General features: G+C 38.8%; 4 protein-coding genes and 1 long non-coding RNA gene across 11 annotated transcripts in view; 1 reads left to right on the top strand and 4 right to left on the bottom strand.

The window, feature by feature from the left end:
* Nucleotides 1-26,911: 26,911 nt before the first annotated feature.
* On the bottom strand, nt 26,912-32,844 carry stk16 (serine/threonine kinase 16). Of its 2 annotated transcripts, none has more exons than XM_039794968.1 (8): nt 32,746-32,835; nt 32,218-32,342; nt 31,486-31,705; nt 31,272-31,405; nt 31,067-31,154; nt 30,337-30,465; nt 30,060-30,181; nt 26,912-28,519 (listed from the first exon to the last, which is right to left on the bottom strand). In XM_039794968.1, exons 1-8 carry the CDS (start codon nt 32,818-32,820, stop codon nt 28,381-28,383), a joined length of 1,032 nt encoding a protein of 343 aa, XP_039650902.1. In that variant the 5' UTR covers nt 32,821-32,835; the 3' UTR covers nt 26,912-28,380. The 2 variants fall into 2 exon arrangements, with proteins under 2 accessions (XP_039650902.1, XP_039650903.1); XM_039794969.1 differs by having other exon boundaries at nt 28,381-28,519; nt 32,714-32,844.
* A 468-nt stretch (nt 32,845-33,312) lies between these two features.
* On the top strand, nt 33,313-36,183 carry LOC120555836 (PEST proteolytic signal-containing nuclear protein-like). The gene is made up of 5 exons (XM_039794971.1): nt 33,313-33,440; nt 34,088-34,311; nt 34,552-34,623; nt 34,719-34,774; nt 34,920-36,183. The coding sequence occupies exons 1-5, from the start codon at nt 33,395-33,397 to the stop codon at nt 35,029-35,031; spliced, it is 510 nt and encodes a 169-aa protein (XP_039650905.1). The 5' UTR covers nt 33,313-33,394; the 3' UTR covers nt 35,032-36,183.
* On the bottom strand, nt 36,184-45,758 carry LOC120555834 (interleukin-18 receptor accessory protein-like). 4 transcript variants are annotated; one of them, XM_039794964.1, is made up of 12 exons: nt 45,587-45,758; nt 45,240-45,432; nt 43,559-43,721; nt 43,320-43,479; nt 40,731-40,796; nt 40,475-40,598; nt 40,137-40,294; nt 39,503-39,640; nt 38,605-38,715; nt 38,370-38,513; nt 38,176-38,291; nt 36,184-36,801 (listed from the first exon to the last, which is right to left on the bottom strand). In XM_039794964.1, exons 1-12 carry the CDS (start codon nt 45,687-45,689, stop codon nt 36,562-36,564), a joined length of 1,716 nt encoding a protein of 571 aa, XP_039650898.1. In that variant the 5' UTR covers nt 45,690-45,758; the 3' UTR covers nt 36,184-36,561. The 4 variants fall into 4 exon arrangements, with proteins under 4 accessions (XP_039650898.1, XP_039650900.1, XP_039650899.1 ...); XM_039794966.1 differs by having other exon boundaries at nt 40,475-40,550; XM_039794965.1 differs by having other exon boundaries at nt 43,320-43,446.
* Nucleotides 45,759-50,660: 4,902 nt separating this feature from the next.
* Nucleotides 50,661-55,458, bottom strand: LOC120555696 (interleukin-18 receptor 1-like). The gene is made up of 10 exons (XM_039794661.1): nt 55,227-55,458; nt 53,612-53,867; nt 53,002-53,182; nt 52,672-52,816; nt 52,523-52,588; nt 52,287-52,410; nt 51,952-52,097; nt 51,525-51,668; nt 51,229-51,381; nt 50,661-51,146 (listed from the first exon to the last, which is right to left on the bottom strand). Exons 1-10 carry the CDS (start codon nt 55,342-55,344, stop codon nt 50,785-50,787), a joined length of 1,695 nt encoding a protein of 564 aa, XP_039650595.1. The 5' UTR covers nt 55,345-55,458; the 3' UTR covers nt 50,661-50,784.
* A 12,442-nt stretch (nt 55,459-67,900) lies between these two features.
* Nucleotides 67,901-71,515, bottom strand: part of LOC120555698 — a 4,629-nt gene continuing 1,014 nt past the window's right edge. The window contains exons 1-8 of one of the 3 annotated variants that reach the window (XR_005638744.1): nt 71,446-71,515; nt 70,241-70,437; nt 69,987-70,157; nt 69,601-69,896; nt 69,289-69,462; nt 68,937-69,185; nt 68,519-68,837; nt 67,901-68,419 (exon numbers count right to left, since the gene is read on the bottom strand). The exon at nt 71,446-71,515 is cut by the window's right edge and continues 1,014 nt beyond it. This is a non-coding gene — a long non-coding RNA (uncharacterized LOC120555698). Of the gene's footprint in view, nt 68,420-68,518; nt 68,838-68,936; nt 69,186-69,288; nt 69,463-69,600; nt 69,897-69,986; nt 70,158-70,240 lie in introns of all 3 variants that reach the window. The other 2 variants (XR_005638745.1, XR_005638743.1) reach the window with 2 other exon arrangements.

Here is a 71,515-nt window from a genome sequence, read left to right as displayed (position 1 = left end):
ACTTTCACACCTGCCTCTGAGTTATAATTCTTAGTCAGAGATATCAGGGACCTCTGATTGTACCTCCAACCTGGTGAAAAGAACAACAGATGTGTCCACAAACTGTTGCCGACATGGCTGCAAAGCCACCACCACGGGCAGTTACATCGTAATAAATGAGCTAATATCAACACTAATATAACTGATACACCTACTTTTAAAGGAGCTACTATTTGTTTGTATCTGAAATCACTTATTAAGGAACGTACCGCTCTAAATACATAACACAACACAAGGCTACACTTGGTGTCTTTTTTTAAGCTGCCAGCGTCTGTTTTACATTATAATCCCATGGAAAACCGTGTTTTCAAAAAAGTCCTAAGCACTTTTTTAAACACCACCGCCGACTTCTTTTTTTGCAGCTTGGAGCGTCTTATTAATGAAGTTATTTTTGTTTCTTTATAACCCACGCATATTTCTCACGGCAATCAAAAAGCAAGTGTCTTCTTTGTATCCCTAAAATGTTTTCCTTTTGAATCAAAAAGTTTTGCTATTGAATCAAAAGTTATGCTTGTGAGTGCAAAAGTTTTGAATCAAAAAGTTTTGAGCCAAAAAGTTTATGCTCCAGTTCTTTCAGTGAATGAAATATTATTTTCATGTTAACTAGCTTATTAGCTTTGGAGCAAGATGTGAGCCAAGTTAGTCACAGTAAGTAACGTTAAACCTGGCATGCACCGAAGTCAACACGTAACTTAGACACACATAGACAAGTGCTTAAATGTAGCGTGATATTGCACAAAAAGGTGTTTGTGTGAGGTTGGAAAATAAAGGTTCTCCATGTTATCTGGGAACATGCATCGTCAGCAGCAGGAACTGACTTTAACCCGCTGCAGCTGACCTGTCGAGCGCCAGTGTTACGTCATGGGAGCGCTGTAACAGTGCAGATCCACTTGCCAGTGCAACACTTCTGTTGCACTGCGCTCCACTTTATTCCTATGGGTGATGTCAAGCGACTTTAACACGCCCGCAAAGCATCCCGCGAAGGTGGCGCTGCATTTGAAAAAATGCTGGCGGATGCCCATCTTTATGCAAACGAATGCGACTATCCAGTAGAAGTAGACGAAAATCTTTCAAACTGACCTTTGTCGATCTGAAATGAAGACAGATTCAGCAACTGTATGGCCTATTCCTCACTTAAAATGTTTTCAGAAACTATTTTCGTAAAATATGAGATTGTATTCTCAACGAGTTGCCATGACAGTCGTTTGAAATTCTTGAGCAGCCAGACCCACGTGACGCGTTCGTCCAATCAAGGGCGTGAAGCATCAACCATGGATGTATGACATCGAGTAGTGGTCGCGACACTAGGTGCAGTCTTCTCCTGAACAGAGGTGGTGCTAATGAGGAAAGGCTACCGACTTTGCTATTTCTACGGACTAGAAGAAGAAGAAAAAGGTAAACAACGGCAGAACTGGCAGCAGCGTTGACGTCAATGCTTCGATTTGATTTGATGACCTACTTTGTCGGATCAAGCCTTTCATTCACCATAAAAGAACTAATCTTAACCCTGAAGTTTACAGGGGAGACTTGCAGTCACTCTGAGAGTCCTGGCATCCGGTTGTCGGTGAACTCGTTCAGGCCTCCTGTTCCTGCTTTGAAAAAAAGAGACTTGCATGACCTCTGCTCGAGCGCTATAAATTGGACGCGCCGGCAGGAGATTACGTCTTTTTGGTGTCACTATGGGGTCACGATGGCCTGACGATGGCGCGCGCCACCTTGGATGCGTCTAGTATATAAGAGCCTTAAAACGGCCTTAATAGCAGCGCCGCAGAGCTCTGCTCCTCCTATTAGGGTGGTACAGTATGTTTGCACAGACGAGTGCATTCATCATCGTCATCATATTCTTTATTCAGGACACACACAAAAACGGTCCATAGCACAATACAAAACATAGCAAAAGGCAGACAAGTACAAGATAAAACACATACAATAAGAAATTACTACAACAGTCAGAGTTCCACAATACACAAAAAGAGTGTTCAGATATTAGCATATAGACTAAAACGCCAATGGTTCCACAATCTCAAAGTGAACCTAACTGCACTCATAGCAGGGTTCACTAGTGTTGCAATTATGCTGTTGAATGACTCAGTTAGTCTACACATACATCTGTACATGAGATTCCCGAGTACAGCAGGACAGGTGAATACATTAACACTTACAAACATTTGGCTTGCACTGCTCCATCGTGGCATTTTAAGCAGCAGCCTCATGCCATCATTACATGCCACATTGAGTTTCTGCATACTGCTTTTTTTATAGCTCCGCCACAAATGGGCAGTATACATTGGAGTACAAAAAGCTTTAAAAAGTGTGGTCTTTACAAGTGAAAACATACTAAATTTGCGATTCAGCATATTAGCTTGTGCATACATCATACAGTACTGTCTATGAATGTCCCTATCATCAGACAGGTCATCAGTTATATATTGTCCTAAGTATTTGACGTCATCACACACTTTAAGGACAGTACCAGACAGAGAGAAAGCAGGAAATGAAAGTTTATTGTCCTCCCTGCTTCTAGCAATCATTATATTACTCTTCTTAGAATTGTACTTAATGTCAAAGTCTGAGCCATATTGGGAGCAGACCCTTAGTAACTGTTGAAGGCCAGCACTATATGGAAAAAGAATCACGAGATCATCTGCGTACATCAGGTGGTTGATAATGGTAATAATAATAATAATAATAATAAATTTAATTTATATAGCGCTTTTCATAGACTCAAAGTCGCTTTACAGGGGAGGTAGATTACAAAAACAGAACAAAACAAAACAAAACAAAAAAAGATTCAGGCACAGATGAAAAGGGAGGGGGGCGTGGGGCTACGCATAGGCAGAGGTGAAGAGATGGGTCTTGAGGTGGGACTGGAAGATGGTGAGGGACTCAGAGGTGCAGATCTCTTGGGGGAGGGAGTTCCAGAGCCTGGGAGCTGCCCTGGAGAATGCTCTGTCCCCAAAACTGCGGAGGTTGGATTTTTGGATGGAGAGGAGACCAGCTGAGGTGGATCTGAGGGACCGTGAGGGTTGGTACGGGGAGAGGAGGTCAGTGAGGTATAAGGGGGCCAGATGGTGGAGGGCTTTGTAGGTGAGGACCAGGATTTTGTAGGTGATCCGGTGGGAAATAGGAAGCCAGTGGAGTTGTTTTAGGACTGGAGTGATGTGGTGCCAGGATTTGGAGTGGGTGATGAGTTGGGCAGCTGCGTTTTGGCCCAGTTGGAGTCGGTTGATGTTGGTAGAGCTGATGCCGAGGAGAAGTGAGTTGCAGTAGTCCAGTCGGGAGGAGATGAAGGCATGAATGGGTCTGATTTTGGCAATGTTGCGGAGGTGAAAGAAGGAGGTTTTAATGACTTGACGGATGTGAGGCTCAAGGGAGATGGTAGAATCAAAGATAACACCAAGGTTGCGGGCCTGGGGAGATGGGGAGACAACGGTGCCGTCGATGGTGAGAGTGGGGTTATTGGTTTTGCTGAGTGTGGATTTGAAGCCTTTGAGGAGGAATTCTGTTTTATCGCTGTTGAATTTGAGGAAGTTGTGTTGCATCCAGGTTTTAATAGCTGACAGACAGGAGTTGATGTGGGAGAGGGGAGGATTGTGGGGAGATTTGGTGCTGAGGTAGATCTAGGTGTCAACAGTGGAAGTCCAGGTTGAAGTGGCGGAGTATCTGACCAAGAGGGAGGATGTAGATGATGAAGAGGAGGGGGTCGAGTACGGAGCCTTGGGGAACACCTTGAGTGACTGTGGCTGTGGCAGAGGTGTGGTTATGGAGAGAGATGAAGTGGGATCTGTTGGATAGGTAGGAGTGGAGCCAGCTGAGTGCAGTACCTTTGATACCGAGGTCTTTGAGTCTGGTGAGCAGGATGTTATGGCTCACGGTATCGAAGGCTGCACTCAGGTCGAGGAGGATGAGGATGTTGAGGGAACCGGTGTCAGCAGAAGTGAGGAGGTCGTTGAGGACTTTGAGGAGAGCGGTTTCAGTGCTGTGGAGGGGGTGAATACCAGATTGGAGAGGTTTGAATTGGTTATTGGCATGAAGATGGGTTTGTAGTTGTGCGGTGACTATACGTTCCAGGGTTTTAGACAGAAAGGGGAGGTTGGATATTGGGCGGTAGTTATTGAGGGAGGAGGGATCCAGACCAGGTTTTTTAAGGATTGGGGTGACAGTGGCAGTTTTGAAGGCAGAGGGGACAGTTCCAAGGGACAGTGAGGAGTTGAAGAGGTTAGTGAGGTAGGGGCATAGGACGGGGAGGCAGGACTATTTATTTTATTACATTTATATAGCGCTTTATCATAGACACTCAAAGCGCATTTGGGGGGGGGGGTGGGGACTGCTCTCTAACACCACTAATTTGACACCCTGGCATGAAGATAATGTTTTTTACTGACCTAAAGGTTCCAGGTTAGAGGCTGGTTCCAATCCAGCAAAGATAGACAAGGCCAGGAAATGTATCAGTGTTATGGCTACATACCTTAAAATGTGTATTAATTATTAACATATGTAGCTTTTCTTCATCCCCTTTTCCCTCTACAGCCTCTCTGGGCCTATGTACTACCACTATAAAGACCCAATCTGCTGTTTATGTATTCTGATGTAAGAATGTTTACTGTTGTATAGTTTTATATTAAATTCAATATATTTGCACTGCTTTTGTCTTTACTGACTGAAATATTAGATTTCACAATTCAAATATATCTATTCAAAGGACAAGCAAATCACACAATTCAGATTAAACATTAACGGGAAAAGAAAAGCGAAAATACTCCTACAAGTTTCAGTCTTACGCAGTCTATTTCTGTTCAACTTTCTACATAAAGATTATACTCATAATCAGATCCTGAGAAGCTATAATAGCCATTAACACATCTGCGTATAGATCACTATATTTACAAATAACAGGCAACTGATAAATGGAAGCTTTTAGGAATGTGCTTTAACTCGTAAAGTAAATTTATTCTGATTCTTTTATATAAGAAATGATTACCAATACACAAGCAGCAGCTTGACAAGTACAAGTTAAATCTTGCTTTCATGAAAACATCAATTTCACAGGCTAAAAATTCAAAAGTTGTTTTGTATGTTTTAAGAAAACTTAAATTAAAAGAAGTAGCAGTAAAACAGTGATTATAATATAACCTATGAATAACAACCCAGTGTCATAATTTGGCAAAATTGTAATGTCTTATGAGCCGATGCCTTGACATCAGCGATGATGAAGTGATGACTTCCTAAGTGTTCACTGCACAGATGAGAAGTCTTGTTAGGAGAACTGTCTCCTCATGTTGAGCAACTGGTCCAGCCTGTCTGGAAACAATACAAACAGGGAAATGAATGAACAATTGATAATGAAAACCGTTGGTTTAACCCTTTAAAATACTCTTTAATTTTACCCCCAAACCGATGGTCATTTTTTTTGGTTAGAGTTTGTTCTTCCACATTCAACATACTATACTATGACTTTAACTTTTTATCAATTATTCGACATACCATATTACTACTACTATTGCTATTTTTTGTCATACTATACTATGACTTTTATGTGACTTTTTCAACATACTACTGTATACTATGACTTTTTATCACTTTTTTGCGATAAACTATACTATGACTATGACTTTTTTCGTCATACTATACTATGACTTTTTTTTATCACCTTTTACGACATACTTTATATTAAAACCAGCAAGTAGGCATTGCAGACTCTTGCAGACTGACCCTTGGTTCAATCCCCAGTCCAGGCCAGCCGTTTTTGTGTAGTTTGCATGTTCTTCCAGACTTTCTTTGACATACTATACTATGACTTTTTCATCATAATATACTATGACTTTTTTTCTGACATACTATATCATGACTTTTTTCTCACTATTTTGACATGCTATGACTTTTTTCGATATACAAACGTACTGTACTTGACTTTTTATCACTTTTTTGCGATAAACTATACTATGACTTTTTTCGTCATACTATACTATGACTTGTCTAGCACCTTTTATAGGTGTGCTTAATTTGATGGCTTGGTGGCTCAGTAGTTAGCACAGCTTGAACTAAGCCCATCAAGTAGGCACTGCAGACTGACCCTTGGTTCAATCCCCAGTCTAGGCCAGCCATTTTTTTGGTTAGAGTTTGTTTTTCCAGACTTTCAACATACTATACCATGACATTTTATCACTTTCTTTGACTTACTACTATGACTTTTGTATGACTTTTTTTCGACATGCTATACTATGACTTTTATCGTCATACTATATATACTATGACTTTTTTATCATTATTTCAACATACTTTATCCAGCAAGTAGGCATTGCAGAGTCGTACCCTTGGTGCAATCCCCACACCAGGCTGAATCTTTGTGTGTGTGTGTGTGTGTGTGTGTGTGTGTGTGTGTGTGGAGTTTTCATGTTCTTCCAGACTTTCTTTGACAAACTATACTATGACTTTTTCTAACTTTTTTTCGACACACTATACTATGACTTTTTTCAACATACTATACTATGACTTTTTTATTATGTTTTTTCGACATACTATACTATGACTTTTTTATTGTTTTTTCGACATACTATACTATGATTTTTTTTGCCTCGACATACTATCCTATGACTTCTTTCAACATACTATACCATGACTTTTTTCGACAAACTATACTATGACTTTTTATGACGTTTTTCAACACAGTATACTTTGCCTGTTATGACGTTTTTAACACACTACTGTATACCATACCTTTTATGACTTCTTTCGACATATTATAGTATGACTTTTTATCAACATACGTTTTATGACTTTTTTCGACATACTGTTCTATGACTTTTTCGACTTACTATACTATAACTTTTCATGACTTTTCGCCATAATACTGTTTACTATGACTTTTCTATCACTTTTTTTACATTCTTTACTTGATGGCTCTGTGGCTCAGTAGTTAGCACAGCTCAAACTAAAACCATCAAGTAGGCATTGCAGACACTGACCCTTGGTTTCGATCCCCAGTCTGGGCCAGACATTTTTTTGGTTAGTTTGTTTTTCCAGACTTTCTTTGACTTACTACTATTACTTTTATATGACTTTTATCATCATACTATACTATGACTTTTATCGTCATACTATACTATGACTTTTTGACATACTATACTATGACTTTTTTATCACTTATTTCGACATACTTTATTTGATGGCACATTGGCTCAGTGGTTAGCAAAGCTAATGACTATTTTCGTTATACTATACCATGACTTATTTTTCTGACATACTATATTATAAGTATTTTTAACATACTGTACCATAATATTTTTTTCAACTTTTTTCAACATACCATATTGTGACTTTTTTGATATAGTATACTACAACTTTTTATGACTTTTTTCAAAATACTATACTGTGACTTTTTTATGATTTTTTTCGTCATACCTTACTCTGACTTTTTTCCATCATACCATACTATGACTTTTTATGACTTTTCAACATACTACTGTATACCATGACTTTTATCACTTTTTTCCGACATACTATACTATGACTTCTTTCGACATACTATACTCTCACTTTTTAGACCCTTTTTTTGACATACTATACTATGACTTTTTTCATTTTTTTCGAAACACTGTACCATGACTTTTTCCCTCATTACTATACAATGACGTCTTTCCTTTTACTATACTATGACTTTTTTATCATTTTTTTTTTTTTTTTTTTTTTTTTTTTTTTTTTTTTTTTTTTTTTTTTTTTTTTTTTTTTTTTTCTATACTTTGGCATTTTTTATACTTTTTTAAATGGATATGGACACAATTTTTGTCAAGAGAAGTGGCTCACCAAGTGAGGCTGTTTCCAAAAAGTCTGAAGTGATAAGCTCAAATCCCGTAGCCTCGTGAGTCAGGTTACAAATCCTGGCTCGCCTGCCTAACTATATGATCTTGAGATTATCCAAGTATTCTTTTCACGAGTGTGAAGAACAAATAACCGAACAAAACAGCCAAATTTAATCCTTAGGTGTAGCTCATAAAGACAAGTTTTTGACTTTGCACATAGATCATAATCTAAGGTTGAAGGATTAAATCCCCACTGTGCCTCCAGAGTTTTTACACCATCAAACCACTGCAATTCAAACAAATGGCTCACTGTGATAATGCCTGGTGCTCTGCCTGAAGGTTGCAGGTTGTGGGTTCAAACCCAAAAAGGAGTGTTGAATTTTAAGCTGTAAAACCCAAAATGAAGAAGACCAATGCGTCGAGAGAACATCTTTCAGTGTAATTACAATGGTGTGTGGTAGATGTGTTCTAGACACATAAAATAACCAAGTTGGATTCAAGACCTGCTTGTTACCAGTGCAAAATGAAGTAAATCAGGAACATTAACACAAAAACAATGAATTAAAACAATTACTTTTTATTTATTTTACAGGAATACACAAACATTGGAAGGATGAAAACAACCTTTTTATGTGCATTTTATGGCATGGACAGACTTTTTGTCATACTATTCTATGACTCTTAATGACTTTTTTTGACATACTATACTATGACTTTTTTTTTACTTTTTTCGACACAGTATACTATGCCTTTTATGCCTTTTTTCGACACACCATACTGTGACTTTTTATGACTTTTTTTTCAACATACTGTACAATGACTACTTTCAACATACTATACTATGACTTTTTGTCCCTTTTTTCAACATACTTTACTATTACTTTTTATGACTATTTTCGTCATACCATTCCATGACTTTTTTTCTGACATACTGTATTATGACTTTTTTAAACTTACAATACTTTGACTTTTTTATGACTTTTTTTGACATACCACACTATGATTTTTTCATCATACTATCCTATGACTTTTTATGACTTTTTTGACATACTATACTGTGACTTGTTTATTACTTTTTTCGTCATACTATACTATCACTTTTTATGACTTTTTGATATACTACTGTATACTATTACTTCTTTTTTTTTTAGACATTCTATATTTCGACTTTTTCATGACTTTTTTGTTTTTACATACTATATACTAGGATGGACTAGATGTTTTGGCATTTTTTACACACTACTGTATACTGACTTTTTTCGACATACTATAACATGACTTTTTATCACTTTTTTTCGACATGCTATACCATGACTTTTTTAACATACGATACTATGACTTTTTTATGGCTTTTTTCAACATACTATACTGTGACTTTTTTCATCACACAATACTATAACTTCTTTTGATATAGTATACTATGATTTTGTATCACTTTTTTTTCAACATACTACTGTATTCTATAGCTTTTTAGCAATTATATACAAATTGTATATCAATACGTTTGCAAATGCTTTCTGGTGCTCAGGGTAATGTCATTATATTGATACCACGTATTGTTTGGGCTATTTTGAGGCTTCTTCGGCAGTTTACCAAGGCTCTTTCAGTTGATCTCAGTAGCAAGCAGTTCATAAACAAACAGGTGCCAGGGCAAGGCAAGATTACAGCTGGAAGGACCGGCTGCTGTTCTCCTACAGGCCTACTATGACAAAACCTTTCCCCAGGCCAAAAAATTACAATCACAGACAGCAATGTGAAAAATAACACAACATTACAATTGATTCATATTAATTATATATACAGTATATCGTGTGTATTTGTGTATTAATAATAACAACAATAATACATTTATTATTAATAATATATGTGTGTGTCCTGAGAGCTTTCTGTCTTTCTCTGTCAATATGTCTGTATGCTGTAAAGAAATAGTGGCTCAGATAGGCAAAACCTTTCTGAAAATATTGAACACAGCTGATTGCGATGTCGTAATATGACCCATCAATGTCCCATTTTACCAACTAATTCATTAATTTCAGTTACTTCTTCATCCAAATTAAAACTGGCAATTCACTTTAGCATCAGCTTTCGCAAAACAAAATTCATACAATATTGGTATTATGTGCTTTTTTAAGACATTTATTACATCTTATTAATTATAACCACTTCCACTTTACCACATTTGCCTGCACCTTCTTACACATTTTAAACAGCAATTCAGTGTAGCAGCTATTTAAAAATATCTTTAAATATTTCACTTTTGTTTGATACATTATTGGTGTTATTCAACATTTAAAATCATTCCCACTTCTCACTACTTCACCTTCTTCTTAAGCAATTATGCCAGCAATCCAGTGTAGCTTTAGCTATTTAGCTTTTCAGCATTCACAAACATTTTCTTCAGGAAATGCATTTTCTAGATACCTGATGAGAAGCAGGGATACAACAAAAAGAAAATTACTTATGGTTATATTGATGTTTTAAAACAAAAACTTTAACTTTCAAAGGTGTATGGTACATAATTTAAAAACTCCTCATATGAAAATGATTTGTCTACAAGAAACTTCACATAAACAACTACAGTCTACTAGATGTAGTAAGAGAGTATAATGCAGGTATTGTATGGTTACATGTGTGATAGTTGTTATATTTACCCTACCTGGCTTTTAGGTTAAGTAACGCTTAAAAAAACATATCTGTGCATGTTAAGATATCTAAATAAATGCATAAATGTCTTTGAATTAAAGGTATCCCTTTGGTGTGTTTATCTAATGACAGATGATCTGATCTGAAAAGTTTCCTTGCATCTTTCAGATATGATCTTAAGTCATCAATAGCAGCTAATAAAGTGGACACATTTGATAAACCACAAAAGAGGCGGACCAAATAAAACAGCAAAGGGTTCAGAGTCTACTTTCAAGCTGAATTGGGGAATTCCAATCTTGAAACTCTCCAATCTCTTTTCCAGCTCACCAGTTTCTTTTTTCCACACTGGAAACAATAGCTTCCTTTCAACATAATCCAGTCCAGTGTGAGTTTTATGACCATTTAATGGGTCATTCCATCTAACAGCCTTGTCTTTTACTATTACCCATACAACGGCCCCATTGTGCATAGACATGGGAGATAGGAGATAAATACACCTTATCAGCCACAACAAGACATAATTACTTTCACCCTGCTATCTCACTGTCCCTCTCCACCATGCATTATCTGCCCACTTATGAGGATATTCAGAGCCATCAAGTGCTTTGAAGATCTCCGCCAGTTGGCTGTTTGCTCTCTCTGTTTCCCCCTTCTGCAGATCAACTCTGTTTCAACTGTTGTAAATGTGTTGTAATACAACATCTTACAGCCATACTTTGCTCTCTAAAATTTAAATCTGCTTCTAATTGCTACTTTTGGGATGAGGATTATTGCTCATGATAGCATGTCTTCTGTCATGCTTTCCGCTGTGAAGAAATCACCCACTGCCATTAGCACTCGACTAATGTCTTCTTATCGCCCAATTTACCCGTTAACACTAACCAAAGGTTACTGAGGGGAGAAGAACAGATCAGCGGTAAGAGATAGTGAGAGTGAGACACAGGCAGATTTTAAGTTAAAACAATTCTTCCACTTGTAATTAATGTATTTACTAAATACTGAGGCATTTTAAGTTGGTCTTCAGCATGTTTTGATTATTTTGCATTGCCTGGGTTTGAACAGCACTCGACTGAAGGATACTGCTGCATTCAAACAGGTGAAAATGTCCTTTTTTAGGCATGGTAGCGGAAAAAAAACGTCGGCGTGGCAGTCATTCTTTTCACCACTTTGGTACGGACAGAAATATCGCAACAACTATTGGCTGGATTGATGTAAAATTTCTGATAATCATGGTCTTTATAGGATGAATCCTAATGACTTTTGAGAACCCCTTACTTGTCCTCAAGCGCCACCATGAGGTTCACATTTGTGGGTTTAAGTGTCTACAACTATTGGATGGATTGTCTTGAAATTTTGCAAACAAATTCAGTACAATGGAAATATGGAGTTACCTTTTTAAATACTCTGTAATAGCGTGCAGCAGTAAGACTGAGGCTGCTTGTTATCTGTACATCTCCAGGTGAATTTATGCAGAACTTACTCTGTTTTTTACCTGTGGGCTTTTATCCTGTAAATCCAGTGTGTTTTATTTGATTATTTTGTGGAAACTGAATCTCTGTGTCCTCTTGTGTGCACAGAGCAGCAACTAACCCACTATCGACTTGTGGAGGAAAAGGATACAAAAACAAATGCACTGCTCAGAAAAAGGACTGACAGCTGCTGATTCTGAGGACAGACAGGAAGGACATCTACAGTATCTGAAACATGACAAATCATAAGTAACATTTTTAATCTTAAGATTTTTTAAATTCAAGGAGTTGTTGAGAGCTGAAGGGCCATGCAGTTTAGAAAACTAATTCAATCACACATCAGGCTAATCTTTTAAGCAAATGAATCTCCTGGTGGTAATGGCAATAGTGCCACCTCCCATCAGGTAACTTCTGTAGTCAATATTCCAAAAATTGAAATGAATTGATCAGTCACTTGACTTTGTCAATAGACTAATGGAGGGCTGCTAAAATCTGTCAATATTTAAAAGGGTGGCAGAAGTAAATCACAGCATTGTGGTATATTTTAATGGCCCTCAATTGATCAAAACGTCATCAGAGGTGTGACAAAGTGCGGTCTGTCCGGCTCCTTCGCAACAGAGCTCTGATGAAGTGACAGAACAGTCAAAATACCCTATAGAGTACCAATAGACAGATTTCTATTTATTTAGCTTCTGCTTAGTACACTATACAGCTAAGACCAGAAGTACAGATACAACTGGATCTGTGTAAAGTAGAGGTAGTCTTTCTATAACTTTCTAACTAACTAACTAACAGTGTCCAGTCTGGCAAGAAACACTAACTTGATGTTTTAGCATTGATTCATAACACAGCACAATATACTGCATCACTGACTTTGAGGGAACAATGAAAGTATAAATACAATCGTCTCTGCCTCATTCACTCATCTTTTCTTCTCTCCTTGTTTATTATATTTGTTCTATTTATGGCTTCAAGGGTAGAGAGGTCAGGGAACTCATCCCTCTCTGTCAGTGTGCTAATTGGTTTGAATAAACAGCCCTCCCCCCAATAAACTATGTGTGCTCAATCTTAAAGGTCCAGTGTGTAACGTGTTTAGTTGTTCATTATCAAAATCTGTGTTGCCCGTTTCACAAACTTGTCCTTTTTCAAGAATATTTACCACCACCATCAATTCCAAGTATTCCTTTTGGCTTGAAATTTTACATTTGCGTTTGCATGAACTGAGGTAGACGCTCCATATTCATGCGCCATCTTGAAATACGTTAGCCGGTAAGGGACATACAGGACATACTGCTCTGCCTTTCGCGTTTTCGTTGTCACATGATATGGATAAATTCTCCATCTCGCTTGGATTAAAAATGTGCTTTGCAGGTGTCAAACAGCCAAATTTTCAGTCTAATCTGTGTTTATCTTGTATCAGTAGAGAGAAAAAAAGGCTCTGGATGTTTTGTTATTATTAATCTTAAGATATGTAAGACATAAAAAAACAAATCTCAACCAGTTGCATTTTACAAACAAATATCAGCAAAAATCTGAACTGACGAATTTGATAAACCATCCAAAATATGTCAAAATGGTGAAACTTTGAAACTGCTATAATCCCCCATATATGAACGATTCCCACCCAGTGTATGACAACCAACCTTTCCCCTTGCCTTCGAGTCTGGCTGTTTGGAACAGGCACAAACACGTAGTCAGCCACACAGTGTATAAAAAAGTTATTTTCGAGTATTATCAAGCCTTTAGAGCGACATTAATCTTAGTCTGAGATTTTTCTGAGCTTTTTTAAATATTTTTGAAGGCTCTCTATGCTCCACACTTCCTGCTTCGTCTGCATATACTAAGGATGTCGTAATTTCGGTGTAATATTTCCTTTGAAAGGGTAAAAATACTGTCATTTCTCCAGTTTTTTACCATGGACAAAGTTAAAAACTTTTGGACCCTCACAACTAGTCAAAACTGTAGATCAGTCATAAGGGAATCTCTTACTCTCAGTTCTAAATTCCAAGAGAGGAGAATATGCCTCCTTTAACTGGTTGCCTGTACATTTTAGAATAGATAATTTAAAGATTTAAAATGTTTTACTATTGATATTTAGGGATTTCAGGCTCAGGCCTAGATTACATATATTTTCTTATCCCTTATATGAGCTAGAGAGTATCATCTGGTGTTTGCCTAATTTTGTCCTAATTTTTTTAATCATCTTTCCTCACTGTTTCAACCCTCATTTCATGATACTGATTAACTTTTTGATGTTATTTTTTTTTTCTCTTGTGGTTTTTATAGTCGTTTGCCTTGTAAAGCGCTTGACCGTGAAATAAAGTAAAGTAAAGCATTTGAGTTGACATCTTCTTTCTGTGTGTCTCAAAATTATTCCGGGACACAAAGTCCTACACCTGCCATATTTACATATCTAAATCTCATATTTATTGACATTTGGTTTTGTTCAAATATCTTTATGAGATTAGCGCTGTTTGTGATATTCTGTATGCACTTGGTGCACTGACGTGTTGAGTTCCAGGAAATGTTCCAGATGTGCCAAGCTGGCACCGGCTCAGAGCGAGCTAACTGAGGAATTAGCAATTCCATAATTGACTGTTGTGTCAGAGGTTCTGACAAACCGAGATGATGAAGCGGTCACTAAGTGATTTGTCTCATGCTCTGTCTCAGACTATGCCTAACACAAAACTTCGGTCACTAATTACAACATCCACTGTGTCCTGCTTTACAAACTCCTTTACTCTATATCCCTCAAAGCCTGTAATTTAATCTAAAAAAATGTTTTGTTTAACTAGTGGCACCTTACAGGAGAAGCACTCTAAATTTTGTTGTATGTTTTTAATGATAAGCTGATGTCCTGGCTCTGGTCATACTGCTAAAAGAGCTACAAGCAAAGCACAAGAAGACTGTCCTCCAAGAAGAAAGTTTCAACAACAAAACCACCTTTGTTCACGTTTACAAAGCCCTCTAGCAGCCTTAGGGATTATTGATGATTATTGACTCTTGTCCATTAGATACAAAAGAGTTAGTCTATCCTGAGGTGTTCAGGGTGGAGAGATTGGTCAACCAAACGTCAGACTTTAAAGGTCCAGTGTGTAACGTGTTTAGTTGTTCATTATCAAAATCTGTGTTGCCCGTTCACAAACTTGTCCTTTTTCATTAATATTACCAATTAATATACCACCACCATCAATTCCAAGTATTCTTTTTGGAATTTTGGAATTTTCATTCGCATGAACTGGGGTAGACGCTCCACATTCATGCGCCATCTTGAAATACGTTAGCCTGTAAGGGACATACAGGACCAACTGCTCCGCCTTTCGCGTTTTCGCTGTCACATGATAAACTCCCAGGTGCTGCTAATGCTGCTAATGGGTATCGTAGCTTCCCGGCCCCAGCAAGTTTGAAGAAGGAAACATAGAGGACCACATTTATTCAAAATCCAAATTTCAGGAACAGGAGTTTTCTTCTTCACCCAGAAAAAGAAAAACGATATTGAAAAGAGCAAGAGACCGGCTTTTTGAAGCGTGAAGGCTACCGTAGCTGTAATACGTACTTTGAACTGCGTGGCACGAGAGAGTTGATTGCGATATATGATCTCAACGCTAGATGGGAGAAATTCCTACACATTGGACCTTTAACACAGGAGACTGCTGTTTTTCTCCTGTTCTCATGTCAACTTGGTTTTTCTCTTTAATCATGACGATTGTTCCCGAACCTAAACTGTTCCAATTGTTCATTTCTTACACTGCACTATAACTTACTGTATATTCTTATATTGTATTCCGTCTAATTCCATGGTGTATTTGTATATATGTTTTAAATTGTTTTAAATTGCTTTTTAATGTTTTATGTAAAGCACTTTAAGGTGTCTTGTTGCTGAAATGTGCTATATAAAGCTGCCTTGCCATGCCTTACCAACGTGGTTATTACATAATGTAACGATGATGACATGGCTCTACAGGGCATGGACAAATGACACATTTGCCGTTAAATTCGAAGGAGTTGTTGAGTTAGCCCTGTTGAGTAGAAGATTATAGTTTTTATATTGTTTTTACATATTTGATGTGACTTTTTGACAGGTAAATGGACATGAAGTGATGTCAGGAGAAAGGCAGCTTGCTTTCTGGGATCTAAGTAGTTAGTGTTCATTTTTGTTTCCCCGTGATTGCCAAGACATGGGAGAAAAAAATTCAAAAGCCAAAAGTCTTGTTCATTATTGTTCTCTGTGTGATTACATTTCTGTGAGATTCTATTGAACCAGTGAACCTTGGGGTCAACAGGTGTTTTACCCTAGCCTGAGAAAGTCCCCTGTAGTATGATAGGTGTTCAGTGTATGTCCCATAGCTAACTGTCTGAAGTTAAAATGTCACGACAGGTTGGGTTAAGTTTATATTTAGTGAGTTAAGTGTTAAGTGTTAAGCTGCCACTGAAGGACACTGGCTCTTTGGGTTTATTGTTGTACGGTTGCTTCCAGGATTTTGGATTAAGATGGTAGAAACATGAACATGTAAAAATATAAGATCCTAGTTCATCTTCATTTTGTTGACACATCCTACCATGAAATATTAATATATATGTACCCACTAATGTTTTAAAAACTGTGCCTTTAATGTCCTTCATTGTCCTCTCTGTTTTCTTGCACCGGCTCCCTCGCTCTCCTGCTCCCCCTCCCTGAGACTGTGCGCTTGCCCTGACAATGCAGCATTATGGAAATAAATTGTTCCATTAGGTGCATTGTGTTCTGTCATCAGGCCAACCACACTGGGTTATTAATGGACACAGCCTCCGCTTTGATTAAGACGAAAGATTTATGAAACAACACACACTGGCGGCGTATCACCCAACATACTTACCTTCACTGAGGTGTGTTACACCTTGCAGGAAGGGAACTTATGAAAGTCACCAAAAAAAATAGTTATTTAAAAAAATATATATATATATTTTTATATATATATATATATTTTTATATATATATATACTACCAGTCAAAAGTTTTAGAATACCCCAATTTTTCCAGGTTTTTATTGAAATTCATGCATTTCAATGTCTTATTGTACTCTGAAATGAAAGAAGAGAACAAATGAACAATTTAAGTTAAAAAAGAAATCATGGAATCAATTTATAAACCAAAATGTATTATACATTTTTGACTCATCAAAGTAGCCCCCTTTGGCAGATATAACAGCTGAACACACTCGTGGCATTCTTTCTACAATGGAAATCAAATATTCTTCAGAATGTTCTTCCCAACTCTGTTGCAGAAGTTCCCATAAATGTGTGGCACTTGTAGGTTGCTTTGCTTTCACTTTTCTGTCCAGTTCATTCCAAACCAGCTCAATGGGGTTTAAGTCTGGTGACTGTGCTGGCCACTCCATGTTTTTAAGCTTACCATCTTGTTCTTTTTTGCTAAGGTAGTTCTGGCATAGCTTGGACTTATGTTTTGGGTCATCATCTTGCTGTAGGATGAACCCCTGACCAACTAGGAACATACCAGAGGGTACTGCATGGCGCTGCAAAATGCTGTGGTAGCCGTTTTGGTTCAGGGTGCCTTTCACTCTGTACAAATCACCGACCCTGGATCCAGCAAAACAGCCCCAGACCATCACGCTTCCTCCTCCATGTTTGACAGTTGATGTCACACACTGAGGAAACATCCTTTCGCCTACTCGACGGCATACAAAAATCCTGCGTGATGAACCAAAGATTTAAAATTTTGATTCATCAGTCCATAACACCTTCTTCCAGTTTCTTGGCCCAGGCAAGCCTCTTTTTCTTATTCTGACGTCTTAGCAATGGCTTTCTTGCTGCAACTCGACCTATCAAACCTGCAGCTTGAGGTCTTCTCTTTACAGTTGAAACTGAGACTTGCTTATTACGACCACTATTAAGCTGTGCTTGAAGCTGTCCTGTGAGCCGCCTATCACGCAAGCTGTTGGCTCTCAGAAACTTGTCTTCTGATTCTGTTGTGGTTTTGGGTCTGCCAGACCTCTTCCTGTCAGAGTTTCCCCCAGTTTCTAAGTGCCTTTTGATGGTGAAGAATACTGTACTCACTGACACCTTGACTTTCTTCGCAATTTCTCTGTAGGAAAGACCAATGATGGTCTGTCTCTCTTCCATTGTTAATTGCCTTTTTCCCGCCATTTTTTGTGGCAACACACTACTTTCTGCAGTGCAATACTGTTCAAATAATGCTCACGAGGGTATGGTACCACAGTGTGTTCCAACAATACTTTTATACAAACAGAGGGGGTTGTAAGTAATCCAGAAAAGTTGGAACACCTGAATTGGTAGCACCAACTTTCAAAGCTTGATCAACCTCCATTGCTGCAGAACAGCTTTACGTTTTTAACCTATTTTTTGTTCCCTGAAAAAGGCCTTTTTGTAAAATTCTGAAATGTACATTTTTTTTCAGTTTTGGGTAACCTTACTTTTTTTTTTTACCTTAGACCTAATATCCTAATATATAGTTTGACAGATAGAGGATACTTTTCTCTTTTGGACGTGATGGTTTTCCCGGTGGCAAAGACATGTAGTAAACACTATAAAATGTGAATGACTGCAAATAGGCTATATGCTATAGACCGAATCATAAACCCATATTATTGGACAATAATAATTTTGACCTGATGATGATGCTAGATGAGGGTCGAGGGATAACACAAGTTATTATAATTCATCCTGAGGGAGACATGAATCTGTACAAAATCCATCCAATAGTTGTCGAAATATTTCCCTAAAAGTCAAAAAGTCTTAACTTAATGTCGTTAGAAGAAAAGTCAAATATCACCAAATACAGTGTGAATAATCTGCTGGGGACCATGCATGTCTATACTAAATTCATATCCAGTAGTGGTTGATATATTTCAGTCTGGAGGTGGAGAGAGCTACCAATCGACATTGGCCATGCTGCTTTTAAACGCAAAAGCAGACGCATCTGACCAATCAAACACTCAACAAGCAATCGTTTAAGCCAAATCACGAATAAGACTTATGCTAAACTTGATGTCGCTGTTACAGTGTGTTTGTCTAAGTGCAGCAGATCAGACCACTGTGTAAGCTATGTGATGCCATGTTGGCTATTTCAACATTTGTATCTTTACCAATTTTGTTAGAATCATACAGGCCTTACTCATTGCCTCTCTATGACACAGGTGAGTGTGTGTGTGTGTACACAAGTGTGACTGATCCCATTTATCAGGCCAGTTAACCCTTGGCAGCAAGTAGTAATACAGAGCAGAGGACCCAAGGGGGATGCAGGCACTCGCTCTAATTAAATCCCCCCTCCACCTTACCACCCACACCTACACAGACCACCTCCCCTCCTCCAGAAGGAGAGACTCTGACCTTCCAGCATGTAGGCACCGTCAGTGAACATGTTAGCATCCTGACGTTAGCATTTAGCTCAAAGCACCACTGTGCCTACATATAGCCTCACAGACTGTCACCTTGTTTGTGTTTGTTAAAATTACTTTACTACATAAACCATAGGTCTAGTCTGATACTGTTTAAGAATACAGCGGTGAAACGGTGTGCTTCTCTGTTTCTCTTACAAATTGTGGCCACAAAGCAGCAAATTAATCGATTTAAATTCAAAGAAAAACAGGAACATTGCGCTCAACTGTGTAATACTCTTCCCACATCGATAGTTTTGAGTTTTTTGTCGTTATAACTGTATTTGTTTTCCCAGGACTGTTGAGTTAATCGACATATGATGATGATGATGATGCTTTTCCCCTTTTCAACTCAGTATGCCTTCACTGAGCTGTTGACCCTTTCTAATCCAGCCTGTTTTCAGTGCTGTTGGCATATAATCTTAATGCTGACTCAAAATAAATGTGTCATTCCTTCGCTTGTGAAGTAATAACAGTGAATAAAGTGGCATTAGTGTGAATAAGTGTTTGTACTGGCGTGAAAGCACACAGCTGGCTTTTGTGTGGACCACTGAGTTCAAAAGTGGGTTAAGAGCAGGGTAATCTGTCTGGCTGACAGCATCAGAGCGGCTGGCATCATTAATACAGTCCCAGGCTGAGGCGTAGTCACAGCGGCTCCATCCACTGTTTGTGAAGGGTACACATGAACAGAAATCCAACTGTTTTAATAATACTGGAAGTGCAGCTACCATTTCATCAACACAAAGTTTACTAGCACAAAAATGTTTAACTAGCTCACACACCGGTGATAAATGTCAAATGATTTCTCCATCAGTCACAAGCCATCATAATAAGGCAGATAAATAGTGTGTTCATTACTAGCAGGTTCTAAGGAAAACTTTATTATCTACAGTATCTGCATTGAAGATCATGCCCAAACCCAGACTATTAGACCAGATAAAAACCGTCACTGTATAAATGGCTGATCAGGACTTTTTTTATTATTATTTATTTATTATTCCTGGCAGCTGTATTAGATGTAATGCAGAAATTGGTACTCTGTTTCATTTCATTGTATGTGGCAGTGGCAGATATGAAAATAGTGTTCCCAATTAAGCTAAATTATATGAATTACTGTATATATACCTTAATGCATTTTATATATATATAGATATTGTGTATTATTTTTTTACTGGCCAAACATACTATAATTGCATTAAAATGTAAAGATATTAAAATTCAAGTGAGTGCATTAATGAGATGTCTTGCAGTTTGACACTGGTTAAAGCTGAGGATTTTTATAAGGTAAAAATCATGACATAGGTACATACAGTATATAGATGTCGCTGATCAGACAAGTTTTGGTGCAACTGTTGTCACTTCAAGGTATTTGAGTGCTTGTTTGCAAATAGGGAGGAGGAGGATTTGATCTTTATATATTCTTTCATTCTAATTTTCTCATGTTAAGATAATTTGTATTCCTTTAATTACTTATTAATATTTGCTGTGAATGTTTTTCCTTCACCTTAGAATGTTGAGGTTCTGAAAATGTTTGAAAACTAAAATTAACAAAAGCAATGAACAGTGTTGACAAAAAAGCAAAAAGGGAGATAATTACTTTCTTCCATATACTAAGAAGAAGAAGACATACTTTAATGATCCCCAAGGGGAAATTACATTTTTACACTCTCCAATGCAATAAAACCACAACACTGTAAATTGCAGCTGTTGCTTGCTCTTACTAAGCTATAACTATCACAGTGGGTGCGCCGCATTAGGTCTTGCCAGTATGGGACGCCTTGAAGTGTACAGTGCAGAGAAAAACACTTTTGGAGTGCCGGCAGCAGGCATTATGATTATTCTCTATCAACTGAAGATCAAACAGTAGCAAGGAGAGTGGCACAAGGAGTGTACATTTTAACTGTGTGTAACTATTTGTAGTAGCAAAAATACTTATCGGGTAGGACAACCATAAGACTGTTTTGGTCTACATGAAACTCATTCAGGCCTTGGTTTAAGGTATCGTTGGTTTAAATTGCATCTGCTAATGTCTCCCTGCTCTTGTCCAATGAACATACAACACAACTACTTCAGGAACGGTCTCTGGGGTATGTTGAAAGGTGTTCTGGAAAATGTGGGAAATTACAAAAAACAACACAAGTTTTAGGGGCCAATTTAAATTAAAAAATTATATTTGCAACACATTATGTAGAAATGAAAGAATATCTTAAGTGTTGTTGTGCATTTCAAAACATCAAGACAAGTAATGTTGTAGGCAGTCCCAGCAACTTGCATTTTTATATTAATTTGATTAAAAAACAACAACAAAAAGACAAATTAAATTTACATTGGTTTCTGTTGGACATTCTGAATGTGACCGACAAAGGTGTTTCTTCTAACAGCAAACACATTGGATTCAGGACATTGGTTAGATTTGTATTCTATTTACATAAAGCTGAAGAGATACCAGCGTGTGCGTGTGTCTGCATGCATGCATACAGAGGGTCACTTCAACATCTCATTTATGTAATGGCTCCACATTTATCGCACCCTGACATGACTGACAGGTGGAAATGACATCACTAACATTTAAATCGTTGTCCTTCTCTCTGCAGAGTGATACATACTAAGTGATACATATTCCACCAACAAGCCATTTCTACACTCATCTACCCCATCTTTACTCCACCTTTCTCACAGACACACACACACACGCTTTAATTCCCCTTTCGCTTTCTGTGTTTCATTTTACGGTCCTTCGCAACCTCAGTGTCACTGCACTATCCAATTGGCATAATTGAGCCAGGTCAGATGATAAAGGGACCTATAACAATCAATGCAGGTGAAATAAAAAACATCTCCCAGTTATTACTTTTGTCCTTTTCCACCGTCAATCAATGCCCCTCCCCTACATCAGTTTAACAGACTGGGACTGCTGCGTTTATTTGAGGGAGAAGGTTTGACATCTCAGAAGGAAGAATGAAGAGCCATGAGGAGGTGAAGGCAGAAAAAGTAGAGATTAGGGAGAGGAGGTTCAGCAGTATCAGAGCTGAGACAGATGAGATGTGACAGGCTGCCACTCTTCTCAGCACCTTCTCATCAGCATGACACAGCTGTCACAGCCCTATTTCAGGAAAATTAAACGGGCTTACGGTAAACCGGCCTGCCTGAAGGGAGGGGCTGGGGGAGTGTGTGTGTGTGTGTGTGTGTGTGTTTGAAAATGAATAGGTTTGTATGCAGATGGCCTTTCTGCTTCTCTCCTCCCCCAATCTGTTCCCCTCCTTCAAGCACCATCCTCTCCTTTTGACATGGTAATGGCTCCAAATTGATGAAGACACTTCACTCATTCAGCGACAACTCTACTGGCAAGCGACATAAACACTTCCTCCACGCCTCCTCATCCATCACTCATGAAGCCCCTCCCTTCTGCCGGCTTGGCATTGCCTGGGCGGGAAGTTGTTCAATCAGCTAATTTGCTGTTCTTTGGCCACTGTTAATGGCCGCGCCACCTCTGGATTATCTTGTCATCCCATCGTCTTAATCAGCGCTGATGAACTGCTCATTAAACTATTAGCCTCCTTTTGAACTTTGTCATGCTTCGCAAAGGTCATATGCCTGTAATTAAAACTAATCTATTGGGTCACATTTCTCTCTTTAATTGGCAGATTAGAAGCAATTTCAGTAGCTTTAATTCAGTGAAAGAAAACACAATGAAATGAAAACATCTTCACAACTTTTGATGAAACATAGGCATTTTGTAAAATAGAGAAGAAAAAAAAGATGCAAATAAAAAAAAAACAAGTGGTTTAAGAATCAGTGCCACAAATAAAAAAAAAAAGCAAATGCTGCACATTCACTGTTCTTAGTTTGTTTCGGTTTTTCCGACAAATTTCAACCAATTTATCCCCAAATTCTGCAGTCAAAGTGATGACGTTATCTTTATCTATATGTCTGTTTATCTTCCTACTGGCTGTACTTGTCAAATGTAAAGGAGAGCACCAATATTGATTGGAACTCATTATCGTCAGATACCAAAAGTTCAAGTATCAGAATTTGGGAGAGAAAAAGTTGGACTGATGCATAACTAACTGCCTTAGCTCACCGAGCCTGGATGATGGCCACATGGAGTATATTCAAATCTAGGCTAGGTTGCTCATTTTATGTTCTACGTTCCATGTTTTGGGATGTTGATTCTTCATTTTAACAATATTTTCTGTTACCCTTAGAATGTGGGGTGGCTCACCCTGGGGTTTTAATGCATCTCTGAGTCATCTTTGTGTGGGCACTGCGTTTAGATGAACGGTGTTTGGCTTCCTTCCGTGGCGCTAGTGCACGGAGCTCGGAGCAACCGAGGTCTGCCGAGCACATCTCAGCAGACTTCTGCTGCCACTGACCACACTGCCATGACACAGAGTTTGATTTAAATCAGCAAAATATCTCTTTAAATAAAATGATTTACTGGGCATTCAGATAACATTAAATAATAGAGAATACAAATCAGCAGAGTTTTGAGTTATGAACCGCTACGTTTAGGATCTGCTAAGCTAACCCTAATTTCACTACTGTGGGTTTGAGTTGAGTTTATTTAAGAGCTGATTCACAAACATTTTCTCCTATATAAAGGACAAACTGTGAACAGTTCAATTTCTTTTCAGCTTGAAAATAACACTTGAAATTAGTATGAAGTAGTAGTTATAGTCATTTTTTAAAAATTTAAAGATTCTACAATTTAATTTCAACTTTGCTTTCAACCATATATCTCTGTGCTGGTTTGTGTGATTTAGATAAACTAGAACGCGTCCAGTCTGTCTGACTTTTGAGCTGAAGATCTCGTCCCTGTTTAAGCCACATCTTGCTGCTTCAGCACAACCATGCAGCACTTCCACTGTAGGTGAAATAGTTGTGATGCCTTTAAAAGAATTCATAACATCCAACTGACCTTATACAGCAAATAAAAACTATCGATCCTCCCTCCCCAACTCCCACTTTAAAAGACTTATTGTGGAGCTCCATTTCATCTAATCACTTGGCAAAAGAGTCCAGGGTCTAAATAAAGAAAGAATAAATAAAAAAGTCCCTGGGCCAATGTGTTGCTCTCACCTTTGCAGATGAAATTACCCGAAAAGCTGTTACAAATCAATATAATCAATGCAATCAGCTAACTGACACAGGCAATCTCCTGCCAGTAAGTAAAATATCCCCAGCAGAGATCTTTCAATCTCTAGTGCCATAATTGCCCCCAAGGGCGACGTTAGGGTGTAGCATTTTGTACACTTAATTAAATTAGTGAGCTTTGTGGACAGGGTGGGTTGCCGATCTCACAGAGAACGGATAGATCTGGCCCTGAGCCAGTAATTAAGGCAATACCTTTCCTGATTACGCCAATCCCCCTTAATGAACTCATTATGCATTTTAACCCGAACACTCCCATGAATTAATGAGCACAAAGAAAGCCCCTGGACGGAAAGAACGCCTTGATCACGAACACAAGTCATAACTCATCCACTCAACGGGGCAGACGTAATGTCCATATTTCTCCCTCTTTCAGCAGCAGCCAAGGCTAATTTAGACTTGAGTGACAGCAAAAGTTCTGGGTCTGTACATATAAAGCTATAAAGGATCCCTCGTCTGGGAAGTAACAACAAAAACTTTACTGGGCGACTTTACAAGGTCTCACAGGAATCATGTCTGAATTCACTGTGTTTAAAAAACTTTTGTGTGGTCATTTTGCACAGATAGGACTACATGCTCACACCCACATGGGGTCCAAAACATATGTGTACAATGATTTAAAGAGACCTAGGAACAGTGCAGGGTGGGAGCAGCTCTGTGCTGACCCATAATGCTTTGCTAATTAAATAATTCACTAATTGATTCATTGCCAAATCAATAAAGCCTGCAGATGGTTTATGGTCTGAGAGCTAAAGTGTGTTTGTGTTTGAGGACTGGGGTTGGGTCACAAATGAAACACGCACACACACACACACTGATGATCCAAACTGCCAGTGCATCCCCTTAACTGAACGGTAAGCAAAAGCACATGAAATTGGTGCTAAAATGTAGGCGAACATTAGGTTGACCTTGCGCTTGTGTTGTATGACATCATTTCAGCCCCTCACAGGCAGATGATAGTGAATATAAAAGGTGTGTGTGTGTGGGCACATGTTGGACCCATAAACACAGCTCTGTTAGACCCAGTCCCAGGGGAGTCTGGGATTTGTAGGTGGGCCTGAGGAAGAAATCAGCTGGCATATCATTAATTCAAGTGTAATGAATCCTAAGGGGGGTTTTGTGTAAAAAAGGGCATATGCACTGTAGATATGTGATATGTTATGTATACTTTATGACCGGCCATTAGAGTGAGTGTGTATGTGTGTGTGTGTGCGCGCCTGTCAGGGTCAGAATTTGAATGAAAGTAATTGGGATAGCAGTGAAGTGTGACATCTCACTGATCTGAGTGGACATAAGGGTTGTAAATTCAGCTACATGGGCAGTTTGATATTTGTTTCCAAGGATGTGTGCACGCACGGGCGCGCGCGCGCGCGCGCGCACACACACACACACACACACACACACACACACACACACACACACACACACACACACACACACACACACACAAGATGCAGAGAATGGCCATCAGTGCTTAAAATATTGGATGAAGGATGTGCTTGTTTGCCACAGGAGAGGATTAACTAAAACGGAGCCAACTTAATTAGAAAAGTAAAGTATTTCTCATTTAATGTGAAACTGCATAAGCATGATGAAAAATGTTATTAAGCTCTACATTAACTGTTACACCCAAATGATTCGGAAATAACACTCCATGTTAGTTAACGTGCAAGAATTCCCAAATTAAATGTATTTTCTTTAGTATCGCTCTTTGCAACTCTACGTGGCCAAAGGTTTGTGGATACACAAACATTTTACACATATTTGATGAACATTCTGATACAACATCCTCCACTCTTATTAGGTTTGACAAAAGATTTTGGAACTTGGCTGCAGAGATCTGCTCCCATTCAGCCAGTAGAGCATTAGGTCGGGAAAAATGAAATACCCATGTTCGGCTAGTTAATATTTTTATATTACAATATTATTACCTCTTGATTAACTGACTTACTAGAAATCCTCCCATGACGCTGCCATGTTGAAGGTACTGAGCTCTTCAGTGCGACCTATTTAACTGCAAGTGTTTGTCGATGGAGATTTCATAGCTGTATGTTAGATTTGATGCAGCTGAATCAACTAATTACAAGTGCTGTCCAAATACTTTTGACCATATTGAGCACATCATGCTGACTAAGTAGTGGGGGCTATTGAGTATTGATTCATATACCTTTTCCTTAGGAGTCAGTTTCATAATTTTATTAAAAACTGTATACGAGGGCACCCGGATAGCTCAGTTGGTAGAGCGGGCGATCACATATAGAAGTTTACTCCTCGACGGAGCAGGCCCGGGTTTGACTCCGACCTGCAGCCCTTTGCTGCATGTCATTCCCCCCTCTCTCTCTCCTTTCTTGTCTTCAGCTGTTCTGAAAATAAAGGCCGAAAATGCCCACAAAAAAAAAGAAAAAAAAAAACTGTATACGAGTGCTACATAATTAATGTTTATTTATCCTTTACGGTGCAGTGAATGAGAGGTTAAACAGAATGTCCCATAATCAAATAACGCACTCTTACTTATTCCTATCTGTGTACTCCCATTTACACTTTGCCATTAACAACACAATAATTTAAAGTCAGTTGACATATCCAAACTTAGCTTTAAAATGATAATATATTTGAACAGTACTGTAAGTATGCCAATTACGATTCCAACAACTAAAAAAAAAGTCATTATCAAGATTGTTTTTAGTTCTAATATGGTCCATAATCACCGCATTACAGAGTCACAAAAGTATTGATCTCAACTTAAATGTCCAAAGTATTTATGGATGTATTTTTTAATCTAATAATTGTTTTAAAAAAAAAGTACCATTTATGTCTACTACTTCAGACTGCCAAACCCTTTAGGATGTGGTTAAACCCTGAGAGAACAAAAGTGTGATCCACATTCAAACATGACAGGAAACCCAGAATTTAGTATAGCTGAAATGGAAAATACCGTTTAAAAAGACAATACAGTGAAGAGTGGCGTAATTAATAAAAAGACATAATTTGTGAAAATGACTATCTACTGTTGTAGGTGTGTTACTGTAACACCTGTCCCCTTCTCCTTGAATAGTTTTCTTCTTATGTAAGCAGACCCTCTTCGCTCTGTTTTACAAGGAGCCCATTCACACATTATCAACAGTACAGAAACATCACCGTGTCAATATGTGGAGTAAGTGAATGTGATGGTGGAGCACCTCTGTGTGTTTAAATGCAGCATTGCAGGTAAAGGAGCACTCTGCCTCTTAACTTTCCCCCAGTAGAGACCAACAGTACGAGGGAAGGCGTGAAGAAAAGCTGAAGGCAAAGGTGTATATCGATGATTACAGCACACACGTGTGTAACCACAAGATGTTACACACACACACACAAAACACAGGAATCAAGATAAAAAAATTAAATAAAGGGAACTGGACCCTATTCCTTCTTATTCTAGGGAATGAAGTCTGATATGTATTGAACTCAGGTAGCTTTCATCCACCGGAAAGTTTGGCAAAGCTTTTTTGTCATCCCTTTTCTTTTTAAAAATGCCAACTACAATTTTTAAAAACATCCCTTTAAGATTACAAAGTGAAGCCACTTCCCTATTAGAAGCAACGACTGACCCTTGCCAAAAGCATTCTATTACAGGCTGGAATTAGATTTGAGGCCTTTCAGATTATTTCGTGCACGTTAAGTCTATAAGGGCCGCAAGAGTCCACTGTGGTACGCAGGCCGGATCGGATCATTCAAACTAAAAGCTGATACTGTTGCCAAGCTCCCCAAGCTGAGTGAAAGTCTGCACCCTAGGCTTTTTACACACAAGTCAATAAATAAAAGATATATTTTCAAGCTCAAAATAATAGCCGTTCAGTTATGTGTGCAAAGGTTTCCAAGTCCCCGCATCCAGTTCACGGTGCATGATCAGACCATGTTGGTTTGGGTGTTGGGGCTGCGACTCTGCAGGTCCTGTACCTGGTCAAGAACCCAGTTGATGTTTGGTCTCTCCTGGGGATTTGACACCATTATGGAGCTCAGCAGCATCTGCAGGCCCTCCGAGTAACTGGGCATGAGACAAAGACAAGACATAGCGGAGTTCAAACACGACAAAAAACGAAACGAAAACATTAACCCGACTTGCGTTTTCAGATTGCATTTTGTTCAGTTATAAAGGAAATTGAACTACATTCAGTAGTTTGTACTGCATTTGAAAAGTCAGTCTCACATTAATGTAGCTGCAGACTAACAATGGCTTTTAGGACAATTCAATTCAAGTGGATGAAAATCTTGGTCTGCCAGGTTTTTATGTTACACATCAGGGTTTACCCTACCATTACGTTTAAGGCTAAAGGCTGTTTAATGCTTCTGCGTCCAATCGACGGCGTACCCCCGCAGACCTCTCTGCGTCGCCGCGAACCCCCCTCCGAGCCCTCCACCGTAGCTCGACGTGCACCTCCAAAAATGTGTATCTTTGCGTCGAGGCGACGCAGACCGCGTTTCAAGCAGCCTACTGTGGGGAGTAGCAATGTGCTAGTTCACGGACATAAGCTTTGCAAATAAACTCAGACATATTTTGGTTACAATGACGGGGTTATCCGTTTGTAAAGTGTCTATATGTCAGTAACGTTTTGAAATTAGCACTTCGCCAGCAAGCAGTACTTTGTGGGCAGTTGTGCTAAAGTTTGCTTGCTAACATAAACTGTCAGGCAGACATCTCGCAGATAACTTCAGATCACCCCCTAGCTTTATGGCAGCGAAATGCACCGCGATGCAAAGCAACTCCGACGCAGAACTCCCAAAGGGTCATGACGGCGTAGGAGCGACGGCGTAGCTATGGTGTGGAGTTGACGCAGAAGCATAAAACAGCCTTAAGGCGCAGCACCCAAGCTGTTTTGGGAAGCACCTAAGGCGAATTAATGTAAAATTTATGTGGGCATCAAATCTAGATCAGATCAGATGGTCCCCAGTGGACTTCTTTAACAAGTTTGGTCTTTAAGCGAGTGTTATTTATTCATCTGCTGTAGCTTTTCCAATGTTTTAGACGGAGATATGGCAATAATGGTCTAAAATGAAATGAAATTTCTTTAATTGAAAAATTTAACATTTTCTTGAGGGAGGACCCCTAAAGCCCTAGCCAAATGCATGCACCTAAGTCTTCCACAAACCTAGGGAAAACACTGCATGTTAACTGAGTTAGTTTTGTGGCTGCTTGTATACAGCATGTCCAGAAAGTTACACCTACCTACAGTAATACCACTACCCAGGGAAGTAACAGAAACTGATACATCAACGGGAAACACTGTAAAGGCCGGGACACACAGGGCCGAAAATCGGCCGTTCGACAGTCTGGCGAGGTCAGTGACTCAACCCCATGTGACGCGTTCGTCCAATCAGCTGCCGGTTTTCATTTTTTGGGCAACAATACAGATTAGCGCCGCCTGCTGTTATGGAGGCGTATTACATCAAGTCTCTTTGGTGTGTTCTGTGGCACTTTTTGGACCAACACGGGGAGACTGATCATTTCGACTGGCTTTTCTGTCAACGGTCGGCCGTCTGGTTGGTGTGTCCTGGCTTTTAGACAATGTTATAGTCAGAAGACTGACCTGCAAGACTGTGGGATAGTCACTGGATTCTGGACAGCCAGGGCAACACTGTCCCCCTTCTGGAATACCATGTCATATGGCCCCTCCAACATCATCATACAGTATAGCACACATCCGAGTGACTGGAGGAGTATAGGAAGACATCAAAAGAAGAGAAAAGACGTAGTCAGTGAATGATCCACAGTAACATTAGGACTTGGTTTTAGAGACTTACTAAAGTCACTTAAGAAAACAACTAGCACAACATACAAAAGCGATAAAGAACACAAGGCTTTACCCAGATATCAGTGCGCTCATCTATAATGCAGTGGCTCTCTACATTGAAGAGTTCAGGAGCCCTGTAGGAAATGGTGCACCGCTGAGCTGCCCAGTCCTGTATGGTCATGGCTTCTCTGGTTCCTCTAACCTGAAATTAATTCAGTTTCATTCAATTCATCACAGGGTAAGCAGTGTTTCTCAAACTCGTTTCAATAATGTACCCCCTTTGAAATATTTTGTTTATCCAAGTAGCCCCTGACCAGGGTCAGCCCTGCTTTGCCCGCCCAGAGAATTTGGCCCACCCATGAGAAAGAGAGAGACATCATGGCTTTCAAACAAGCAAAGTGGCAGTTGGTCAAGGTCACACCCCTAACCTGTTCATTTAAAGTATTTGAGAGTTATAAATCACCCGGTATTGATATTAGTTTGCTTGGATCTCATTCTCCTAATTTAAAAGACCTACATTCTGACATATCTTAATTTCATACTATTCAGCAACATCTAAGAATAATGTTCAAAATGATTTCTTAATATCAACAGACAAAATAATGAAAGTGATGGACACAGAAAAAAATAAATAAAATCACAGCATTTTGCTATTGACACAAAATGGAGACAGACTGTGGGGATGTGACTGACCTCAGGCATCAATTAAACTAATTTGGGCTTTAGTGTTTGACCAATAGTATCAATGCTTATAAATTCATCGGTAAAATCTTTCAAACTCTTCATAGACTCTGTGCCCTTACCTCAATCCTGGCACGGTTCATAGAGCCCAGGTCCATCAGAAGAGGCCTGTCATCCTCATCCAGAAGCACATTTGTGGGCTTCAAGTCTCTGTCAAATTAAAGCAAACACATAGCATTCAGTGTACATAGTTTTCAGATGTCTGCAATTGTGTTACTATAAAAAAGAAGAAGATTGTAGGCATTGTGTCATGCTTATGTGTCTTACCTGTGTGCATAGCCTTTTTCATGAATAGTTTTGAGTCCAGAGCAGATGCCACGCAAGATTTGCAAAATCTGTTTTTCAGGCATTGAGCTCCCCTTGTCTCTTAGCTTCTCCAGAACAGACCATAAACTGCCTTTCTGTTTAAAGACCAAAATATCAGAATCAGATCATTTCCCTCAGGGTTATTCTGGTCATACCAACTTCTGCACCAACTTACTCTAATATAAGGTAGAAGTAACCAGGCTTCAGTCTTGCCTCCACGATCAACAAAGGTGTGTGCAACCAGGCTCAAGACATTAGGGTGATTAAAAATCTGATGCATCTCCACCTCTGTCTGAGCCTCCTGACGGCCTTCACGGTCATGGCACAGGATCCTCTTCAGGGCGTAGAAGTGCCCATCCTTTGCACCCTCTACCAGATCAACATAACTGAACCCACTGAACAGAGGACACGGAGAGATTAGAGTTCAGGAGGATCATATGAGTATTAATTGGACTTTAAGGGATAAGGCTGGCAATATTCTCTCTCTTTCCATTTATTTTTTTTAATTCCCATAAAAAGACCAACAGCATTTCTCCATCTATCAATGCTCTCAGCCCCACCCCCGTTTGTTCCTACTGAAGACCTCAATCTTTGAAAACAAGTCACAAATATAAATTTCCATTTAATGTTTTTTGCGCACTATCCTTGTTCATGGATGTTCCACAAAGGAGGAATAAATAGTGCATTTTAAGGGGACTCCTTTCAACTGAGATTTGGTGTGCTATGTTTGTATTTGCAGTAGAAGGATGGTATATATAAGATTGACTCAAAATAAACATACTGTTACTAAGAAAGATGTCCCCAAGGTCAACACTGAGGCTCAGTGATGTGTTTTTAAAAGTTTGTAGGACGTTTCATGGTATTTGTTGACAAATTAGTAAAAAAAAACAAAAAAACGTTATCTTACCCTTCGTCTAGTTTCTGGACAAAGTAATATTTTTTGTTATCAATGGTGATGGAGCCACGGGAGCATATGCAGAGGGTCTGTCCCATCTTGACTGGCTCATTGTTTAACGCCAAGCTTTTAAGGGCCTGGGAGAAGCAGGACAAATAAAAATACAAATTATTTGAGAAAGACAGCCACAGAAATATAGCAAATAATGCTACTAGCTAAAACATTCATTAATGAAAGTAAACTGCAAGATACGCTTTACGCCCATTGTAGAGAAACAGTTAACACATTGTCAATACAGCGTAAACTGGTAACGTTAGCTAACATAGCACATCATCAACATCTAACGTAGCTAAGCTTCCAACGTAACTCCCAGGCTAGAACAGCGAAAAGGCGACATTAACGTCGATTTTAACCTTAGCCCCAACAGCGGTAGAATTTTAATTGACTACCCGACGCTAAACATAACAAACATATGCTATCATTGGTGGCATTGCGTCTTTATTCTTACCAGCTAGCTGTCTGTTTACCAAATTAGCTTACTGTCATAGCTCTATCTTTTTCTTCTTGGTTTTTAACGGCGGTTGGCAAGAAATGTACTGGGCGCATTACCGCCATCTTCTGCTTGAGTGTGTGTGTGACAGCGTGGACCGGAGATACATGTGAGATACAATCCATCACATGCTTACCATTTAATACATGTGCTTCACTTCACATTATACATTTAAAAATGTATTGACATTTTCAATTTTGAAATACATACAGGCCTAATTAAATCTGATAAATCCTCTGCATTATGTTTTGCCAACGCTACCCAAATAAAGCAATAAATAAATATTAGCGCTGGTCCTTCCCATAGACTGTATAATGGTCCTTCCAGCCAGATATCCTTTATGCTAGATTGATTAGTTCTTCTAACCAGTCTCTGGTCACGCAATTAGCGTTAACTCAATATGTATATACGACCATAGACTGTATACGACTCAAAATGCTAGTTTGTACAAAATAAATTGGCTACTGAACAGATTTATATGGTGACTAGGGCACACTTCTTGGGTCCCCATTTTAGCTTTTTTTTTGTGATGGCTCTTTTCTTCTTCTCCTCTCATAAATAGTGTGTACGGAGCTTGTTTGGCGCGTAGCGACTGAAGAAGACTAGCGGCTTGACTTGTCTGGTTCCACAGGAAACGTTATGGCGGATTACGAGAATAACAGAAGGGGTGGCAACGACGACGGAGGTGATATTTGTGCTGTTTTAACGTCTAAAATGTGGCCGACAAAATAAGCAGTATTTAGCGTTAGCTCGATTGTTCAACCTATCCATGAAAACTACGCCCAGCTAATGTTAGACTGAGGAAACTTCACAAACGTTAAGCTAACTTAATGTTAGCTGCGTATCACTGGCTAACGTTAGCTAGTGCGAAGTAACGTAAATAGTTTGCGTTGTATTAACGTAAACTATTTAGCTATGGGAATTGGGATGGCTGTAACTTCACGGCTAAAGTAACCGCTAGCTACGTTAGTCAGAGAATATGTTGAATATTTGCCTTCAGCCAGTCTCTTCGTTATCTTGCTAACCTGGCGTTAGCCTAGCTAGCGTGCAAGTATAGACGCAGGTTAACAACGTTATTATTATTTGCCCTCAGACCCTGTACAGCACTCTGTGTACCTTAACCCTGATATTGTAGGTAGTTTCTGCATACACAGTTCCAATGTGGACTATTAAGACCGTAAGTTAAATGGCAAGAACCTAAGTTAGGCTAACGTTACATTTTGCTAGTTAATGGCTTGAAACCTTAGCCACACAGGTAAAGGTGATAGCTTATTATTCTCCAGTTCCCAGGAAACAGTTGTTCACCTTGGTGAGTTGTCTTGCCTCAAGCAGGGCCGCAGGAGGAGGGAGACAGAGTGAAAACTAAGCCTGTCTCTTGTAGCACTGTGGGCGAAGGGACCGCAGTCAAACGCAAATCCCAGCATCTCACACCTGAAGATGAGGATGAGTCCTCCGCAGACCCACCAGCACCCCGCAAAATCTCCAAGATTGGCTTTAGCATGAGCAGTCCGATGGGGAAGAAGTCGAACCCCATTTCTATCAAACTTGGAGCATCAGTGAGTGTGTAGTAATGCATTATAACGGCTTGAACACATACTGCTTGAATGTTGCCCCCATTGTGAGTGTTGTTAAAATAAGTAGTTATTAATGAGTTTGAATTAAATGGGAATTAATTCATTAATAAATTAAGTAAAGGGAAAAACTGCAAATACGCTTTTATTTTGCAGTTAGGAAGTGAGTGAAGAAGTGTGATGCTTTTCAGTTTCCCTAAATATTATATCACCAATCTGTTCTAGAAACCCAAAGAGCCAGTACCATCAGCTCCTCCAAAAAAGTCAGGGATGGCGTCTGTTTTTGACGAAGATGATGTAAGTGCACACACACGCACAGTAATGTCATGGTTGTTCAAATCCATAAACAACAAATGTGCAAAAGCTTACTTAAACTTTCTCTTGCCATGCAGAGTGAACCTGAGGAGATGCCCCCAGAAGCAAAGATGAGGATGAAGAATATTGGCAGGTGAGTACACACATACATGTACTTCATAATCGTTGCCTCAGCCTCGGCTTTCATTAAAAACATTCAGCTTTTGAATCTTTTTTTTAATTACACGCCACATTTCACAATAAGTTATTTGTGAGTGACTAATCTGCTTTCTTTTCAGAGAGACACCGACATCTGCAGGACCCAATTCCTTCAACAAGGGCAAGCAGGGTTTCTCTGATCATCAAAAACTTTGGGAGAGGAAGATGAAGGCCCAAGCAGACAAATTGTAAATGACTACTGTGAAGTTGCCACTACAACTACCACAGTTTGTGTCACTAAAAGAGGAGCGTGTGTGTATAGTTTAAACCATGTCAGAGATATCTATAAAGGCTCAAATGATTCCTTACTGTAGCCTCGGTTTTGACAACTTCTCAGCTTTGTGGACATACGGTAAAGAATACTTTAAGCCCTCTATGATATTATGTGACTGAGCTCACGTTTACGTTTCTAACCACTACTGGCTGATGCTAACTAAGAAAAGAGGTACCAGTGTCAACCCTTTTGTGATGAGAGGTGGGGTGATAGAGATATGGGACAAAAAAATAATTAGCCAGAATATTGTTTATACTAAAATTTGCTACAGTTGCTTTCTGCTGGTTAATTAGAAAATCTAGCATCTTAGAGCCCCCATGCCCCTTTTGTGACATGCTTGTTCCCAACTGAAGCTGGTTGGTTGTGGTGCTGAGCAAGCTCTCAGTGTTTGCTTGTCAAATATTTGTGTAAAAATGTACATAGAAGTGTGATAATGTTTTATTTTTAAATCCACAAATGGGAGTGTGTGTTTGAGTGTTAACGTAATCTTGCATGTGTGGCATAAACCAGACCTACAGATGGATTGTTTCATTTCATTTAGTTTCGCAACATTAATGTACAACCCTTTGTTTTCACCAGCTATGCCACCTTATAGGCAGTCTTTTGTTTTGTTAGTTTAAGCTTTGTGTCAGTATTTCTGGTTTTGTTTACTTACTGGTTTTGTATTGAATCTGGCAATTTAAAAACCCTACAAAAATGATGTTCTGATGGAAGGACTGCTAATGTGTTTTTAGTTGACAACTGTGTGAAGACAGCTGTCACATGAACACCGGGGTGCTGGTAACACTTATTTTGAATGATTTCCAGGGGGTTAAAATGCTGGTCAGCAATGATTAGACACTTTTACAAACTCTTTTCATCGCCACTTTCACATCAGAAATAATGTGGAACCTCAGTGACTTATTCTGTGCCTGACACTTTCTTGGAAAACTCCCTTCATCAAAAATATGAACCCTGAATTCCTCTGTAGGTTACCTGACTGTTGTGCTTCCCCAAATGAATAACATAAACATCCACTGCTGCGACCTGTTTTATCTAACAACTCAGTCAAATACATTTTTTGGATGAACTATATTGTGTCAAATGTTTATTGCAGACATGTCTGCTGTGACAATACATGATTTACTTAAGCTGATATATATATTACATTACATAGTACATACAGGCATATAAAAGGTAATTAGGTTTAATTGTTACGAAGCATCCATTGTTTAGACATATTTTATCAATGGACTAAAACAAATCCTTTAACTGTTATATCCTGTAAATTATTTTGCACTGTTTAACCGAAACAGTTTATCTTTGGTACAGATGGAAATTAAAGACCAGAGTACACACCGTTGTGCTCTGAGCATGGCACAAAGGGTGACACGCTTTCCCCATCATATGAAAATTACCTTGACGCTGTTGTTCATGTGTTGCCCTTGCTTGCAAACCGAACAGTCTAATCATTGGTCCTGCATGAGTGAAACCAGCGCCACTCTCTGATCGGGCATGGCCTTCCTCAAAGACCTCCAGAAGTTGTTGGTGGCTCTGGCGGGTTCGCCTGAGGTCCAATCCAGACTGGGTAGCACCTTCAAGGCCCTTTGGACCACTGTGGGCAGCGGGGGGTCCGGCTGGATGAGGGATGCTGACGTTCTGCTGACCCATATTAGCAGGACTTTGAGGGAAGAGTTTTGCAGCAAAGCCTAAAAATGGACCGAGCAACAAATCAGTAATTAATTTATGTTTTGAACTGTAAAAACAGTGATTAAAAATGTCACCACGGGTTAACTACGGAAGAGGATTAGGGCCACTGGTGAAAAATGTATTTGAGTTTTGACTTAATTCTTAGAATTCTGAACTCAAATACATTTTTCACCAGTGGCCCTAATCCTCTTCCGTAGTTAACCACTTAACCCATTTTATACAGATTTTCCTACTACAGCATTGTCAAACTCATTTTCACTAAGGGCCACACTGGAAAAAGAAAATTACACCAAGGGCCAGACATGTTTATTGACGTGCTTTTGTTATTGCATGTCACTTTTTAAAAACATTTTGGTAGCGTTTTACCTCATTTTTGTTGTTTTTGTTGCGACTTTTTTGTGGCTTTCTCAGACATTTGTTACCTTTTTGTAAATTTGTTGCTTTTTCTGACATTTTTGTACGCTTTTTTTTTTTTTTTTAACAACCTGTTTCACAGCCTGAATATGAAAACTCTGCTTCTGGGGGAATTTCTGAGTCTCAGAGACACTTTCCTGTGCTTTTGGTTTGGTGCACAACTAGGCGGGCCAAAATTTATTGTGAACCCAAATTGATATACGGGCCGGATCTAAATCTGTAACAGGCGGACCTTGAGTTTGACACGTGTCCTACCATCAACGCAGCAATGGGTTTCAGTTGATGTCAGTAAATCGATAAAATGAAACCAATGTGGCTATTTGAGAATTGCATGGGGGGGGGGCACAAAGATACTGGAATGAATCGGGTAGATGCAAAGACTGTGAGTCAAGCCAAAACATCTTGATTGCCCTCTGGTGGTTGGCTGCAGTATAGGTCAAATCTCACCCCCTCCATGTTGGTTGATGTGACATGGGCCACACTAAAAAGTGAAAGTACACTTCAAATACATTTTCCCAAAGATGGCTTTGGTAATTTTAGGTAGTTCTTATCACGCTGATGTTTGTTCAATGGTTAATTGTGATAAGTTTGGTTTTATGTTTAAAAAAACCTGGGTGAAACGTCATGATTGACAGCTGTGATTGACTCGTGTTTTGTCAGGTGGGTGTATGGATGGGACTTTGATACAGCAGTTCCACTGGGGGATCACTACTGCGCAGACTCTATTTCCAAAATTACATCCGGTACATTACAAGTATCCGCTATACTTTGGCTTAACTTTTGTGTAGTGGGAGGAAGTGGAGACGCGTTGTACATCTTTTCTCACAGTCTATGGAATGAATAGCCGTGGTTGCGGGGAGGGGCCTATAGAGAATGCCTGTGTACAGGGTCCAGAATTTTGTGCTACGTCCCTGTGAACGCGGCATTAGACATCTTCTCTCTGGGAAATGTAGGCCTACCTGGATTCCCGATTCCAGTACAAACACAGCATTGCTGTTGGAGAGGTAGTCAGCTGACAGGAGACAGATAAGCATTCGGCTTCTCTGCATTGCAAGGACCACATCATTTGCATATGCTGCAATACAAAATGGAAACCATCAGGAACATTTGCTGCCAACACACAGAGACGCAGACATACAGTTGATCCTCTGACCTCCTCCAGGAAGCACGTCCCTCTCCAGAAGACAGAGGCGATATGCCCACCGGTCCTCTAACACATGGGGTAGCAGCACTTCTAGTGGTCTCTGGGTTGAGGTACCCTCCTCAGTGTTCAGCGGGTCCATGCTGGACAAACATGCTGCCAATGAAAGCATTTTGTCAATTTACTTTACCAGTGTAGTTGCATGAAAATAAAATCCAGATATCATACATTAAATGTGTTGGCCTACCTTCCTCATCTGTGTCAGGTCCTTTCTGGGTGGAAATGGTCAAAACGCCCTCAACCTCAGCTGTTGGAGGGCTCCACACATACGACAGAAGCACATCAAACTCTTTCTTATCTGATTGGTGGAGGTGGATGTGAAAGACAATTTTGAAACGTAAACATTAGGTTCTTTCAGTTATTTCCATTTCATATGCAGCCGTAGTAACACTTTGATCAAGTGATAAGATTGGCATGTCGGTTTTCGTCTACAGTAAGTGCAATATCATAGATCAGGATCTTCAACAGGGTGTCCAAATTATTGTAAGTTTTTTCAAGTCTTAACATGAATCCAACATAATATTAGCAAATATAAATCCCCACTGCTTACTGGCCTTTAGGTACGGTAGTCACTAAATCCTAATCCTGTCATTCAAACATGATTTAACATGATTTATTAAATCATGCCAACAATTATTAGGCTATTTTAATTGCTTCGTATTCTATGCAAAAAAGGTATTATAGGCCCAGTTTATTATGCAACTTCAACTGCTCCGTCCTCTCTTTCAGTTAAGGGGTCCTTGGCTTAAAAAACGTTGAAGACCCATGTCATAGATATTAAGATTTTAAAGTATTATGATATTTCAGTTACTTTATTAATGTAATGCTTTGTAGGGTTGAATAGGTTGTGGTAGAGCTAGAGCTTTATCTAAAGGTTAACCCACATCCTATGAAGAAGAGCAGCTGAGCAGCTCTCTGCGGGCCAGGTGTCAGAGCATGGATGCCAACGCATTTTAAGTCTGCCTTTGGGTTTCTACTCTACATTGTGTGTGGGATTGTGTGTGTGTGTGTGTGTGTGTGTGTGTGTGTGTGTGTGTGTGTGTGTGTGTGTGTGTGTGTGTGTGTGTGTGTGTCTGTATTCTGACCTCCATCATATTTTCCACATTGGAAGTGGGATCTGTAGATAAGCTGTATTTCCAGCCATTTCACATGCAAAACCATTCCCAGCCCAGCTACCAGCAGCAAAGACACAACGGGATACCCAACCAGTGACGGCCATTTTACTGAAACCCAGTGAAAAATGTACACATTAGATCGTATTATGAAATGCAAATCATCAATAATGGACTTGGGGGCAGCAGAAACAAGCTGTAGACACAAAATTGACATTTGACCATATGACGTTACAGTAATATGTTAGCAAACAGTAAGTTATTTTTCTAACTTTGTTGTGTTTCACTATGGGAATCGCCTCGGCATAGTTGGTCACGCCGAGGAAATTCCCATAATGAAACACCTCACTCTGTTATCAAAGATTACATTAAGTAACCCAATGTTTGAAACACACCAAAGTATCAGTTAGTGGATATAACTATGTGGACATGGGTGTTTTGAAAATGGCTATAGTGTCACCACTGGATTGATTACATTGTAATACAGACTGTCTCAGATGGAGCATTTTCAAATTGAGCATTGACAATTATTTGAGCTGCAACGTAACGATGTTGTGACAAAGTATACTTTGAATACAACTAACGCATGAAGGTGAAACAACAGTACCTTTCATTTTCTCGATGAGCTTGATGGTGGCATTGGTGTTTCCATGAGTATTATTGGCGATGCAGGTATACGTGTGATACTGGTTCAAGAGTTGTGGAGTCACCTCTTCTATGACGGCTCTTTGTATAACCTCGAGCACAAATAGGCCCATGTCCTTGCTGAATCAGGGAAAGGATTTCAGCTCCCTTGCATCCTAATGAACACTTATCATGCAAGCCGAGCTGAACAATCATGTTTAAATCCTCAAATGTTACAACCTCAAACACTGGTGCTGCACATAAAAAGACTGTTACTTCCTGGCAAAAGCAACAATTGACAAAGGGACTGCAGGGACTCACGATTCCATGGGTAGTAGAGTCATATTCTCCATCTTGCCACCGTAGTTCCTGTACCACCTCACCTCGGGCAAACGGTCTATCTCAAAAAAAAAACGTGCCTTACACATCAGAGTGTGAGACCGACCTAGAACAAAAACATGCCCATTATAATCAACCATTCAGATGTTTGATAACAGTGTTGACCTTTGAGTGACAACCATCTAAATTAGTTATTAACTCTGATAGCTGTGGGATTATATAATTTGGACATACTTACCAAGCTCCACTTCCTCTTTTATGTTGCCATAGGGATAAATAATGCTGGGAGGTTCATCTAATTTAGCTGTTTGGGCATGGGAAATAAAGTCACACAGTTCTTATAATATGTCAAGTTTACTGTGTCTGAGAAACATAGGGCCTGTTCTGACCTGGTTTGAACATCTGTCCTGAGCATAGGCGTGGGGGAATCAGGATCTTGTCCCCCCATAAAATGATCAATAAAAACCACGCTGTGTATTATAAATAATATAATAATATATACTTAAAATAATTGTAAAAGCAGACCCATAACTGACAGTATGATTTACTATATATTTACATCCAAAACACACAATTCTCTATCAGTGGTTTCTGTTACAGTTGAGTAGGTGGCCCTTAATGTAGCCAAGGACATATTCCCGTTCTCACTGCTATTAAAATGTGGACACGTGTGGCCTAGACCACCTCTGAATGTGGTTTTAGTGAGCGGATCTCAGTGTTTCCTCAATGCGTCCTGAGTGTGTTTTCACCTGTAGATATGTACACGTGTTCCGATCACACATTTAATTTTAAAAACCAGGTCAGAATGGAGCCACACATTCTGTATACTGTCTTTTTGACGCATGGCACCCACATGTTTGAAAAAACACTACATGATTAGAGGCTCTACAAAATGGCTTGGCAAGTTGCATATGGAAGATTTATAATGCTTAAATGAAAACAAATCAAACAGAAATAAAGTAGGGTACAACCGGGACGATTGAAACGGAGGACGAATGAAACATTGCAGTTATCCTGAAAACCATACACGTTGCAAATGTCAAATTTATCAGCACGTACAGCACACAAGATCTACCAGACCCAGGAAAGTTGGCGTCATGACGTCATGCTGCTACAAAGTTAGACCCGCGAACCCAATTTGAGTGCGGTAAATAAAATGTTTGATGCGGTAATTTTCTTTTTTAATGACAGGTTGTATTTATTGTTTCATGTACCGTTGTCATGGTCATACGACAGATGAATTAGCTTTTTAAAATGTCCTACAGTGTGGAATGTCAGAGTTTTTTAGTTTAGGAGCAAAATAGGTTTAAATGTCAACTGTTGCTGTTGGGACGAATGAAACAGCTGTTTCATTCGTCCCGACCAGGCAGTAAACCCCATGTATTCTAAGTAATTGCACAAATAACTATGTTTATACTATATTTTATGCAGGAGAGACATGGAAAAGTGGTTTTAGAAAGGTGTAAATATATTTGGGGCTATCAGGTAGGGGGTCGAGTTTTGCCATGTTATCCTATGGAGACTGACGGGCTGTGGGTTGTTAAGGGAACTTATTTGGATGTGCGGTGGCCTTACCCACATCAGAACAGAGTGAAATAACATTTTGTACCATAGAAACATTATACCTAAACCTATATAATTGGAAACCTGTATTATTTTAGCTATATAAATGGCATAGTGCATTGGTATTTCCATAACCGTGAGATATGCGCTTCACGATGACGGCAATGAGTTGTTAAGAGACATTCACCAAGACGTGTAGCCCTGCAGCAATCTATCTGAAATAACACCTATCCGAAGTACCATTCATGATATGTTGCTAAATACTGAAGTTGTGGGAAGTGTACATAGCTTAAACTGGATGTTTCTTTCGTCCCACATGCCTGTTTCATTCGTCCAGGCCAGGAGGGACGAATGAAACAAAACGCACGTCCGACTACTGCTTAAATAACTCCCCAACGGTTTTATTTAGAGCTGAAAATGCAACTGTATTTGACAGAGGACAGATGTAGGTTGCTGGTGACAAAATATTAGCTTTCAGTGTTTTACGATATCTTTGTAAATGACGTTTAATTAAAAACTGTTTCATTCGTCCCGGTTCTCCCCTAAAATACAAAACACATTGTTGTATTTCCTTTTTCCTGTGCATTTTCTGTGTAATAAATACATGATAAACATATAATAGAAGGAGTGAAGAGGTGTATTGCCTTTCACCCTAAACAGCCATGCTAGCAGCTCTGTTACAACAGAAAAGATTCGAGCTAAATGCTAATGTCATGATAACATAATCACATTGGCAATGCTAGCTCACTGATACTCAGTGGGTATAATGTTTACTATGTTCAAAATCTTAGCAAAGATTCTCTAGATTACAAGATGCACCAATGGTATGAAATGGCACACATTTCTGGTCTCCTATATGGGCGTGGTCTCGTTTGGAAGTGTAGTGAACTTCATTGTAGATAAATAAAAAGTTATATTTGCACAATTTATTAAAGTTTCTTTTGCTAACATAACATTAGATACTTACACAGCTAAAAGCCATATATAGCATTACAAAAACTGGTTTAAGCTTATCGTGAGCTTATCTGTGTTACCACAGAGGAAAGCCAAACTGTTAATCTGCACACACTGCCCTCGCAAAGATGACACAAAGCTGGATTTGAATCAGCAAAATATCTCTTTAACCTCTAATATCTCTTTAACCTGACACACAGACACACAGACACACACACAGACACACACACACACACACACACACACACACACACACACACACACACACACACACACACACACACACACACACACACAACAGAGCACTTACCGATGACTGTGACGTGAACAGCCCTCCTGAAGGTCCAATTGACTCCTTGCTCAATTATTTGTCTATCACAGAAATATACATCAGTATCCTCTTTTCTGACTTCACAGAAATGTAATCGCCCAGGCGTCTGACAGGAGCGTAGGGACACATTTTTGTTATTCTGTAAGAAAGCACACTTGTGGGTTTTTGTTGTGATTTACATTGTGAGATTGATAATCCTTTTCATGTGTGTACTTCACCTTGTACCAAATGATCTCTGGGTTGTTACTACAGTTGCTACCTGGGCAGGAGATCTCCCCACCTTGAGCCACGGTCAGCAATACTGACTTATGGCTCTTGTTAGACTGTAAGCATCCCAGACTTCTATTCACCACCTGCAGATGGAAAAACATATTGCTGCCACTGGACAGCAAAGACCTAAACACTTAATAGAAGTCCAATCACATGCGATCTAAACTTAAAAGAAAATAAATATTATATTTAGTATAGCACAAAAAGTTTTTAAAGTTGTTAAAATAAAACAAATCGTTATTTGATATTAAGTATATCTTTAAGTAATGTATGTTAATAATTTGTTAAGGCTTTACAAATAACAATTTACATGTATTTATTTATTATTATTAGCTTGTTAAATAAGTCTTATTGTAAACCTCAATCTGTGATTTGTGTATTGCCAACTGCTGCTGCCCATGTCCATGTAGATTCAAAAACCGGCCAAACACTTTCTCCTCCTTTTAAGATTTACCGTATTTTCGTTTTCGGTCAAATAGCCTTATGAATGGGAGTGCTAGGGGCACTACAATGGTAGCATCAAAATCGCTATTTTTAAAACACTAAGAAGGCTCGACACAACATGAAACTTTGCTCGAAGTATCACCAGGGGCTCTACACATGAACTCCAGCACTGAGAACATTGTTTGTGTACACAGAGTTTACTAAAAAGAAAGGTTTTGAACAACTCACTGTAGCTGTTGGTTTTTCCGCTCGCCGCCATCTTGCCAGTCAAAAAGTGTCGATCTCCGAATGTAACGTAACATGGAGGAGAGTAAAGATGAAAGCTCCTAAAGCTTAGTTCCATATAAATGCACGGATAATTCATTGTTTAGTTGTTAGTGAAAAACAATATTGACCTTGTAGTTGAAAAAGGAGCCTCATATAAGAATGACATTTCCTCCTATGGAGTCCGTTCATTCACATTCGGAGATCGACACTTTTTGACTGGCGAGATGGTAGCAACCGGAAACAGCTAAAGTAAGTTTTAGTAATCTTTGTGTACACAAACAATGTTCTCAGTGCTGGAGTTCATGTGTAGAGCCCCTGGTGATACTTCGAGCAAAGTTTCATGTTGTGTTGAGCCTTCTTAGTGTTCTCAAAATAGCGATTTTGATGCTACCATTGTAGTGCCCCTAGCACTCCCATTCAAAAGGCCATTTGACCGAAAACGAAAATACGGTAAATCTTAAAAGTGGGGCTTCCGTCCTAATTAAGCTTTTAAACGAAAGTTTGACTCTGGTACATTCACAAAAAGACCCTATGTTGCATTTTGGCGAGAGTTACGCTTTAATAAGTAGAAACATAAAGATTAGGAGTTTTTTGTGTTGGAACTTCATAGCTAAGACATGAGAAACAATTATTGCCATTATTGTTTCAATGCAAATATGCACATGCGACTGTTGTTTTAAGACAGACTTGAAAAAAATGTGAATCTATCATTCAAAATCCCTTAATGAATACATTTATTGTAAAGTGGTACCATTCCACGTCATCAAATTCTACATTGTTTTCTCCAATGCAATATCACAAAGAAAAACATAATTATACTGTGTTATTACACAACTTGTTTTTAAGACATTAATCTCAGGTGCATTCATTTTAAAAAGTTTAAGCAGATGCATTTGTAAATACAAACATGATTATCACCTGCATGTGTACTTTCCAGAATGTTTTGCTTCAGCTCGGAAGACTCTCCCACAGACAAAGGATAGGCCTTCATTTCCTTCTCCTGTCATGGAACATGACACCATGTGCTGGTTCACAGTTTCACACGGTATCATAAAGTCTTCCCCCTCTACAGCTCTGTAGTGCTGGGGAAAAGTTCCCCGCTGGTTCCCAACTAGAGAGAGTCATATTTTGGTTTCATTTTATTTATACATTCAGACATGAAAAGGTCTGGGGCGCCATTAATAATTACATTACATAGAATCCTTTTAAACACACATTACAAAGCTTTTTTTTGTGTGTATGTATGTATTTTTTAAATTAAATACCTGTTTGTTTATTTTGTTTTCCACAGCATCCCTCCATGAAAATAGGAAAAATAAAAGAACACAGAATGTAAAGAGACAAACATTGCTTGTTCACTTCAGTCATGATGCTGATGAAATCAGTCTTCTTCTCATTTTTTTCTAATGCGTTCTCCTGTAACCATCTCTACAATTCTTGGTATTTTATCATCGTCATTGGTGTTTTTTCCTCTTGGGCGGCAACATTTTCACAGGAAAATAGATGTAGTAGGTGGTATCGTATGGTTTCCTGTTTGTTTGGGCTGAACATGATTTGACTGCAAATTGAGATAGTTGTTAGCCACTTCCTATGTGAACTACAGAAGTGTTAGCTCTTAGTATTATCTCATATTTTACTGTATTGTGAAAGGAAACACTAACCATGATTTTACGCATTTAAAAATAAAACATGGCTAGCACGTTATTGCTAAACTAATAGATTGCACTGAAAATAGGAGACACAAAAAGGTAGGCTAGTTCCTTAAAGAACACAAGGCACGCTTTTTGATATAATAAGCTTCAGGTGAAAATACTAAATATGACACAAACACAGTTTTCAAAGAGTACATTTAGCAGCTGAAAGCACAGTGCATCTGCTCCCTGCTTTAAGCTGTGGTAAGTGGTTAAAACCTATATTTTCTGGGACCAACCTGAATTTTCACTGGCCTGGTTTCTAATCCCAGCATACATCTGGCCTATATCTCATTTCCACTGTCTCTATTTCTGCTGTATCTGCTGTCACCATTTGCCACTGAAGTAAGATTTTACTAAGCTCTACTTAGTTAGTTTGGACTGTTTGGACTTGCTGTACTATACTGTACTACAGTATATATTATGTTCTACTACATGCTGCTGTACTATACTATAGCCTATATATTATGTTATACTAGATTAATACCTTTTATCTTGACTAATCTCATATCTCATACTATATCATAATTTACCATATTACACAATATTAGATTTTTGCATAATTTTCTATATTGTATTTATATTATCTCTATAATAATAAAGTCAAATACTAAGTACAATTGCTTAATCATATCATATATTAGTCTGGTGTGCACTGACAGAGACTTGCTGACTCTGCTGCTATTAACACCACTGTCACTCTACCTTATAAATAGTGTCTCCAAATGCTCTTATGCTGTAATTTCCATTTGTATATAATCATTTTTATTGTTATTATTATTATTATTTACTTTATCTAGTCATTATTGTCCCATTTAGGAAAAGTGCATTCAGTCAAACAGCTTTTTCAGTTAGGGCTGCTCGTGGGTGGAACTATTTCACAAGTCAAATAAGAAATATTAACACTTATGCCTCTTTTAAACTTAACTTAAATAAGTGCTAACAAGTAGTCAGCACTGTCAACATTCATTTAGGCACTAAATCTTGCTGCCATCTTGTCCCTTTGCTCTGCCTGTCTGTGATTCTTGTACTCTGCCTGTGAGATTGTCTGTTTCATTATTGTACAGTATAGTTAGGATATTCTTCTGTTGCATTTGTTACTTTCCCAGCAATATTGTTTTTGTGCATGTCTACCAAAGATGTTCCTATGGCTATTGTGGGGAGGTTTTGAGACAAATGAGCGGTTGAGTAAAGCACGGAGAAGCTTTTTTAACCAGTATGTCCGTTGCCTTGCTCCTAGATAGAAACTGATGATTGCTACAGTATCCAGGTTTCCATTCACATATTTCCACGTGCAGTTTAGAAAAAAACGTTCTCAATTGCACAAAAACATTTTTTTCTACTCTTATTTCTATGGAACTAACATTAGTGTAGCTAGCTAGCTACAGGTGATACAATCTTCCAGCCAGTACATATATGGTCGCTGGCTAGAACCTGTTGTTGTTTTTTATAGTCTGAAACCAAGACCAAGAACATTTTATCAGATTTTTAGTTTAGCTTTTATCTCTTTTTAACTTTTAAATCTATTTCATTGTCATGTTTTTATTCTTGCTTTGTCTTGTTGTCTTTTTATCTGTTTATTTATGGCTTTTAAATCTATTGTCTTAATTTTTCATAATTTTTATGGTCTTGTGTGTATTTGTATTTAATTGTTCATTATTAAATTGATTTTGTCTTATTTATGTTTTTACGGTCACTTCAACTTCACACTTATATATCTATATCTATATATATATATATATATATAGTTTAGTTTAATTTTATTTCTGTCATGCCAAACATTTGGCCCATCCCACATTTGTGGGGACACCACAAATTTATTTAGCAAAACGTCTTCTGGTCGCATATACAAATCATTCCAGGAAATACAACATACACGTACATACACACATACACAGCACAGCGCACACACACACACACACAACAAATCCTCATCTGCAGATCGGGTTTTAATATAAAACAAATGTTGACTAACATAGGCAAAAATATTATTTATTTAAGTACACTTCATACATATTTTTGCCCCAGGGCATCACAGTAAGTCATTTTATGGTACAGTACATGCAGTGATAGAGGAAATGGATAAGGATGAAGAGCAGCATGACAGTGACAGTACAATATTACAGTTTTTTACGATCGCTGTGACAATTTTTGAACAACTTTCCTAAATTCTTAAGACATCAACACATCTACAACACACAATTGGCAAAACAGTTAATTTCATGCCCAAAATCACACATTGAAAACTAAACTCCAACACTAATTTTCAAAATACAACAATTCACTAAAACAATACACTATGTCTACCAAAACAATGCAAACATGTCTCAAAATCAAATATACATGTTATCTTCCATCAGGAACATTTAGTCAATCATAACACAATGTCATACAAAACACTAACATCAGATGGAATTACAGAAACTGCATTATTTTATATGTGTCAGGTATGCCCTTATACATAAGACAATAATGATCATATTGATCATAGATTGTGTTTTACACTGCAGTTTCTCTTGAAGCCTCTCTACATTTTTGTTTTGTTGGGTTTAGTAAATGTATGCATTTTGTTTCTTTTGCTGCAGAAATGCTGAAGAAAAGATGAATGACCCATCTCAGAGTAGCTTTATAGAATGTACGGTTTATGAAAAAAAGTGGACAGAGAAAGAATTGTCCTGGTACTCGTCCTCCTCTCCCTCGTGCAGGAAGTTTTCTTACTTTCTTTGTGTTCATCTTTATTGTTCCTTTTACACACAAAATCAGCCCAAATAGGTCCTCTTTTACTGTATGTACTACAGTAAAACAAATGTATGTAAATGTTTCCCAAAGAACACTTACATAAAATCACACAGTGCATGGCAGGAAAATGTGTAATAATAAAGTAGGGAAATCCAGTTACACCATTAAAATCTAAAACAGGGATTTTAATTAATCAGCCACTATAAAAAGCAACACCTCAACATAGCTATAGCTAATGTGCTATAGCTAATGTGATCATGTATAGGCTACTAACGTAATAACAAGAAGCATTTTTCCATTTCATTTATAATTACAGTATGTCTTTGCAGCTGACAGGATAAGTTCCTTGTGTCAGCTTTCATACTAAAAAGAAAACTTATTGAGGGCAATTCAAGAATACAATATAGATAAGGGGTAGTGTAGAACAAGTCGATCATTATTGCAAATAAGAATCCCGACAGGGTTATGCAGGACGTCTTGAATCAGTCTGAAGGGGTTCAATTCACAATAATGTTGCTGATTCTGTTTCATCCACCCTCTCTCTCCCTTTGTGATCCGCTGATCAGCGGTATGAGCTTGGTATGAGTACACATATTAATTTTAAAACAATTTTATTGATTTAAAATGTGAAATAGAAAGAAACAGCAGGCAGCAGAATGCCGTGACTGACCAATCAGAATCAAGTATTCAACCAAGTTGTATAATAAATAAAAATATTAACCCATCAGATCCCCCGACCATTCCAATGGACATAACCTTTCTAGGATGTCTAGATCTATGATTACTGTCATCTGACTGCAAGCATGGCAAGTCCTTAAATAATAATATTGTTAAAGTAGGATACATAAATTGTGTTTAAACTGTGTGTAGTGTCAACATGAGATGTTATATCACTTATTTATGTCAAAATATTAAATGAAAGATTTATAGCTTTTACTCTGGATTCTTTTAAAGAAATGCATCCATTGGAATGGTCGGGGATGTCAATTTTCTTACAGTCAGCTTATAATGCATCCTGTTGATTACTGTATGTATGCAGATCACTCAACTCAGGACTTACCCCTTTGATTTTTTATCAATCATTTTGATAAAATAATACAAAATGTGTTTTAAGCGTGCACCATTTGCCCAAAGGGCCTAACCCCATTATTCATTGATAGTAGTAAACCATTCATACAAAAAAAATGAAATAAAAAAAAAATCATGTTTTTTGTTGTAAAAAGGTCTCCTAAGACTATTTATTGTCATTTTTGCTTTTCGGTGGTTTCTCTCGGTCATATTCTGCGGCTATTGAAATTGACAGACTTTTTTTTTTATTTCTTATGATTTATGAGTACATTTAGAGTAGAAATCCAACAAAAGATTGTTTTTTGTGTTTGAAACATAATTGGGTTCTGAATGGGTTAAAATTTTAAAAATGAATTATGACCGTCTTTAGCATGTCAGTAAATACATTTGTTTTCCTGAAATGTATTTTTCATATACTGCATTTGTAGTATACATTTATTAAAAGGAAGCTGTGGAATGAATTACTGTTGTAATTGTGTCATGTAATTCCGTGTGGACACGTAAATAAAATTATCGGTAACACTTTACAATAAGGTACACAAAAAAAATAGGTAATTAATGATTAGTTACTGTTTTTCAGAATGGTAGTTACAAATGATTAGTTACTGTTTTTCAGAATGGTAGTTACTGTTTTTTGAATGAGTAACGAATGATTAGTTACTGTTTTTCAGAATGGTAGTTACTGTAACTAACCATTTGTTACTCATTCAAAAAACAGTAATTACCATTCTGAAAAACAGTAACTAATCATTGACTACCTATTTTTTGTGTACCTTATTGTAAAGTGTTACCAAAATATCAATCCATCAATTAATCAATCAATATTAAAAGGTATAGTAAGTGATGTTAATCCAATACAGCGAATATCTCCTCACGGTCACCTAGCTCTCTATTTTCTATGTGCACTGAAAAAAAATCTGGTGTTCTGTGTAAATTGAAAACAAATACTGACTTGGCTAAACATTTTACAATGACATAACATCCTGGATTGTCTGAGGTAAAAGCCTTACTTTTGGAGCACGCTGCGGGGAAGGTAGGTAATAACGTAGCTGCTTCCAGAAGGAGGAGGAGGGCGGCATGGAGCTAATGCCCTTCCAGGTGACACAGTTGCCAGCCTCGCCAAGAAGCTGTAAGGCCTCTGGTAACGAACCTGATCTCAACACATCTGTTGTCTCAGTTTTGATGAAAACCAAGCGAGTCTGTCGCTCCACAAGGGCTTCATGGATGGCACTCAGCAGGCCAGATCCTGGACCAGGATCCGGAGAGGTGGGAACCAAAACCACCGTGCGACTCTGCTCTATACAGTCCAACACTGCCTCTGCTACCGCTGCAACCAATCAGAGTTCAGACATTAGCTTCATTAAGATTCGTAGGTAGATTTTCTTCAGAGTCTAACCTTTAATACGTACCTTTCCCCGGTAAGACGTCACGATCATAAAGACAGAGACTGTAACCAAACCTCTCTTCCAAAACATTCTCCAGCTCTTTTCTGTCATCTTCATGTAGTCCTGCGTCTGTGTTGCTCTTGTAACAGACCAAAAAGGCATCATAGCTCTTTCCATCTAAGCAAACAACAACAACAAACACAGTTTTGTCACTGCTGTCACATTGTGTGAAGTCCAAAGAAAGCACATAGGCTATACCGTATGTGCCTCTCAAACATATATGAAAGTTGGTGGTTTAAATTAAACAAAAACATGACTACCTGAGGTGCTGCTATGGCAGCCAATAGTGTCTCTTAGGAAAAGAGTGATGTTAATTTTGAACCTCACATAGATAACTACTGTCAAAACCATCACCAGCACAATACCGACAACGCCAAGAGCCAGGGAAAGGTAAGAAGGGCGAGCTGTAGGGAAATAACAGAGAGAATAAATTAATTCATATAGTAATTTAAACACTCATTGATTGGTAGTAGACTAAAAGGCGACAGTCACTTGAATATGATTAAAGCTGACTCTCACAAGCTTTCTGAATTATTTTTTTTTTTTAACTAAACAAATCATTTATTATTCCAAAAATAATAATTGCTAGTTGCAGCCCCAATCAAAAAGAACAACTTGATTGAACAGGTTTAAGTTTAAAGGCAAGGTTTTGAACACATGTTAGAGCTATCCATCCATCTTACTAACGTTTTTGGGCCAAGTTGATGGTGACAAAGCCTGAGAGTTCAGATGCAGATTGCAGTTTACAGGTGTAATTTTTTGATAGATCCTCCTCTGACACTTTTTTAAAGACGAGAGATGCTGTCATCTTTAATTCTCCGTCATTATTTTCCCTGAAAAGAAAAGAAAAGGAAAAAAGGTTAACTCTGATGTGTGTGTGTGTGTGTGTGTGTGTGTGTGTGTGTGTGTGTGTGTGTGTGTGTGTGTGTGTGTGTGTGTGTGTGCAGATATGTGACTACGCGATAACATTTGCACTCCCAAACCTATTTGTGAAAGCTGGTACATCTGTGTGAAATGTTTACCTTGTGAAATTGTAGAAAACTGGTAAGCTGTTGTCCGTTTCAACGAATGATTTCCCAATTAACCAGAATACCTTATCAAACTTTAAATACATAACAGCTTTACAATCAATCACCTTTGGTGAGCCTAGAAAAAGCAGAGTTTACACAACATTTAAAAGTAGTAGATTAGAAAGATAATAAATGCTTATACTTGTATATCCAAATGTGTGCATTCACGCTACAAGATTGAAGCTCACCCAAATCTACATGAAATACATGATTATTCTGTGGTTCTGTGATTGCGGCATCTTTCACAGGTTTTTCTGTGCAAAAAAAGGAGAAAACACTTTTATCTCTATTCTAGCATATAAAGATAAACATATTGTAAACAGTGCTGATTTCCTACCCTTTGGTTGGACATCAAGCACCACTGTAAAGGTCATGTTATATATTTGACCATAACACAGGTAAGATCTGGTACAGGTGTAGACCCCATGATCACTCTCTTCCACACTTGAGAAGTAACTGTCTTTTGGCAATGACTCGCCCTCCTACAAGATAGAAAATGAATTACATTAATGAAAATCAGCCTCAAATAGAACAAAACTCCAAACTCCCCCCAAACTGTGGTATGCTTTAAATGTTTAAATCTGATGGGTTACAACATGCAGTCAGAAGTCCTGACCACATTTCTGGAGATAAAATATCATATGATATATCTGCTGTGTTTACATACCTTGTGCCATATAATGCCGTTGCTGGTTATATTCGGGATGTTTGGAGCAGGTCTGTTTACATCAGGGCAATGCAATGTGCAGGTCTCTTGTGTGTAACATGTTGTAGGGTACTGGGTCATCTTTTCATACTCTCTGGACTGTGGTGTGAGAACTGTCAGCCTGAACCAGGTGCTGGCACTCCTGCCATGTCATCAAAGAAAAGATTAATATGAAGGTTTCACTTTACATTTGAATCATTACAATGAATGTGAAAGTAGAGACGGCTTTAAGGATCCGCCCGGTACTGTAAACTCATAAAGCATTGCAGCTAGGTGGAGACAAAACAATAACTTATGTATTAACTGTACATTTACAAATGTATCTCCAAAGCATCAAATAGCAATACCATAGGATTTTAGGAGCCTATCTGATCTATCTATCTATGACTCACTGAATAAAAATTTACAAAGATACTAATTCCAAAAAGAAATATACTCCTGTACCGTCATACTGAAATATGAAAGCCTACACAGTGTCAATGCGTTTTGTATAATATGCTAGGGAAACATAATTTTAGGATATTAGGATATAAAACAGGTCAGGATCATTGTAGGACTGACTGGACTTTACCCCTGAGAGCATGAGTAATTCCCCTGATAGTTTACAGAAGCACTAAGAATCACAAGGCTCCTCCCATGAACCACTATGCCCAACTGCCTCTGCTCAGCTGATGACACGTTGTTGGTCAGATCCATGTCCTGGGTGGTGTAACTGGTCCAGATCAGTTTGGCATCACCATGATCATACCCTCTGCAACTGGGGCAGTACAGCGCCACCATCTCACCTTCCTTGACATATATCTCTTTGGGTGCTGCACATTCTGCACCTGCAAATGAGTGTCACAAATGTCAGTTGATTTTAGTTTGTAAAACTAGAACATAAACTGACAAGTGGCTGATTAAAACCACTACCAGTGGAACTCTGGCGTCCTGCCCACTGTTAAAGTGAGGCTTGTATACAAACTGATTTGTCTATTGCACTGGTCCTTATAACCAGTGAGTTAGACTCTTGGTTGTAACCTCTCTTTATATAAATGTGTAAAGAGTTCACTAAATAGTTGTCTGTGTTATTAATTAGTTATAATGCTTTAGTTGACATTCTGGGTGTTGACCCCTGACCCATATGAAGTTAGAAAGGTTAATGATATGATCAAAGTTGCTTTGAGTGAATCTCTGTGTTTGCACTTTGTCAATTTTTACAGGAGTCATTCATTGGTTATGAGGCTGTTGTTATAGCCCCATAGTTACTATCAATTTCACTACAACTCCCACCGAGTACACTGACTAGCTGGATTTCTCTTCTCCTGTTTAAAACAAAAACCATGTGCCATATATTTGAATCTAATGAGAGAATTTTTAAGATGCCTGTGACTGGAAGTAGGACAAACATTTTTTTTTCCTGGGATTAAATGGTTCTAATCTCACAATCCAAATGTCTGTTAATGAACAATGTACTGCTGTCGACAAATAAGCAAATTTCTTCAATAGGGGATGTAGATTTGTTATTCAAAGAAAGTTGACACTTAAGTGACATTTCGATAAGACTTCCTCTGGTAATAGCGTACCTCATACTGGGTCATCTGTGAAACTGCATGAGCTTGGTGGATGTGACCGTTGTGAAAGCAAAGTGGGGGTAACCACATCCTAATTTTCTAAAGTCTTGTGATTTTAGTGATATGGAAAATGAGTCACGTTAGTGGAAGTCAGCAGTTCAAAATACCAAGTGATGTGCCAATGTATTTAAAATACAAAAGTGTTTGTAGTATTGGCATGTTTAATATACAGGATAATCACATATGCATGTCACAATGTAGCACAGAAACAGTCTGTGCCGTTATTATAATTTATTGTGTCGGGACCACTATGAAAATTACCCATATTAACTTTCAGGGGTTTTGCTCAAGTTGTGTCAAGTAGGCTACATTTACTCAAGTAGCCTACTCACTCTACTTACTGAAGTATGTACTTACTTATGTATGTACTTGCTTATATGATCCATTATTATATAGACTTCATTAATCACGGGAGGAAATTTAACAGTATTTAAAGTAAATAAATTAGCCTCACCTTTACCAGCTATAACAATAAAATGATGTACACATAATGCATCAATAATCTATCTATCTATCTATCTATCTATCTATCTATCTATCTATCTATTAAAACCACTAAGAGCATTTTCTTACCTGTTAATAATGTCAGAAGGCAAAACAGAGGGAGCAGAAGTACTTTCACCTTCATGATAACCTCTGGCCAAACAGTCTCCACATGCAGTTCTGCAGAGTTGAAGATTTCCTCAGTCATAAAAAGTGAAACTAAAGAGTGTCACGCAGTGCTACCGCAATGTTAAAGGTCCCATGACATGGTGCTCTTTGGATGCTTTTATATAGACCTTAGTGGTCCCCTAATACTGTATCTGAAGTCTCTTTCCCGAAATTCAGCCTTGGTGCAGAATTACAGCCACTAGAGCCAGTCTCACAACCAGCGTTCCTTAGTATGTGCCATTTCTGTGTCTGTAGCTATTGAGGAGGGGAGAGGGGCGGGGGGGGGGGGTGACAGGGGCGGGGGTGACAGGAGTCCTAAGAAATCCAAGTGGTGGAAAGTATTGAAAAATACTGAAATCGGTGACGCGAATTTCCCATTGCAGCCAATGTTAAGGGGAGACACTACAGCTGAATAGGGAAATATATTTTAACTAACAGATATCACCATGAAACTTCCCCAGTTGATTACTTACATTACAGATTGTTTTTTTGTTCGATTGCTAAACGACACTGGGCACAACTGAAGCCACATGTGCAAAACTCAAACTACAGTCTGCATTACCAACAGTCACCTGAACTAAACAGTTCAAATTTCCTACAAAACTCATTCAAAGCAACACAACTCTTCACACGTCTCAAAACAGGCTCAGTGCAGCCAAACACTATGAACAGTCCTCACTGAGATAACACACACCGTCACTCAGAACACACTGAGAGTAAAAACACTAGCGCCAAACACCAATACAGAAGTTACAGTTTTTTTTTTTGTGATTACTAAATGAAAGTGGGCACAACTGGAGTCACATGTGCAAAGCTCTAACTACAGTCTGCACAGCAGCAGTTCATGTGGACCAAACTCTAGTTCGTTTTTCATTGCTTGAACACAGTTTTCAAAACTCTACACACTTAGCCCATCACATTAACCACAACGTGCACAGCACTGTAGAATTACAGCACTTTTTTCAAATGCTAACACACTGCTGTCATAACTGTTAACCACACATTCAAAACAGAATAGATTTCAGTCTGGTGTCTATCAAACACTGCTGATTGCAATTTTAGCTGAAAGCCTAAGCAGGTGTCTTGTTTTAGACTAGTTAGTGAACATACACGGTATTTATACAGAGAAAGCTCAGAAAGCTTTTTTTTTTGTATACAGACATCAAATAAGAATGAAACAATTATACACTGTACTGTTTGAGAGAAACAGGTAAAAGAGCAAAGATACCAACATGTCCAGGTAAGATATCTGATATCTTTTTTCCCCAGTAATTCCATAAATTACCAGAGACAAAATACTATATTGAAGAAAACTGCTGATTTTCATTCCTTCTTGTTTATGTTACGTAAAAATTGGTATATTATAAAAGCTATATATTTTCCTTAAATAAACTATTGAGTAGTGTCAAGTCACTCAAATTGTTCAAACTGTAAAGATGAGAAAGTTTGTGATTTCTGTATTAGTGTTTGATTCCAGTGTTTTTACCCTCAGTGTGTTCTGAGTGACAGTGTGTGTTATCTCAGTGAGGCTTGTGCATAGCGTTTGGCTGCACTGAGCCTGTTTTGAGACGTGTGTGAAGAGTTGTGTTGCTTTGAATGAGTTTTGCAGGAGATGTGAACTGTTTAGTTCAGGTGACTGTTGGTAATGCAGACTGTAGTTTGAGTTTTGCACATGTGACTCCAGTTGTGCCCACTCGTTTAGCAATCGTTTAGCAATTGAAAAAAAAACAGTAAAACACTTTTAATATTTACAGTTTGAACAATTGAAGTTACTTCACACTACTCAATAGTTTACAGTTGAAACCAGATATTTACATACACTTCATAAAAAAACACAAAAACATTTATTTCTTTACTGTCATACATTAAATCAGAGTAAACTATTTCTGTTTTAGATCAATACATATTAACATATTTTTTGCATTTGTTAAATGTCAGAATCGAGCGAGGGAGAATTTTTATGTATTTTTTTTATCACTTTCATCAAAGTCAGAAGTATACATACACTTCCTTAGTATTTGGTAGAATTGCCCCGAAACTGTTTCACTTGGGCCAAACGTTTTGGGTATCCTTCCACAAGCTTTCTACAATAGTTTGCTGGAATTTTGGCCCACTCCTCTTGACAGAACAGGCATCCTACCTTTCCATGCAATCCGATATAATCCATGGAAGATACTGTATAATCCATAGCAAAGCACGTCATCTGCTGTATCCACAACAATCCATACGTGTTTGAGACATATTTCCTTCTTGCAGGTGTTCATGTCAAATCTTACACAAATCCATAAAAGCACTAAGATAGTTATTGCTAACGTCCGTACAAAGTATGCTAACCTAAATGTTATCTCAGAATTAAAAAGTAGTAATCCGAGTTTGTTGACTGTGCATCTTGAGCAGTTTGGTGGCCCTTAACCCTTAACCAGGGGCGGTTCTAGGATCAGACCTTTAGGGGACTCAGCCCCTAATGAGAATATGACACAGATACAGTGCCTTGCAAAAGTGTTAAACATTATATATTTATTGTTAAACAATAAATATACCTTTGTATTCAATTATAATTAAATTATCTTTATTGAGAAAATATTTCTTGTATTCATACTGTATACTGTACTGCAAAGTAACTTATCTGTCATACTGTTCAGTGTTTCCTCTATGTTGATTGGCAAGTGGCGGACCGCCACGGTTAAATTTCTCCCGCCACGGTATCAGAAATATATATACAAAAAGGCGTCTATCAGCAGTGATTATAAAGAACGCATCGACGGAGAATAGCGCAGACACGCGCTTCACAACGCGAGTGGGCACGCGCGCCACTCGGAGAAAAGGGAGAAAGAAAAAAGAGACAGGCTGTCCGGAGGACCCGGATGAGATGGCATGTGTACATTCTTGAGAACTGTAAGTCGTATAACTTATATTGTCAGTTCATGTAAGCCTGTATTAGTCTATAGTTCTCGCACATTTTAGTTTCACCTTCACCTGCTAGCTAAATTGCATGTGGCTGTTGATTCAATACAACGCCCTTGATATCATATCATGGCATAGGCCTAAACCGTGATTATTTCATACATTAATGAAACATATTGGGGGAAATTCATTCAACATAATTCACAGCCAAATAACAATTAAAAGTATGCTATTTGAACATTTATAACCTAACCTAACCTGGCAGGCACTGCCTCCGATTTGGTGTCTGCTGCGGTGCGCAGCGCAGCTCGGACCGTGCGCCGCTGCCCTTTTTTTCCTCCATAAACTCCGCTCTCAGCTGTGTGCAATGATTACAGCCAGTTGTAGCATGTATAAAGTTATATGAACACGTAGACAGCTACCGTCTACGTGTAGGCCTACTGCGCCTTTCACAGAGCGATCGCCCGGTGCTTTTCTTCTGATTCAGAACCATCCACGCCGTAGCCTACGTTACCGACTCTAGCTTTGCCTTCGGCCCATCGGTGATGCATTGCCCACACTTGTTACTCGAGACCGCTAGTTACGTTTCTCTGACAGAGGCTATGATTATTACTAAGCAACCAAGATGCATCTTCAACCACGCAAAAGATTAAAAACAAAACCATGAAAATCCGAGCGGTCAATATGACAGTGTATGGCCAAAATAGGTCAAAGTGATTGTATTTTCTTTGCCTTTTGTGTAATGTACAGTATATAAAAACTATTTGAAATGAAAATACAGACTCTTTTAGGAAAAGTCAGGTACCAGCAGGATTGTATTTTTTTATTAAGCAAAGTTATTACACATAAATTTCAAAACGGTTCAAAATGACCGTCCTGGCCGTTCTAGTGTAACCCAGCCTTGGAGTTATTTTTCCAAAAGCCAAGAAAAATCAAATGCATCCAGCAAGGCTGCCAACTTTGCCACTGAGGCAAATATGCAATTAGTTTCATTATGAATGGTTTCATATTATATATAGCCTACTTTGGGTTTTGGTTTCCCTATGAAGAAGTTCTTGTAAAATTAATTTTGTAGACCTACAGTTCCTCAAAAATACAGTTCAATCAAAACGAAATCAAAATATGCCTCATTGTGTGTAAATAGAGGTGAATAAATATATTTGTTTGTGTTGCAGCGAAGTGTCAGTTCTGTTTAATACGTAAAACATTTGCTAGGGCGAGTGCGCGACAGATCTGCCCCCACTGCTAAAAAAAATCCTAGAGGAAACACTGCTGTTCAACTGTGTTAGTGTTGCCACACTATCCTGATCATTATAGCAGTAAATAGGAACAACCAAATGTCTTCTATATAATTTAAAACAAATACCATGATGACTAGACCTTGGTTAGTTGTTCTTATAATGGATGTAAGTATGGTGAACAGCAAGCAAATATTGATTATATGTCAGTTACTGCCTTTTGCCTTTGCATGACTCCTTGTTTTTGGCACATGATACAAAGGCAGAGTACAGTAACTGCCAAACAAGGGTCAAAGGTCAATTTTGAACTCAAGATTTTTTTGCATACAAACATTTCTTCATTATAACAACTAGTTGTCACATTTTGGGAGTTCTACCTATAATACTTTTGTCTGGACAAAACAAAAACTTTAAAGTCATTTTTCTCAGTTTCACACTCTAGCGAGTTAAGGTCTTTTGCCTTTGCAGGGCAGTATAGTAAAGATAGTGTTTTTCACTTTTTTTTTATAGCTGTGTATGTAACCTCAGATATCTTACCTGGACATGTTGGTATCTCTGCTCTTTTACCTGTTTCTCTCAAACGGTACAGTGTATAGGCCTAATTGTTTCATTCTTACTGTATTTGGTGTTTGTATACAAAAAAGGCTTTCTGAGCGTTCTCTATATAAATACCGTATATGTTAAGAACGCTGTAATCAGCAGCCACGAACCAGGCTGCAATGTAAAATGCACACTGTCAGTTTGTGTCCACTAAAAGTGTTGTTTATTTTGCCACTGACAGGCTCAGATTGTTATTCTAAGTGTCTGATAACATTATGGAAAGGATCCCTACCGAGATAGACCTTTTTGTTAAAGAGTAAGATCCTTTTTGTTTAACGTAAAACAGACCCAAAATCAGCATCCCCAAACTTGCCAGACTGTCTATACAATAGACAGTATTGTATAGACAATACTGGGCCAATTTCAAAGATTGTTGTTCTCATCAGTCACAAGGGCGTTTTCACACATGAAAGTCTGGTATGTTTTGGTTTCACACTGCAGTTATGCAAGCGCACTAAAGATCTATAGCCTACGTGGCAAACCTACGTCCTGCCGTCATCACATACGTGAGCTGCGTCTCCAGATACTTATAATTGATTGGTTTGTTGACGGGCTTATCCCCGTCCTCTCGTATCCTCTCTCTGTGTCTGAGTTTTTCCAACTGACCGCTGCTCTCCCCTACTGCCGCGGCTCTTTTTGTTTTGTTGTGATGTTGAGAAGCAAGACACGGGAACTTTCTTTCTGGAGCATTTATTCAGAGACAAACTGAAACCTACACTGTAACCTACATTTACTACCACTTAACAAATAAATTGCTGATGTATTCTCTGCTCTGAGCGCTGACACCGTCTCTCTCTCACTAAGCACCGAGCTATTCCTTAAAGGAGCTTCCCCGGTCTTGTAACACGAGGAGAGCCTGCCAGAGCTTCTTGTATTTGGTCCGAAAGTCCGAACCATCCAAAAAATGCTTTCACATTATAAATGAACCGGACCATGGTTCAGTTTGGTCCGGACCGAGACCACCTCTTTTTATCGGACCAAAATTTGGTCTTTTGATCCGGACCGTGCATGGTCCGGGGGAGGTTTCACACCTGTAATTTTGGTTCGGATCAAACTAAAAAGTCCGAAAGATCCGGACCAAACGAGGTATGTGTGAAAACGCCCTTAGACACAAAAACATAGGAAAATAGGGTCCAGGTTGAAAAAAAACGGTACAAACCCTTTAACATGGGCTGCAATGGGAAATTGGCATCACCGATTTCAGTATTTTTCAATACTTTCCACAACTTGGATTTTTGAGGATGTGATAGAGGAGAATTTAAAGGAACACGCCAACTTAAAATAAAACTATAGACACCCTCTGAAAACAATCAAAACTAAGAAATGAAATCCAAAAGAAAAAACTAAAATAAGCCTATATAAAAATGTATTGAAAATTCTAAACTATCATACCCGTTAACTGTAAACAGTATGACATGTGATTAAGTAATCCTGCGTGTCCAACTTCTAGTGGGACAATGTGGGTCCTCAGTCCTGACAGGTGGATCCCCTATCACAAAGAATACATGAGTCTATGTTGTTTACTCTAGCAGAAACTGCTTTTATACACCTGCCATAGACGTAATTTACAGGGGGGAAAAAATAAAAAAATATGGCCAGTGCAACCCACCCTGAAAAAAATATTAATAATAATATTATAATAATAATATATTTACGCTGCAAGCAGCATTGGACGGGCCCTCGCACCTCTGCGTGCGTCAGGGTTACTGGCGGACGCAGCTTCTTGCAACCGTGCATTTGCGCCGCACTCAGACACCGCAAATCGTCACCAATGAAAAGGGATGATCAATGATACCTCACGCAAGACTCATCTTACAGTTTATTAGCTGTGAAAGGGGTGTGGCTAAAGCATAGGGGGCAGGCCAAACCATGACCAATGAAAACGGAACTCTTTGTTGAGTTCAATGATACCTCACACAAGACTCTACCTTAAATGGGTCACCAGTAGGGGGCATGGTTTAAACATAGGGGGCAGGCCAAACCATGACCAATGACAAATTAACTCTCTGCTGACTTCAATGATACCTCACACAAGACTCTACATTAAACTGGTAATTGGTTATGAAAAGGGGCGTGGCTAATGCATAGGGGGCGGGTCAAACCATCACCAATCAAAAAGAAACTCTCTGCTGAGTTCAATGAAACCTCACACAAGACTCTACCTTAAACAGTTCAAAAGCCATAAAAAGGGGGCGTGACCGGAGTACATCGGCGTGGTTAAAGTTTAGACCACAAATTCAATCGGATGATGTTTGTCATATAAATGTCAATATATATGTCGTGTTAGCATGTGTTGATGTGAGGTGCTTCATAAAGATTGGAGTTGCTTGAGGCAGACGTGGATAAAGTCTTTTTTCCTGGGCATAGCGTGCATGCTACATAAACATTCTTGCCTTTAATTTCAATGAGCGAGAAGTAGTGCTGATACTTCCAGTTCGAGAACGCTACCTTTTGAATTTCCCTGGCTTGTCGCTGTCTTGTGTTTAGTAGTAGTCAGAGCGTGCAGTCATATGCAACGGTGTCATCATCCCCACCCCTGCTCTCTCCAGGCAGCTGATGTCACCTCGCGCTTCATTCAACCAAATTGTAGTAACGCGCCACTTTACATTCTCAGTAACGATAACGGCGTTGCAACGATGGGAAAAGTAACTAATTACATTACTCCGTTACTTAAAAAATAAAGCCGTTAGTAACGCCGTTATACTTAAACGCCGTTACTCCCAACACTGCGCCCCACCACAGCCATGCCCTACGACGAAAAAGTTTTTCTTTTAATAACTTTTCATCTTTTTCGTCTTAAGATGGTACAGATCAAATTTGAAGTTGATCGGATGAAATCTCTAGGAGTTCTTTAAATGTGGAAATGGCCAAAATCGCACTAATTTGGAACTTTCAATTCAAAATGGCCCTAATTAAGTGTTTGATGCTCAGAATTTAAATTTTGCTCAAAAGTGGAGATCTCAACCGCCCCCCATGTTGAACCCAAAGTTATGTCCTTGTTTCTGCATAGGGCGCGCAACGATGCAGGTCTCTGCCCATTTCAGAGCGTAGTGTGTTGTTCATGCTCCTGTCACCCCGGATGAAACGAAACTACAACGAAGGAAGTTTAAGAGTTTAGGTTTCATTTTTTGTCATTTATCGTCGAGTGGAAAGATCAATATCATGAAAGCATATAATCATAGTACAGGCATTTTGCAACCCGACCCTTCACAAATAGCAACAGAAACTCTTTCAACTGATCTTGTCTCATTAAAGGAACACGCTGACTTATTGAGACTTTAGCTCATTCACCGTATCCCCCAGAGTTAGATAAGTCCATACATACCCTTATCATCTCCGTGTCTGTTGTAACTCTGTCTGACGCACCCACCGCTAGCCTCGCTTAGCACAGATCCTGGAGGTAACAGGCTCCATAGCCTACTGCTCCCAATAACAGACACGGAGATGAGAAGGGTATGGACTTATCTAACTCTGGGGGAAACGGTGAATGAGCTAAAGTCTCAATAAGTTGGCGTGTTCCTGTAATGAGACAAGATCAGTTGAAAGAGTTTCTGTTGCAAAGTTGTGAATGCCTGTACTATGATGATATACTTTCATGATATTGATCTTTCCACTCGATGATAAATGAAAAAAGAAATGAAACCTGAACTCTTAAACTTCCTTCGTTGTAGTTTCGTTTCCACTTCATTTTCTGCATTCTGGTGAATTTTTCTGCAACAATTTGTGCCTCTTCTGCATCAAGTTATGGTGCAAATGTCTTTATAAAGGAAATTATAATTGTTATATATATATATATATAATATTATTATTATAATATATTTTTGGGGTGAGTTGCACTGGCCAGTTTTTTTTTTAAAGTAAACAACATAGACTCATGTATTCTTTGTGATAGGGGATCCACCTGTCAGGACTGAGGACCCACATTGTCCCACTAGAAGTTGGACACGCAGGATTACTTAAATCCATGTCATACTGTTTACAGTTAATGGGTATGATAGTTTAGAATTTTCAATTAGTTTTTATATAGGCTTATTTTAGTTTTGACTTTTGGATTTCATTTCTTAGTTTTGATTGATTTTAGAGTGTGTCTATCGTTTTATTTTAGTTTCAGTTTTTAGGAAAGGTTTAGTTTTTATATATTAGTTTTTATAGGTATTTTTATTTTACAGTAGGCCTAGTTTGTTTTCGTTAGGGCCAGGTATAATGTCTCAAGTACGTAGCTATTCAAAACATGGTTGAAAAACAGCCATGATGTTTAATGTTTAAGTTCACAGCACCATCTTATGTCAAGTCCGTTCAATTTCTGTGGTTCAATGTCACAAGAGTTGACGGAAATTCATGCTATCCTTTATTTTAGTAGGCTATAAACTACAATTGAAATAATTTAGCCTAAATTCATTTTTATTTTTATAAAAAAAATTTAACCTGGCAATATAGTTTCCATTTAGTTTTATTTTTTCTTCGAAGATTTCCATTTTGTATAATTTCTTTACTAAAAAAAATGCTACTGCTCATTTTCGTTTTAGTTTAATAACCATGGTATGCAGTATGCACACCTAACGTCTGTTTTAGCTACTGCTAGCTACTGCTAGCTACTAGCTACTGGCTAACTATCACTCTGCATGCATTTCAGTTGCATGCCAACGTTAAACTTCATTTCGTTGTCTCAGGCTACCTGCATGCACGCTGTGCAATGACAATAATATCAAATATCGACAATACGATAAAATATACCTGTATGTCATATTCAATATCTTCAGATCAATATAGATGTAATGATAGAGACTTTTTTTGTTTGTTTAGACGCTGAGTAATTTTCTGTTAAAACGAGGTCTTACACGCAATCGTAGGCCTTCAATGAGCTTTTTAATCCAGCCTGGAACGGCAGTGTTTTGTCTTTTCTAGACTGTGCACAATAAGTCCTGAATGATAAATCCACAACTGAACGATTATTGAATGAAAAGGTATCCTGCATAGGCTAGTAGACCCGTATCTGTTAGCATAGACAGTAAAATCAATGGACAAAGCAACGCCGTAGACTTCCACGGAGACCAGTGAAGGATATTAGAAGCACTTTTCCGGTGATGGCTGAGCGTTACTGCGCAGCCTCAAACTGAGCTTGACGACGTAGATGTGATGTGAGCAACCTGTCTGGAAGTTGTAAGTATTCTGGTAGCTGTGCCAAGAGAAATCTCAATCACTTCGAATCTTGCAGAGATGGAGAGCGTAGATATGTAAGGAGATAACATGAGCAATTATTGCTAACTAAAATGCTAGTTAACATGCTAGTTAGCTAGTAGTTAGTAATTAAACTTAAACAGCTAATGTAAGTCGAAACTGCCTGCGAGCTTGTCCTGACTATACGGTAATTTGTCTACTATGCGACAGAAAGTTGCGTGGTTATGACACAATCGTTAGCCTATTTTTACAAAAACATCTGCTATGGAGCCATAACGTGAGATACAAGGTAATGGAGCCTTTTATACATTGCTGTGTTTCTTTAGAAATAAACAATGGACAAATAGAGTCTTTAAACGCTTCAGATGTAAAGTTATTCGCTGTCAAAGTGACGCCAAAATGAATGGCAGTCAATGGAATGCTAACGGCAGGTGATGGCTTGTTAGCATTAAAATGTCTCCATAGGAGGTACGCTTTGCGGATGCTCGCTTACCCCCTTGTCTGTTAGCCCCGGCCATCTTGACGTGATTGTGCCAATCCTTCAGAGGCGGTCTTCCTGACTATCTTCTTCTTTTGTGTTTTATGGCAGCAGCATCCGCTTGCAAATGCTGCCACTTTCCTGCTACATATACTAAAGGTGGAAAGAACGCCCCGAAATAATGATGTAACAATGTACATGTAATAATATGCGTAGATTCTCATTTGTGCATTAGGATTGTACTACTGATTCATTAATGTGTAGGCCTACATATAAGCTGCAATTTAATTGTCAAGGTGGAGCTCATTTTAACAACTTACAGTTGTCTATTATTAACAGGTTAAGAATGCAGAAGAAAAATCTTTTATACTTTTCTCTATCATTACTTTATTGTTGTGAATTGATTGTTCACCTATTTGGGCTTATAAAAGATATTCAAATAAAACAAGGAAAAAGGTATTTGGTAGGTAGCCTATATAGCATATTTTCACTGATGGCATAATCTTGTGTTATTTATAGAGACTTGACGAAGCTTCTCCACAGCCCACAGACTTAATGCAACTGTTTTCCCAGCCGGAGGGGAACACCCCATATAGATAACACATACCAGTCATAACATGATCTCTAGGCCTATGTGTAAAATCAATGGATTTTCCCTTTAACAACAACAAGGTGGCACACAGATTTCCGTTAAATACCCACAGTACTTGATTTGTTGTGCAGACAGATGTGACTTGCCATGTTCTTTTATGAAATGGCAGCATTACATAGCCTGGCTTCAGCCATAACCACAAAAACACTGTAGCTGACAGACACATCAGAAGCACCTTTAAAGCAACTATTATCAATCTTTTTATATTGACGTATTAAATGACAGTGTGTTAGGGAAATTATGATACATACTTCCCCTCTTGTTATTATTAAACTATTTGCATAGAATAATGTTATACTGAATACTCTAAACAAGATAACGTGGAGCCATTGCTTGTCCTTGTCTATGCACAGTGTGTTCCTGAGGGCATACATGCCCTCCCAGACCAGCCACAACTAAACTGTTTTTATTCACTCTCAAAGTTCTCATAGATTGCTTTTTGGCCACAGCAGGGACTGTTTTCAGAGAAAAATCTCTGAAAAACCACTGTACACTACCTGCTCAGCACCAAACATCAGACAGGCAATGTTAGGGTCTAGCTGGTGAATGAAGTCGAACAGCTATAAGAGCGAGATTTTTCCCTCAGGACTGGGTAGAGACCAAAACCAGAGCTAAAAGAGAGTTAATATTGGACTCACATTACACCAAGTGGCCAGAAACATAAGTCAAAATGAATGATAATGCTGTTCTTTAACTGCAGCAGTCCGCTAACTTAAAAGGTATAATATATCAATGCTGCATTTTTCTGCTGCCCCCAAGTGGCCAAAGTCATATTCAAAGCTTGTTTTGGATACAATTTATGGTCAGCATTTTCAGCAATAACCATTCAATGTATTCAATGCCTACATAATTGTTTGTCAAATCAGAACACTTGATTTGTACGTAGACATTGTATGTTGTTGTTCATTGTTGCTTTTTATATAAGCTACACACTAAAAACTCCTGGGTTAAAAATAACCCATAATGGGTTATTTTTGACCCAACTCCTGGGTTAAAAAGGGACCAACTAATTTCTGGGTTATTTCAACCCAGAAAATTGGGTTATTCTTTTTGACCCAACTTCTGGGTTAAATATTTGACCCAAATCTTGGGTTAAAATAACCCAACAGTGTAGTTAATATAACCCAACTTCTGGGTTAAATACCTGACCCAAATGTTTCGTTAAAATAACCCAACTTCTGGGTCAAAAGAACAACCCAATTTTCTGGGTTGAAATAACCCAGAAATTAGTTGGTCCCTTTTTAACCCAGGAGTTGGGTCAAAAATAACCTAACTTGGGTTACTATGCCAGTATGCCTTATTTCAGAAAATAAAACATTTTTACATTATATTACACACTTTAAGCACTTTTACATTTGTATTGCATTAAATTAAAATCTATATAAAAAGGAAAGAAACACACACACTTCCCAGTGAGCATTTGATGTCAATTTAACATGACGTCAAAATTACGTCAAAATGTATTGACATATTTTGATATGATTTCAATGTCAAGCATCACTCAATTTCAACCTAAATGTACAATGACTGACAACATACACATAGATATATGTGCAAATTATTTAATTTATGTAAAACTTAGACATTAGAACATACATCATGTAGTGGTTTCAAAATGTATCAACGTACAAAATCCCAATTCCTGTAGGGCATGGCTAATGTACATAATGTTTGTTTTTCTCCCATAGAAACCATAGATTTCTTTTGTGTGCATTACTGTATTTGATTAATATCACTATGCATCTTATCAAAATGCTATAAAATGCCCCCCTCCACTCCCTTGTGAATCTATGCCTGTGTACCTTTTAGTCTGGGTTACACAAGGATGGCAATATCCCGACCCGTCATAAATGGTCCTGAAATGTCAGTAAGAACCCATAGTAATGGAATATCCATGTTGTTTTATTCATAATACGTTTGGTGTACTGTATAATCCAGCTCATACAAAAGCAAAGTATTAAAAACAAAACTTATTTTCCGGTGTGGCTGAAGACATTTCCCACCACACAAGTTAGGTTGAAGCACACTGGCGTGTTCACGAGACTTCTCGGGCCTTCTCTGGTGTCTGTTGAGGAAACACAAACACAAAACACAGAGTGAGGTCTGGTGTAATAGACATAAATGGACTGAGTCTTTAAAGTACATATCTTAGAGTTTTACTTACATTTTGCAGCCTCGCCATAAACTCCCTCTCCTTCTCCAGTCCCGAGGTCCCTGACTCCTGGTAGGGGGCAGGGGTTTTGTCTTGGAACTGGAGGAGGACTCAGGCTTGCGGTAACTCTTCCTGGTGGGGGAGGAGGGGGAGGCTTCTGGTTGCTCCGGTGATGGCGCGGTGTGGGTCAGGGCTTAGCGGAAATGCTCCCTCATCCTCTTAGACTGGGCCACGTTCAGGCTGAGGGCGTAGAAGCAGTCAGCGGTGGCCATGTTGTGGCACATAAAGGTGGCCACCATCTTCTGCTGCCCGACAGAAGGTTGTTCTTGACCTTAAAACAGTAGAAGAGAAAAGATTGCTACGGTTAGTTAAGCCAGAAGAGTTTTAATGAAATCCAGCATGAACAGATAAGTGACTGAGGAGAACTTACATGAGCAGACACAGCGGTCCTCAGGTCAGTGAAGTTGGGGGACCCTTTAAGGCAGATCTCCGCCCACGCTACCTGCAGGTGGTGCAAGAAGTTTTAGCATGGGCCCTTCCCAGCCGTGAAGAAAACCAGCTGGTTCGGTGGCTTGCTGGCCACCCGTAGCTGCAGCCACCGAACCAGCCATCGAAACTCGTCAGTCTCTAAGAACATTTGGGCCACCCCAAAGGACTTGTTAGTCTTGTGTTCCCTGATCTGCAATACACAGAAAATGGACGGACTCTTTCAGAGGAAACATTAACAAAAACAACAGACTCACAAGCAGTGATGACAACAGGACACAGATTTTTATACTTACAGAGATCACAAAACCATCATCGCCAGGCCTGTGCGCCTCTGCGGCCTCTTTGACCTCGCAAACCCGGAGGTTACCAATCCCCCTGGGCAATGACCGTAATGGAGGCTGTGAAAGCCGCAAAGTAGCTGTAAAAACGGTACCGCGGCGACGGTGTGTGGTTCTCCTCCAGGGCGTCTGAAAGGAGAGAAGAAAAAGTATTTCAGCACACAAAGGGGAAGAAACATACACAAACAAGGACACATCACTATGCACGGCAGGCTTCTGTTGGAGATGGACTATTTTCACTATTTTGGAAAGAGGGATGCACACTACCCAGCAGCTCTGGGATCCTCAGTGTGGCCCCCTCCTGACACCGCTTCAGGTCCTCGCAGGATATTATCCTGGCCTTCTTGTGGCTTTTCACTGCCAGCAGGTGCAGGACAACGTTCCTGGTTGTGTCTGTGATGCACTTTGTGACGGGGCGCAGCACGCTCACCACATCCATCGCAGTCAGGTGAGACTGGGCAGGCAGGGTTTCCCGAAAGTATTTGAGGAACTGCTGTATGGTTCTCAGGTAGAAATGTGCCGTTGTGATGGTCTTGCCTGGGGACTGGAGGTGGGCTGTGTATCTGCAGAAACATAGGCTTTGAGTTAGTCACTGTTCACATCGGGTGTGTGTCATAACCACTTCACAATAATTCACATGGAAAGTCACTTACTTTTGGATGCCATCAATGTTCCTTAAAATAGCAAACTGAACAATTCAGTCTGTCCCTTTGCCAGGTAAAATATAAAAGACCTGACCCTCGACACTTTGGACTGTGCATTTTCCAGCTGCTTGGAAGGGGGGCAGCTGCCCTCATGGTACCGCTGGTAGTCCTGGAGGTCTTCTGTGAACACACATTTTAAATAATCTGAGTAACATTTAACATTGAGGTAGAACACATATATTTGTACTACTTTTCTTTCTTACCAATTGAAGGAGGGAATTTCAGGTTCCTTATTCCAGGGCTACGTCCACTGCCCCGGAAGAGGTTTTTCAGGTTTGTTCCTGACTCTGGTCCAGCAGCATGAACGGAGGCTGCTCCCCAACAGGGTCTAGCTGCTCCTGTGTGTGTTGAGGAGGAGGCTGATGCTGCTGAGGCTGAGGGCTATTTTTCTTCTTTCAGACTATTACAAAAAACAGATACACAATTACATGTTTATTTTACCCTGTCTATTTGTTTCCTTCCTCTCTATATTGTTAAGGTTTTTACATTAGGGATTAATTCATATATAATTCAAAGCCTGATTTATGTAAAAGGTTATACCTAAAAAAAAAAAAAATAGATTTTCCCTCCCAAATTTCCCTCCTTTAAAAACGAGTGTAATCTACTCTACACATTTTTTCTGTATATTCATCCTTAAAAATAAATGTACAGAGATAACTTCCAGGGAGTTGTGTATAAATCTGAGGTACACCACAGCCCCGGGCGGGAACCGGCGATTTGTCAGCATTACATTTTTGCATTTTTTATTTAAAAGGAACTACATAAAGTACTTAATACATAACTTTTAGTAACGTTAACAAACAATTAAAAATACATCCAACGTGGAAACGTGAGCATTCAAAATAGGCTACGTCATAGCTGAATACAAATTTCCCTCCTTTTTCTGTTCACTTTTCAGCAAGAAAATATCCAATAATAATAATGTCCGTACATTTCTAACGGTCGGTGGATTAGCTATCGTTAGTAACGTTTTATTCATAAACATCTTCTTAAACCGAGCTAAATCAATGTTATCTACGTTTTAGCGTGCTAACATTTGTGGTATCATTAACCTGGCTACATTGGCTGGCTAGCTAGCTAGCTAGCCAGCCAATTTAGCATACAGTGACTCAGATACATCTTAATAAAAAAGAAAACCGATAACTTACTTAGCTAGCTACTTAGATAACGTTTATTTTAATGTGCAAACAGACATAGCGCTAGATAGATAGATAACAACGATACAGCATTGACATGTCTCCATTAACAACTCCTTTGAAAAAACGTAAATGTCAGTTACTCTTCACAAGCAAGCTAGGTAGCTAGCTAGTTAAGTTAGCTAATGGAACGTAAGATAGTTTATTTTAGAAGCACGGTTTAAACAAGCACATTTTCTGCAACAAACTACCAGTAAGATGAAAATGCTTACCTCGCCTCCCTGCCCCAGGAACCAAAGTGTCGTTTAGAGGAGAAAATAAGCTGGTCCGATGTCAAGACAA

Source organism: Perca fluviatilis, chromosome 3 (assembly GCF_010015445.1).
Source record: "Perca fluviatilis chromosome 3, GENO_Pfluv_1.0, whole genome shotgun sequence".
Classification (NCBI taxonomy): Eukaryota; Metazoa; Chordata; class Actinopteri; order Perciformes; family Percidae; genus Perca; species Perca fluviatilis.
Note: the sequence above shows the minus strand (reverse complement) of the source record. Positions and strands in the feature narration are given on the sequence as shown.

Bases quoted from the DNA above. Each gene is read 5' to 3' on its own strand.
- LOC120555834 (XM_039794964.1), bottom strand. From the start codon at position 45,689: ATGACTGAAGTGAACAAGCAATGTTTGTCTCTTTACATTCTGTGTTCT. The intron at 43,722-45,239 runs GTGATAATCATG...TTTGCTGTCCAG, and splicing joins TCTGGAAAGTACACATGCAG to TGGCAGCAATATGTTTTTCC. The intron at 43,480-43,558 runs GTGAAGTACACA...GCTTTCTTACAG, and splicing joins CAGAGATCATTTGGTACAAG to AATAACAAAAATGTGTCCCT.
- stk16 (XM_039794968.1), bottom strand. From the start codon at position 32,820: ATGGCGGTAATGCGCCCAGTACATTTCTTGCCAACCGCCGTTAAAAAC. The intron at 32,343-32,745 runs GTAAGCTAATTT...TGCTTCTCCCAG, and splicing joins AAAAAGATAGAGCTATGACA to GCCCTTAAAAGCTTGGCGTT. The intron at 30,182-30,336 runs GTAAAGCCTTGT...ATACTCCTCCAG, and splicing joins ATGAGCGCACTGATATCTGG to TCACTCGGATGTGTGCTATA.
- LOC120555836 (XM_039794971.1), top strand. From the start codon at position 33,395: ATGGCGGATTACGAGAATAACAGAAGGGGTGGCAACGACGACGGAG. The intron at 33,441-34,087 runs GTGATATTTGTG...TGCCTCAAGCAG, and splicing joins GGGTGGCAACGACGACGGAG to GGCCGCAGGAGGAGGGAGAC. The intron at 34,624-34,718 runs GTAAGTGCACAC...CTTGCCATGCAG, and splicing joins CTGTTTTTGACGAAGATGAT to AGTGAACCTGAGGAGATGCC.
- LOC120555696 (XM_039794661.1), bottom strand. From the start codon at position 55,344: ATGACTGAGGAAATCTTCAACTCTGCAGAACTGCATGTGGAGACTGTT. The intron at 51,669-51,951 runs GTTAGTAAGATG...ATTTCCCTACAG, and splicing joins CATCAACTTGGCCCAAAAAC to CTCGCCCTTCTTACCTTTCC. The intron at 51,382-51,524 runs GTAGTCATGTTT...TTGTTTGCTTAG, and splicing joins CTGCCATAGCAGCACCTCAG to ATGGAAAGAGCTATGATGCC.